This window comes from Platalea leucorodia (genome assembly GCF_965183815.1).
Source record: "Platalea leucorodia genome assembly, chromosome: 12".
In the NCBI taxonomy this organism is placed as follows: Eukaryota; Metazoa; Chordata; class Aves; order Pelecaniformes; family Threskiornithidae; genus Platalea; species Platalea leucorodia.
This window is the reverse complement of record NC_138834.1, coordinates 12,349,037-12,421,125: the sequence shown is the minus strand read 5'-3', so window position 1 is coordinate 12,421,125 and position 72,089 is coordinate 12,349,037.

The following is a 72,089-nucleotide window of genomic DNA, read 5'->3' as shown; positions in this document are numbered from 1 at the left end:
AATGATCCTACATGCCCCAGGAACACAATATCACTCAATGTGAATAACAGTTGTCCTGAAACACCACCAACATCTTTCTGTCCTTCATTTAGGAGGCTGTGCCAAAGCATTCAGCAGAACATTTTCAGGTCAACTGGTATGGCCAGTCCCCTTCCTTTTAGGATTTACATTACTTCACCTTGACAATGACTTCAATCAGAAGACACCGCTGTATGCAAACACTGGGTCTTCATGAAGTCCCGGCAGCAGGCATGGCAGAGCTTTCCATAATGATTTGCTCTCTGCTCATCATGTCCTCTGAAGGCTGCGAGTGACAACTCCATCATAATGACAGAGCCACGAGGTAGCAAGTTGCCAATTTAACTCCAGAAGAGCTGAATCTCACCGAATAAATTCCTCCAGCTGGCTCTCACCCGAAATGAAAACTGTCACAGTGCCTGTGATACCTATCAGTGTATCAAGAGACACCACCCTGAAGGGCATGTGGTGCTGGCAGGGAGCAGGACTTCAGGAGGTGGAGAGGTCAAGCACAGGATGTGCAAAACACAATGTTGGTCTGGCATCTCTTGGGGTACCCATCCCCTAATCTCCACCCTTGCAAAAGCTCTGTGAGGCAGCAATACAGCACTGCAAACTTCAATTACAAGCCAGAATTAAAAGGCTGCATGAGAATTCATCATGGGAAATCACATCAAGACAAGCCATGTGAAAAAAGCAGATTTATGGAATTTATTGGTTCCCCTCTATTCAGACTGATAGTTATTTCATTAGAAAATAATTGTATTTGTCTGACATGATTTACTCCTCGCAAACTCAGCCTGACTCACACTTTTTCAAAACACACGTTCCTAAATGTATCCTGAAGCTACCCAAAGACAGGAGTTTCTCAGGTTCCTTTTCACAAGGATTTGGCACCGTGGCTGCAACTTGCAGGTTCCAGTAAAACTAATTATCTGTCAGAACAATATGCAATTTCACTGGCACCTTTGGTATTAAATATTAGTCAAACATAATGATCATTAATGACCCTTTGATTCCTAACTTTGTATCTCATTGAGGAATGCAGTCCCCAAACCTTTGGGTCTTTACTCTGTTGTAGTGGGAATGACTTAGTGGTTAATATTTGCTTTAATGAATACAGATGTGAAGAAGGCATTGGTACTTCACATGCTACTCTCTCAGTAACAAGTAATTTCCTACTTTCCTGCCTCCTAACAACTCTAGTGATTTTCTCATTGTTAAGATCACTAGATTATGACACTGATTTAATACGTGTTACACTGGTGATTATAATAAGCAGCACTGTGCATCATTAGGTCTTAAAGTATTCCCCCCAAAGAGGGTAACACACAAAATCTTACAGCAAACGAAAGCACAGAGCAATGACAGACCCGTGATGATGCTGCAGAACAGTTGCATGATGTAGAGCTAACCCCCACATTTCAGGGTCGGCTGCCACACTAATTGCTCTCTCTTTGGCAGGCTTAGACAGCGTCATGGTCTCATTGCACTGGTCACTGCATAAATCCACAGTCAGATACAGTCCCTGCTCCACAGTGCCTCTTTGTGCAGTTTGAGATTAAGAGAGAGGTAGGTGGTGATGGAGCATGAGGGGTAATAACATTGCACAGCTCCTTGGACAGGTATTTTGTGACTTACTTGCCATTTAACACTCACATTTCACCCCATTCCTACCAGTGATGCCCACCTGAATTATCACAGTGGCTGTTTCTAAAGAGCCTGTGTGACTTTTTGAAGGGCAGCTTTGCAGACTTTGCTCTATAAAAAACAATTGCATTTCCTTCTCCCACATGTGCCAGCCTCACATAGGAATGTAAAATGATCCTCAAAGGAAAAGTTCCCACTTTTCTGCAAGAGAAGGGTCTAGTGGGCTATTCCCAAATGATGGCTGTCCCCTGGTGATAACCTTGAGAGGCATATTGCAGTACTCTTGTGTGCTCCGTGGCTCGTTTGAATGCATTGATCGATGTAGGGGGTGCTTTGGATCCTGTTATGAAACCTGTGATCCTCACGAGCAATGAGACGCTTCGCTCTTGGTCCTGGGTCCCACTGCCAGCCACAACCACCAGGAGTTATGCATTCCCCCATAATCTGTGGTGTCTCTAGACCCTGGCTCTTCTGGACAGTGGGAACAAGAGCACCACTCCATCACTCCTGCATAGACTACTATAAATACACCAAGAAAGGTGAAATGATCAGACAGAAGAATTGTAGATTATTCTGGGAACAAATATCCATGTTCTTACAGTGTTTTACATGACAGCTAAGCCAACTTTGCCCAAGGATGCATCCTGCTACACCGCTGCATACTGGTCATGTACCCTCATCTCAAGCCTTTGTATCTAGACAAAAAGGCTCCTGACTTCTTAGGCAGCTCTAATGGAGGAGACCAAATATCACAGAACTGGCTAAAGCTTCTCAGTGCAGGAGGACCTCATCAGGCACATGGGTCACTTATGCCTGCCATTCATTACCCTCAACTAGGACATGAGCAATATTTGTTCTTACATTAGGAAGAATTTTACTGGAGAAAGGCCACTTATGATATATTTCTGGAGTGAATCAATCACTTTAGTTAGACCAGCCAATATATTTGGAAAAAATCCCAAAGATGTTTTCAAGAACAAACTCCTTTGTCCATCATGGGTCTCAAAGAGCTTAGTTTTTTCCCCCATCTGCACCATCAGTCTGTTGGAAGCTATCACCTCCCTTTGCACCTTAGTTTCACTGACACCCTCATGCTCACGCCTATCACAAGAGTGCTCGTACAAATACTTTCTCTTGTTCTGTTCCAACCTTTTATGTCTTTAAGCTTTCCTTTGTTTTCCCAGCTAGAGAGAGCAAACAGGAGCTCACTTGGTATGCATCCATCTGCTCCAAATACTTTTCCTTCCCTTGTGCTTGTGTAACAAGACTCTGCTGACTGCATCGCACTCATCTCCATAGTAACTTGGGAAAACGCTTGCTTTCTTTCCGAGTGAAGAACTGGACAGAAGAAACCATGAGCGCCCCTGGAAGGCCCACCAGACATCAACAAGGCAACCAGCCTGTAGGACCGAGGCTAACAGCAGGGCTTCAGGAGAAGTTCAGGAGAACAAATGTTTTCCTGAGATTTGTAGTAGGATGCCTGAAGCCAGAACAAGATCTCATAGGAGCAGGACTTTATGTGGGAGCTTTGCCCTGGAGGGAACCTAGAGGAGATGAGGAAAAGGAAGAGCATGAGGAACATCTGGAGCATTTTGCTGACACTAGAAGCATTTCACTCAAGTTATCCATGAGGAGAGTTTTATTTTCAGGAACTGAAGAGGAGGAGATGAAAAAAAAGGGATAAAAAAGAAAAACATGAGCTGATTTGCCCAGCCCAAGATGACTCATTTTATGTAGTGCTTCTCTGCAAAGCAGTTCCTGCAGCTACCAGGGGCATCTCCATGGTCTTTGTGAAGCAGGACCTGGCTTCCTAGAGACTCTCAGTCTCCAAAGTGATCAAGGCACAAGCCAAGCAAGCTGCAGCCTGCCACCTTGATACTCCCTAGAGAGGTGGGGACAAGTCAGCCTTACCCGGACAACATGTGCTTGCTCCTGCCTCCAGAGACCCCCACTGCTGCACCTGGAAGGGGAGGGAGAGGTCTTGCATGCAGGCTTGTGCAGAAGAAATCCATGAAGCAGTAGGGAAAGGAGATCCATCTTTCGGATATGTCCTGTAGCTCAGACCTTACCCTCACACTCCTCCCTCTACCCTACAGCTGAAAGACATGCAAGTCTTGGGTCTGGATGAGGATGGTACCACAAGGGCTGTGAGAAGAAGGGGTGGTGAGAAGGGATGGACACCCCCTGAGCTTTCCTAAACCTCCTGCCCCAACCCTCACTGACCCTCTACTCCAAAAAGCCACTGCAATGCTGCCAAAAGCTGACTCTTGCCTGCCTATCCAAGGAGCCTTGATCTTGTCTCCCTTTGCCAGCCAGCACAGGGCAAACAGTGCCCTGGTGCACAGCTTGCCTTCTTTTGTGGTAAGGAGCCCAAAATATAAATGCACTGGGGAGAACAAAGTCGCCTTTTCAGGGAGAAACTCCCCAGAATGTTTCCATGAAGTTTTTCTTGAGCAGAGGTGAAAGTACGGGAGATAGCAGTCCACCAATGACCCTTGTGTGGCCTTGACTCATCCAACAGGGAACACTGTCCTTTCCTAACGGCAGGAGTTTATTGTTCCCTTGCTTTTCAGGTTTCTTTGTCTATTCCTCTGGGTGAGGCATCTGCTGGGTTGGCCTCCAGCTTCATTTGTTGGCTTCGTTGCAGCACACAGCTCAGCCCAGCCAAGGGATATCTGGGTCGGGGCATCCTGGGTTCATTCTGGTTAAACATCGACGTCTCCTCTGAGCTGGTCAATTGAGGCTCCCTGTGGAATCAATTTCAATTAAAATTATTGCCTACATTTGATCTGATGAATCACAGCCCAGAATCTCTTATTTTTCTCCACTGGAATAATGGAGAACAGGGCATCCTGGGTGACCCTGTATTAAAGCTTCCCATTAACTCTTTTCTCTTTGACTACAGTTTATAGTGGCAGAAAAAAATGACTTTCATCTAGCTAAGGATTTAGTTAACATGTGTCTCAATCGTTCTCCACTGGAAGGACTGGTGCATGAATTCATTTTAAATTGGAAGTTGAAAGAGTTGAAAATACCCCCAAAGATAAATAGGTTGGAAGAGGGAAGTGCAGAAACAGGGAGAGAAAATGCAAAGACATTCAGCTTGTATCATGCAAATGGGTGTGTTTGCAGAATAGCCGGCCAAGCAGTGCAAAGAAACAGCTTGAGTATCTTTAAATCTAAAGGTGAGACTGTGCGGCAAGTGAGAGGTGCCAGATGGCAACAGGGAAAGTTAAGATCAGTCTGAGCTTCATGCAGGAGGCACGGTAGGAACAGCTGGGAGGCAGCGGGGCTCTGGCCAGGTTCCAGCCGGAAAGCCCTGCTCTGAACTGGGCATCTTCTTAGCAGAAAGACATGGGCAAAGAGGAGAGGATTCATGGAAGAGCAGCACCCATGGCACAAAAATGGGGAGAAATGAGAGAAAGAAATGGATGTCTCTGGCTTGATGAGCAGAGCAAGCTGAGCTGGGCAGAGAGGGAGGAGAAATTGATCCCCCAAAGAAAGGGATTTCTGTGTGCTGATACACAGATGCTTCAAGGACATGGGCAGAAAAAAAATGCACTCTTTTACTAAGAACAAATTAATGAACAGAACCATTTCCCTGTGATGTATAGCTGTGGCTGGAGGTCTGTTTTTTCACCATTTCTCTAGGAAGGAGCAGGAAAACAAACACCAGGGTAAGCTTCCCAGCAGTGTGGTGCCGCAGGCTGTAGGACTCATTTCTGAGAAAGGGGCAGGTTATTCCATCACCTGCAACATTGCAGCCAAACCAAACAAAGCTCAAAGACACACATCATCAGGATCAGCCTGTTCAGGCCCTTCAAGGAGGACTGGATCATTTTATGGAGCTTTTCTGGCCTCTCCTGTGATACCATGGAAATGGCTGATATTTTCCCTTGCAGATGACTGCAGCAGATTTCTTGCTGCACATGAAACAATTCATGTGAGCAAGCTAGCTGTGTGGGCTGGAAATTTATTTTACACATAAACAGCTAACGTTTTATCTGTACAAATTTGCATGGGGACAGGCAATAAAGCACTTGGGATGTCCCCTAAATAATGGCAAGAGTGTTGCTGGGTATCCAGGGATTTCGCTGAACAGATGTGGCAGGAGAAGAACAATTTGTAAATGGACTGATAGTAATTAGTGTCTGGGCTTTTCCACATGATACCCCAGGCTGATGGTGGGCAGCTAGTTCAGGTGAGCAACAAGGAAACAAAAACAATTGCTGTCACTGAGCAAAATGATCTTTCTAGCTACAGGGGCTGAGCTAGCAAGGTAAAGTTATAGACATTTCTGTGCTCTCTGATCATTTTGCAGTTCTTAGGCAAGTGCGATGATTTTGCACCCACTCGGTTTAGGGTCTGCTCTCAATTGCAACTTGGAATTACATTCCTGCAACAGTGGCATCAAACTGAGCAATCAAGTGGGGTCCTACATTCAGGGTGGGAAGGCAGAAATTTCTGAACTTTATGAGTTTATATCTATGTCCTTTGCCCAAGGACCTAGACTGGAAAGCAGAGGGGAAAGACTTGTCACCTGGCTTTGCCGCTGTCTTCCTGAATGGCTTTGGTTGGAATATGGCCACCAACACTGCTTGGTTGGACTGTGTAAACACTATCTATAGTAGCAGTCCCATAACTCTTCTCATGTTGCTGATGCAGATTTGTACCATGCCTACCATGGATAATCCCGCAAGGATTTAATTAAAGGCTCATCCTCAACACTGCTCCTTGGCCTGTTTTCGTGTGGCAGGGCCATGCTTTTTGCTATTTCTTGTGATCCTAGCAAGGTCTGGGACTGATGCAGATCTCTCTCTAGATGCTGCAAGGTTATCCAGGAAGCATGGTGTTCGCTCATCAACCCAGCCTCATCCCGCACACTGGCAGAAGTGGCAACTGTCCATACAGGAGCCTGTCTCTTCCCTTCCTCCCAGTCCTGACCCTGAGAGCAGACTGGGCCACCTCCCTTAATCTCCTGGTGGTTTTTGGAGGAGAATGACTACTACTAGGGCTATGCAATCCTTAAATCAGGATGGTCAACAATGACCAGAGAACACGTGCAAAGTCGTGGGAACTCCACCAGGATTGAAAAATAAAAAGTTTTCCAGGGTATTTGCCACAGCTTGTCCTTGCGAGGATGGCTGTCCAAAGCGCTGTGCTCACACAGCCCAGGCTGAAGTGCCCAGGCGGCACTGAGCCAGGACAGAGACTTTCCCTGCTCTGCTGACCCCAACTCTCCACAATCCAATGCCTCCCACTCTGGACAGCCATGGGTGTGCGATCGCTTACAGCCCAGATTAGACATGTGGAGCAGGAGGTTGGTGCAGACTCCGTGGTCAAAGCTTTCTTCTCCTGGGCAGGGGCTCTCCATGCATGGGGCAGTGCTGGGACCCAGACCCCGAGCAGGGATTGGGGTCACCTGAGCTGTGGGAGGCAGTGCTGGGGGGTGTGTGTACACACGCACAGAGGGGCTGTAGATGCAGCTGCAACAGGCACCCAAAATTAGAAACAAGCCCTGGAAGGAGTGTGCAGTGCAGAAAAAAAAGCCCTGGAAGAAGTGTGTGATGGAGAGGGGTTATGGAGACTGTGAAGGTAGGAGCATAAGGACCCAGATCCAACTGATCTCCACCTGCCTTCACATTGGTGCAGGGAGCACTGGGAATGAGGACAACTAATGATTTCCTGGGAAATGGAGTAAAAATCTTGCAAGGTAATATAAACCCAGCATGAGTAATTGAGTCATGTTTTGGCAAAGATTGAGTTTGCTGTAAAAATCTGTCACACTATTTTTGTAAACAAGAGCTTCTGCCTGGGAAAAGTCTGTATCTCCCATCTCACAAACACAGTCAACAAGCCTGTGCTGGTCTCACTCCCATTCCAGCACTGTGATGGTGTCCCGTTGATGCAAGCTGCACTGTGGACATCTGTCCTCCTTCCTCCACGAACTCTGCTTTTCTTTGGGGGTAATGTCTTCCACTTCACCAGGGAATCAAAACACTTCTGTTTAAAGGGTATGGATGGCTGAGAACTTGTTTTTCATTTAATTCACACATACATGATTCCACAAAGTGGCTTGGAAATCAATTTCCTTTTAATTCCCCACACTGGAAAAAAAAAATATTGGATCAACCAGACTATTCTGTTTCAATAAAAGAAAAATGTTTCATTCCAATTTTAATTTATTTTACTTTTTCTAGATAATCTAAAATAAAATAAATTATGCAAAAACTATTTTGTGAAAAGAAAACAAAATGCTCCTTTCTGAGAAGATCAAAATATTTTGGTTTTGTTCAGTTTTACTTCAGAGTTAAAAACTGAACCGTCTTCCACAAATCATTTGGCGTTCACTGCAGAGTGTTTGCAGGTGGGAATAGAATCATCTTGAAAATTCCTAGCTAGTGTTCTTAGGGACATCTCTGTAATGTTGCTCATGAATTGACAAAGGTAAGACAGAGGTTGTGACTTGGCAGCTTGAAACTCAGCTCAGGAGCCTCACTTCCAGATTAAAATTTTCTTATTGCTGAAAAAAAAAAAAACAAACTAATTTCTTTTACACAGCCTCCCTACACTTCTCAGGGAAGGTATAGGAAAAGCAAAGGCCTGCACAGCCCGAGGCTGCAGGCAGCCAGGGGTACAGGCACTACAAACAATCTGATGCTGAGCAGGAGTGCACATCCCTCTTTTTACAACAGAGTGGAAAAGCTAATATATTCCCAAAGGGAATATCACTGCATCTGGGGACTACCTGGAGTAGCATGACAGAGCGGGATTATCTGGTGAAAGCTGTGGTTCATCTAAAGGAGGTCTGTGGATCATGTCCCAAAGGTCTGGATAGAGATGTCCCTCCTTGTCTCTGCACCAAAAACCCAGCTCTCAGGCCCTGGGGTGCAGTGGAGCAAATCACAATGCCCAGCTCTGCCGTGGCTCTTGCAGTGTCCCTCACTGTCTCTCAAAGCGCGGAGCCCATGTAAGGAGAGCCAAATGCACGCAGGACCTCTGAGTGCCAATGTCCAGCCTGCCACAGCTCACATCACAGCCCCTGGACAAAGGGGAGAAATGCATCAGCTATATATGGACTTAGTGATGGACATCTTTTTTGGGAGGTTTCGAATATGACGGTTATGATGGTGCAAAGAGTAAAGTTCTTCCCTGGCCCAGAAAGCACTTCACCTTCCTCCTCATATTCACCTTCCCGCGGGGCAGGAGGGTACCTTAACTCCTACCCTCTGCCCATCACACAGTTATAGCTTCCTCCTGTTCTACCTTTCAGCACCATGAGCTGTGCTTCCATCGGCAGGTAACAGTGCAGAAGTCAGCAGCCCATGGAGGGCTTGGGACCTGGAGGCCCTTACACTGTAACGAGCACCAGCCTACACTCAGCAGTGGGCGATATGCAGACACTACATTTCTCTAGAGCCTGTTAATTTCTTCTCTTCCCAGCTGTTTCCTCCAGGTCCTGCTATTTCTTTTCCTTCCTACCATTTCCTCACTTACTCACGGCACCACCAGAGCAGCCAACAGCACCTGGAGTGCATGGTTGGACCTGGTCCAAAGGCATGGGGATGCTGCACTCATGTATGAAGGACACACACCATGAAAGTAAACCACCAGATGTTATCTTTGAGAAACCAAGCAAGTCTCAGCAACAATAAGTACTGCAGGGATAAAAAGATGCTGGTGACTGTATGGATTATTTGAGAGTAGGAGGTGTTACTTGTTCAGACAATGAGCACATCATTACACATGAAGGATCAGATTATCTAACTAACTGGAACAATAGAAAAGAGATTAGATTTATTAGCTCAAAGGGCAAAGTCCTGCCCTTTGGGATAACAGGAGGAGTTTTTTTCTATGAACCGAGGATTCACCAATCAGAAAAAATGGAAGAGGGAGGAGGTCAGCATCAGTATGCATTGGTTAGCACTAGCATCACTATGGATTGATAATGTGATGAACCTGTGAAAATAGCCCCCATAATTCTGGGGAAGTATTTTCGGCAGAGCTAAAGAAGTATTAGTACTATATACAAAGCAAGAGTAAGAATTTGCTTGAGCTGTTGTGCATGGGTTTGATCAAAAAAATTAGTTTTAAATTGCATCAGGAAAGAGGAAAGCTGTTGAATCAGGCAGTTTGGGGGAGTGGAGTACCTCTCTAAGGAAAACACACTTTGAAAGCTTTGCTTTGTCAATATAGCAAAATGACTTTGAGGAGTTAGGTGATGATTTCTTATATAAATACATCTGAGGGATAATATCAAATGTGGAAAAGCTATTAAGGGATAACATGGAAATAGATCAAATAGGTATAAACCAGTCATGAGTATAGCGAGACTGGAAATTAGAAGATTTCTAACTATCCAAAGAGTGAAATTCTCAAACGCTTTCCAAAATCCATTTGTCTGCATGGAGATGAGGAGGGGGAGACAGGAAGGTGGGAACATAAATTACACGAAGATGGAGCTGTTGATGAAAGGAGCTGTTTGATAGAGTGGAAATAATTCTAGGGCTGGAAGTTAAGGGCCTTGGGCATGTGATTTATTGCTATTCCAGCGGACGGAGATTTGATCACTGTGTGCCAAGTGCATTTGCCTGTGCTATATTTATATCACATTAATCCTAATTTCAAGCTCCTGCTGGTCACTTGTGTGGTCTAGGAAGCCTCGTTCACCCCTTGAGTCACAAGTCACCTTCTGGCCCTGTTTTAGCCTTCCTCTGAATCACTCCAAGTGCTGGCCACAAAGGGTGGCTTCAGAGCAGGACACACCTGTGGTTTGCTGTAGTATGCAAGCTTTCTGCATGAGAGGTGGTTGAATCTTGTTTACTCACCTGGGATTGCAGTTATCCTCATCTCTGGGATTAGAGTTTCTCTGATAGAAGTTGGGATTGTCAGAGTTTTTGTTTAAATTCCATAGCATGAAATAGTCCATTTCTTAATATCACCTCTGAGAAATTAATCTAAATTAATTCCCTGCTATTTCAGGAATCCAAGAGACTAGTAAAGGCTTGGTCTCTGCTGGGAAGTTTAACAGAGGTGGATTTACTTTCTTACGCTGTATTTGTAATCTGCAGGGCATTGTTGGGAGATGGTTGGTGAGCTCTGGTGAGAGCTGGCTTGTGAAAAGATGTTCTATAGACCCTTCTGGATTAACCATTTATTGCAGGATTGTCCATGACTTCAGAACATGTGACTAGAGACCTGTTAGTACCTCCCAGCCTTGTGTTTCCAACAACGTCTATCCATAGCCAGTATTGTTTTAAGGCATCAATTCTTGGATGCAAGTCTGGGTCCTTGGTTTAAAAACTATCTGTATTAGACCATATATGCAGGGACCTCACGCAGTGTCTGGTTGTAAGTGGCATTCAGCAACACATGTACATGGCCAGGGAGGCCCTTCATCATGTGTGCAGTGAGACAAGGCATCACCATACACCAAAAAGGGATGCAGTTCTGCAGCCACTTGCCTGAAACTCTGCTCTGGTCCTGTGAAAAATGGAGCCAAAAAAGGTGGTAGGAGAGGGTTGGCCTGCTCGTCTTGCTCACTGGGAAATGGCTATTGCAGACAGTCTGGCAGACCACTCTAGCCAGAATCTGTGCGTGCTCACCTTGTCTAGCTTGGGCGCACAAAACTGACTCCCAGACCCTGGCAGTCCTTCTCTGAAGCGACCTGAGGAGCAACTAAATCCAAGCCCTAACTGAAACACCTATGCTTCCATGGTGATTTCTGCTTCCATTCTTGCAGCCTGGCTTGATTATCCTAGGAGTGATCTGGAGAGGGAAAGAGGAGAAGTGGCCCAAATGAGCTAAGGCAGCATATTCTCCCTGCTAAGAACAACTCAGATATTTCTTCCTGAGTTCAAGCAGTCTTGGCTCCATCCTGAAGTCTTCACATGAAGCTGAGTTGGGTTTCTACAGGTGGGATTGCCTGTTTGCTATACTCGTGTATCTCATACCCTTGTCTAACATTGCCTAAGAGCACCTCACAGACACCACCTAATTAAGGAAAAACTGATCAAAGGAGGTGGAGCTGTCATCCATGAATTCCACACCCCTTCTCCAGCACTTGTACAGCTGCACATTTTTTCAGTAAAGCATCCCTCCTCTGGGATACCCTTAATCAGCTGTGAATGGAGCATCATCCTCCTGCTGTCTCAGCAAAGGAGTAATCGCTGCTTGTCAGCCAGCAATGATTGCTTTTTACAGGCACATTCTGGTTGACAAGTGAGTGATGGGGAGACAAAGCTCCTTTTGTGGTCTGATGGTGGGGGTGGGAAGGCTGGGGATGGCAAAGGAAAGCACCCCATCCAGCAATGTGTCACTACCTTTCCCCTGAGCCATGGACAGATGATGGCAAAAACAGTTTCAGGACTCCTAAAGCTGGTTTTGCCATCAAAGTGATCATGAAATCACTTCGATCAAAGTGATAATGAAATTCTTCTGACCCAGTATAAACAGAAGCATCATTCTGGATCCTGCATCTTCATTACAGGAGATAAGGTGCACTGTCCTGTTTGCTTGGTGCTTTCAAGAGTGGGATGTTGCCGGAGGTGCTGCCAACTTCTCTATGCTCAGATCTTCCATGCACGGCTCCCTTTCCTTTTGACTCATCCTTGCTTGGACTTTGCTCAGTCATGTTCCTCCTTTTCCTACATCTCAGCCTCTCTGAATCTCATCCAATTTGACTTCACCTTGACTGAGAGTCTCACTCCCCCATTAAACAAGAAGCTGAGTCTGACAGACTCTGAGTGAGCTCCCGCAGAGTCAGAGGAGCCTGTGCGAGGAGAGGACAGCCCTTGGGTGGGCTGCACTCTCATCTCAGCTGGGCCTGAGCACAAGGTCTGGGTCTTCTTGGACTCCAGACCAAAGCACCAGAACACAAGTAGTGATTAGTCTATTGTGTTGCATCACTCTAGGCGGGGCACCACAGACATGCCTGGGACTTGGAGAAGATCAGGGATACTGCAAGGTCCAGAGCTGAAAAAAAGTCAATAATGAATGCTTCAGAGTGTCCTTTTCTTGCTGTGTGAATTTAGACTTTATTCTCTGTTAGGATGTAAAGGTTACAGCAGGACACGGGGCTGTATGAGAGAAGCATCTGTGTATCTCTTTTCTTTGAGGGTTGTTCATATTTTCCAAGAAAAATGACACAGATAACAGTGACCATCTTGCAGACCTTTGTCAGCTCTTCCCCAGCCTTTTGTAGAGTTCCCTGTGTGATACCTTTTTGCACAGGGGAATGAAATAGATGACTGAGCTCACAGAGATGAGGCACAACTTCAAACTCCACTAGACAGTGCATCCTAAAGCCAAACTAGTCTCTGAGACATGCCTTCCTCTCTCATCAATTCGTAAAGCCCATTTCTAGCTCAAACCTTGTTTGCAGCTTTCTTGTTTTAACCTCCAAAATGCTTTGTACAAATATTTATTCCACTAATAACTAAAATTAACAGCTGCTATTTGTTTATTAACAGACTAAGATGCAACAAAGGTTTGGGAACTCCTTCATTTTCATTATAGTAATGAATAGTGAAGTGAATGTAGTGAGGGAGGTAGCTGCCTCCTAGTTTTGTAAAACTCAGAAAAGCCTTATGTCTCAAATATTCCTCTGCCTCCGTTAATTTTTCTGGTTTTCTCAAGTTTAGCTCTTGGCCTTGAGTTCCCCTTTGCAATTTGCCCTAGAGGATCCAAATTGCACCTTTCTTTATTTCCAGAATGGTTTATTTTTCTGTTCATAAGTGGGTCCTAGTCTTCAGTGTGCCTAACTTTTCATTGTCTTCCCTAGTTTTTCCTGCAACACTGAACATAGATCTATGTTGACATAAGTTTCTGCGTGCCTCAGTTTCCCATCTGAACATTCAATTTTCTTTTCCCATCCTGGTACTCACATGACAGGTATTGTGTGATAAGCAAGGTCTAGGAGATGAAGGCTTCAGAGGGATGTGACGCACAAGGCAACCCTCTCTCCATACCATCTGAGATGTTGTACCATAGGGCCTGGATAATTCAGATGCACTCAGGATTTCTCCTGAGTGATTCAGTGTGGTTCACCCATCCTCTATTTGAAACAAGCATCTTTTTGGAGTGTAGTGGAACAATAAAAATAAACCTGTGTCTCTCAGGTGGATTTCCACTGCTGCCATTTTCCAGTGGGAATCTACTTGTTTTGCACACTAGTATCAGTAATGAGCTGAGCAAATTTATAGCAAAGAAAACTTCCCAGCTCTCTAAATTACTATTGTAATGATATATTGTAAACCTGCACTACCAAACAATTGGCTTAGTTGTTTTACATTTATGGCAAAGATGATTTAGATCTCAAGTGGGAAATAAAATCTGAAGACGTTAAGTTTATTATAGAAAAATACATTAAGAAGCCATCTTTCAGGCAGAGTATTGGGGGAGGCAAACGTATACTAGTGATGGCTGTTTCAACTGTCTTGAAATACGTGTTATCATTTCACCAGTTTAGCTGAGTATGCCTATCAAATATCTGAGAAGCTGACATGCTGACCTCTAAAGCTGAACTTGCTCTGGAAGTATGTTAGATGTCTGTCATTCCCGTGAGCTGCCAAGATCTATCTGGGAATTCATTGTATATAGTCTGTGGTGTACAAGGCTTTGCCAGACTCAAAATCAATAATTCATGTGTGGTCAAACAGCACTGAAAAGATGTGGTGTGAGAGACACAAAGTTTATTATTTGAACAGCTAGAAAATAAGTCTCTTCCAGTAGAAGATCATGACAAAAAGAAAAAAAAAAATCCCCAGATAAATTCAATAGCAAATTTCAAATTTTTGATGAAAATCTAAACAATTATTTTGGTCAGTGTATTCCTCCTCTGAAATGCCATTGTTGGAGTGTGCGTCAGGTTGTCGGTCTCATGGCCATGGAGGTATTAGTGTCCCATGTGGTGAGGAGCAGCAATCCATCATGGCATTCGCATGGTCACCAGCTACAGCACAGGCAAAGGGTGGCAGGAGGAGCCGTGACCACAGCAGACCATGGGGACATGAAGAAGCTGCTACTGCACTGGAGGCAATATAACAGCAGTATTTCAGCAGTGGGGAGCTCAGCAAGACCATAATGTTTCCCTGGAGCATATGCACATTTCATGCACACAAAAAATTGGTTTAGACAAACCCCCAAGTTTCCTTCAAAACACATTTGAGACAGAATTTTTAAGCAGCCTTTTCTGTATCATCACATCATCTGAAACTGCAGTGGCTTTCCTTTTTCCAGTGTCTACATTTCCATCTCTTTGCCTGCCTGCTGAGCCTACAGCCATTTTCTTCTTGTAGTGGATTCTGCTTTTTGCAGAGGACATAAAACACAGTGCTCTCATTCTCTCTATTCAATACTCAGCCCTCTTAGTCTTCTGTCTTGTTGTTTTGGGTTTTTTACACAGTGAAGAAAAAATACAAGTGGAGACTACTGCTTTTGCTTTTTGTATATGGAAAATAAAAGAGAAAGCCAGCAGCACACAGGTACAGATCTTGTATACATTTAAGTGACACTAAACCTGCTGTTTCAAAGCATATTTTTGCAAGTACTTCCATTGTCTATTAAAGTCACTTATGAGCATTAGTAACACCACTCAAGGGTAGTTTACTTCATAAATTAGCTGTACTCCTCTGTGACAGAAGCAGCATATAGAAAAATGAAAACTGGTTGTGCACTATAAAGCCCAACTTGATGGAGATGTTGTTCTTGGAAGGGCTGACTACAAGATGGGTGGGTAATTGATATTACTGTGCAGTTTAAAAACAGGGGGCCAATATCCGGCCATGCTCATACATCTGCGTTAAGCAAGTAATTTAGCTGTTGCCATGCCGACAATATATGTACCTGGGCCAGCAAGGCGATGCAGAGCTGGTGGCTATGGCTCTCGTCTGTGGTTACGGCTCAGTCTCCCCTGGCTGTGTGAATGTTCCAGCCCCTTGACCCTGTGTCAAGGGAGCTCAGAAACACCCAAGAGCTCCTGGGTCAACTCTCCTGTAAGGCTGTGAGGATGTCAGTGCCTCAGGATAGCAGGAATCCCTCATCCTACTCCCTGGCTCGGGGGGTTTTCAGCATCAGAGCCGTCCCGCTGACCCTCCAGAGCACCTTGCCTGCTGTCCCCTGGTGAGGGGACTGCTCTCCTAAGCTTGCACTCCAGGTGTTCTGTGGGAATTTTGGGCTGCAGTGATGTCTGTAAAGTGCATTACTGTGTATCTCGATCCTTTCTTCCTAACTCATGGCAAGAACTCCTGGTAGAGCTTGATACGTTGGTGATTGCCCTTAGCCCTGCCACCTCAGGCTCCCTGCAACAGCTTGCACTTCTGGACTTGGGCTATGGGATCAGAGTGCACCCCTCCTCTGAGCTTCCATGGCTTCTCCACAAGCTCCCCATGACCCATGTGTCCTCAGGCTGCTCTGCAGTTTTCAACCTGCATGACCACTTTGCACTCCATGTGGGGTAGTTGCTCAGAAGATGTCTCTAAACAGGATGGCAAATGAGCTTCTTGTTTATGTCCTGGAGTTTCAGGAGAAACAGCAAAGCCCTTGCTCAGCCCTTTCAGATGTGAACTCTTTGTATGAAATTACATAAAGAAGAGCTGCAGAAATTTAGGATTTGGCAAGTGCAGGCAAAGATTGAGATGGGAGAAACCATGCCGTTCTGTGAGAGGTGACTTGGCAATGACACCTACCTGCAGCCAAATCAGCTGCACATGGGTTGAGGACCTTCTCTTGCATCAAGTGTTGTGTTGGAAACTGAAGCTGGTGTTTAAGACAGGAGATGGTTTAATGGCCACATGATACTGCTCCTTGGGCAAATGGATGTCATGTTGCATCAGCAGTGCTATGTTCCTTACTAGATAGCTAGCTGAGTCTGAAAGTACTTGCCTGTCTGAAAGTACAGGCATTAAGAATTTGCTTGTCTCTGCCCCAGAGAGCTCAGATTTGTTGTGGACAAACAGTTCCATCCAAGCCCAAGCATTCTGGAAAGCCAGATAACCAGTGGGAAGATGCCACCAGCCCATTCCTGGCATGCCCTGGTGTTGCTGTCATGTTCACTGGTGCCCACCTTGCATGGACAAATGACTCATCCCCTGTCTTGTTCATCTCTCTGACTTGTCCATCCACTGTAGGAGGCACCTAGATGCAGCCCTTCCACCCCAACTGGATTGTCCCTTGCTCAGTTCCTCTGCTCTTCTTCAGATCTGGTTCTGTCTTGGGTTTAGGACTGATTGTGCTCTGTCAGAGAGGCTGTAAAATTATCAAGGGGATAAATTGTAAAATTTATTTATAAATTGTAAAATTTATTTAAAATTTACAAATAATTGTAAAATTATCAAGGGGATAAAGAATCTGGAGCAATTTTTCCTCCTAACACAACATCTGGGGACACTGAATTAAATGAATAGGAGGCAATTCTAGAACAAACAAAATAAGCATTTATCTGTCCCACATGGGGCAAAGAGAGAAGCTGAGTACCAAAAGAAGACACTCGAGGCCAGGAGTATGCATAGGCTCCCATAAGGTAGTAGGCAGCTCCATAAGGGAAGATCCATCAAAGTTGCAAACTAAACCATCCAGAAAGGCCAGGTTTTGGATGCCCTGAGTTGTGAATTGCCAGAGCCTGGGAGGTTATAGCACAAGGGAGAGTGCTCTGCTGCCACCCTGCTTCTTACGTTTTACCTCTGCACTTGCTGCTGAATAATGACTGAAGAATGGACCCAAGATTTAAAAATCTTTGCTCTAATCCAGGAATCCTCTTCTGTTCATATAGAAAAGACCTTCAGTGTCATCACCTCCAGCCCCCGGCTATCTCAGGCACCGAATTATCTAATTTCCTCCACATATATCCCCTTCATGAGCAAGCTCCATCTCAAAACTGGCTAGGTTTTTTGTTTTGTTGTTTTTTTTTTTTTTTTTCTTTTCTTTCTTTCTATTCTCTACCATCTGTGAAGCTGTACCAGAGCCTCATTACTCCAGCTGTTAGGAGACTTCTTCCAATTTCCAGCCTAAATTTATGTCTGGTCAGTTTATAGCCACATATTCTTGTGATAATATTGCTTTTAGCTTAAATGGCTCTCTTCCTCCTTGAGTTTCCTCCGGTGAATTTATAGAGAGCAATATCCCTCTTAGCCTGACTAGATTTAAAAAAAAAAAAAAAGCACACCCTAAACTCTTTATGTTCCTTAGCATATAACACATTCTTTCTTCATTGCTCATCATTCAAGGAATACCTGCTGTAATTTTAGCCCTTCTTCTTGAACATGAGTGACCGGCAAGAGCCCAATGAGAGGCAACTGAAGGGAAAGAGTCTATACCTTCTCTGCTGGAAATACTCTCCTGATTCATTTTGGGGCTTCATTTAAATATTGGTTACGTGCATGACATCTTCATCCTGTGATCAGCTAGCGTATCGAGATCCATTTCCTCAGTCGCTCCTGGGTAACGAGCACCGGGGAGAGCAGTTTGTAGCGATCACAGCAGCCTTGTGGCAGGTGTGTGCCATGCGCCTGCTGCGCAGTGACCAGGGACAGAGTCCTGTTATCTTCTCAAAGGCATCCCACGTTTTCTAGGGTAACACTGGGGGCAAATGGGATCACTGAGCCACTCCCCATTCAGAGCACCTAGAAAAATGCAGCAGGGAAACACCACTTTTCCAGCACACATGGCACTTGTTATTTCCACCTCTCACCCCTGTCCTGCTGGCCTGCATCTGCTACTGGCTCAGCAGATATAAGGATGCAGGCGCAGGGATGCTTAGTTTACTCCCTTGTATTGCCAAGCCCATCCGGATGTGAAAACGCATAGTGGAGGATGCCTTTGAAGACTTGATGGGTCATCATGGCCTGAGCTCCTCCCCAAGCAGACCACTGCAAGGGAATGATATTTTCAAGTTGCAAGCCTTGACCTTGGGGAGCAGGGGTCTGTGGGGAGGATGAGTATGAAGTGAAGACTGGGATACTTGCACTAGTTTGCCACTTTCACACCTGGTGAGCTTGAAGAAATTGCTGTTTTCTGTAGGCAAGGCTAGCCAGGGCAGAACCAGCATCTTGCTCCATGAATCGATGGTGAATCAGCGGGTCCTGACCTCTAACTCTTGCAGGGAGAAAAGATTTTTCTGTAGGAAGCCTGCAGCGTACAACACGTGTTGGCTCATACCTGCTGTGGCCCCTTCCCTTTCTCACGGTCTCCTCAGGTATTCTCCTTTTGGTTTTTCACATTTGTTTTCTCTTTTCTGAGCTCATCACTTCACATTTATCTTTGCTGGATTTTCTCTTACTCATTTTGCAATGTTTCTCCTATTTATTGAGGTTAGTTTTGAATTCCAGCCACGCTCTCGGAAGTGCTTGCTCCTTCCAGCTAAGGTTCACCCACAAATTTTTAAGCGCATGTCTAGTCCATCATCCATGCCATTAATAAAAACACTGAACAGAACCTGACCCCTGCAGGGCTCCACTTGCAGTGCCCAGCGAGCCTGACAGCATGCCTGTGATAACTGCTCTTTCAGTCTTGTTTCTAAGCACTGCTCCTGCCTGTTTGTCTCCTGTACCCAGAGCTTCCCCCTTTTTGTTTAGTGTCATTGTCAGGGCATGTTCCCCTCTGGCCTTTGTATTTATAGGCAGGCTTTACTGAGTGCTCTCCCTGAGCAGATGTGCAGGCAGCCACAGGAAATCCGTGCAACACTGTGTTCAAATAAGCAGCTTAATAAATCACAGGTGCTGTGAAACGATCTGTCTCCTAAGAGCTGGATGTGGGAGGAGTCACAACCACATCAATGGGATGAGGAGCATCTGCTGAGCTGTCTCACATCTTGCAAATGCCACAGTGACTGTCTGGTGGCACTGGGACTGTCATCAATTTCATGGAGGAATGGGCAGACAGGTATGAGGGCCTGTCCCACAGAAATGGTATTACAACCAATTATTTTGCTTTTTCCTCTGCCCAGCTCCTCTGCAAAGATCTGTATTGCCTCGTGGTGCCATGCTAGCTGTGCAGCAAGCAAGGCTCCCCCAGCCACAGTGCTTTCTGCTCTGTAAAAGCTGTTCTGGTCTGGTCAGATGGACAACATCAAGAGCTGGAGGAAACAAAAGAGCAGGAGCAGCATAGGCATAATTTCTGAGCAGGAGCATCTGTCCCTTGGAGGACAGGTTCAGGATCTGTACCCTCTATATGGAGTCAAGAGCCTCCTGCAGTTCCCCCTGACTTCAGCAAGAGCAGTATCTCAAAATCTCCCAGGTCTGGTGCTACCTAGCCCCTTGAGAACAGGCTCTGCAGGCATCAACGTTACCAAGGGATATGGTAACACAGGCAGGAGGGGATGTTTGAATAACACAGAAGTGGAGGGTGGATATTCCTCTCGAAAAGCTTTACTTATCCTGACTCAGCAGCCATGCACTTGATACAGGAATATTGGTTGCAGTAAGAAGTCAGACTCATGGCAGGCTATACTGGTACGCCAGCAGCAGATCTAAACATCCATGGTAGCAAAACCAGAGTGACCGGGCAGAGCAGCATCACAGTGACCGCAGGACAAGCTTTGTGCCATCCAAACATCTGTGCTGCTGCTGTGGCTCTAGCCCTTTCTGCTACTCTGGTAAGAAACAAGGTGGTTTCTCAGCTTCTCTGCTCCAGCAGGGGGGAGGGAGAGGGGATGAGGGGTGGGCTGGCTTCCTCTTTACTGTTGTAAGAGCTCTGCTCCCCCAGCAAAGTGCAGTTCTGCTGTTTACGGTAACACTGCAAAGGGGTCTGTGAGTCCTTGGTGGGAACAGTGCTGGGGAAAGTGATGCACTACCCCACGGTGGTATGCAGGGGCAGGAGACCGCAGGAAGGCAAAGGCTGGTTTTGGTTGGTGTACACCTTCCTGCTCCAGAGCTTTGCTTATGTTGAATTCCATCTCTCTCCAGGGAGCACGCCAGATCTGTGCTGACTTCGACAGACACAGGCTTGAAACCTTGTATTGGCACTAGAGCAGAGGAAGAGCTGATGCAAGTGATTTCTGTTAATGAGCCATGTGCAGGGCAGCTCTTAGCAGTGCTCTCTTGAACTGGCAGCAAGAGGAGGAAGTACACATGTGTAGCCATTAAAAATGAGAATCAGAAAGACTCCAGAATTATCCCTCCAGCCAGGGTAGAAAGGCTAAAAAGACAGGGTCTGCGTCTGAAATCCAGACTAAGGCTTCAAGATACACAAGCTGTGGCAGCAATGACAGCAACAACTTTTTTATCCCAAATGCTTGCCCGCCTCTCCCTTCCCACCACTTCCCCCCCATCCCCCGATCCCCCACCTCCATGCTCCTAATGCCTAATTATCCTCCAGTTGTACGTGGGTCAGGCTGTGAATGAGATCTAAGACATGAAAGAAACACCCTGAACAGACTGATTCACAAACAGTCCCGCCATCTCTTCGGGGGTCTGCTGCCAGAGTGCTGGGGCATTGAGTGCTCAGAGGAGGAACTGGGATAGCAAGGGACTAAATAGTCCTTAAGGCTGTATAGTCCCCCAAATGAGGGTAGTATGCAATCACAGCAAGTTTTAATACACATCAAAACTTTACCTCCCCAGTCTGGCACCTGAATCCCCACTGTAGTCAACACAGCTCAGCCCTGGTAGCTCAGCTCTGCAGCAGAGCCCCAAAACACATACAGACCCAGGCATAACCCTCAGCTGTTACCACCTAACCCCAACCAAGTACTGTGCACCCAATCTTAACAAGCATGTGGACTGTCCTATAACCCTACCATGGCCTAGGTTGAATTTTTAATTTCAACATGACCCAGCCCTGTCACCAAATCTCTACATGCCCAAATAATCAGACTGTAACCCCAAGCGTGTCGTAGATCTGAAGCATGATTGCAGTATAGCTTAGCCCTTCCACCATGGGCTTCCACCCCTGAGCCTAGTTTTGACCTGTTGAGCCTACAGCAACCCAATATGAGCACCAAACATAGTTTGTCTTTAACCTTGAAGTCCAGGACAATCCAGTCCTAAATCCTCAGACCTAGCCAAGCCATGAACAGATTATTTTTCTTGCTGCTTACTCCTGGGTCTCAACAGCAACACTGCTCAGCAGTGAGCTCCCAGCTGAACACTCAAAACCAAGGATGGATCAGAAAATCTATTCCTCCCCTCTCTGAACTTCTAGCTTGGCTCAGCTTTGACTCTCCATCATGCAGACAACCAAAAGTTTCAATATCCCACCATAAAAAGCGCAATGCCTGAGATGAACAAGCCTGAATAGTCTTCCACATTGAGCAAGCCCATGTTATCGCAGCTCCCATCACTAGCAGTGTCCACAAAGCCTTGAGCCCACCCCTCTGCCCAGCCCACTACCCTTCATCCCACAGACCCCTGGGGCTGCCTGCCGCTGCGTGCTCGCAGTGCTGTGATTGATCTATAGCAGTCTTTGTCAGAGGGCTGTTGTGTCACATAGATCAGTGACAGCTTGCGCAACGTGTGGGTGTTTGCTTTGTCAGTAATACTTCATCATCTTTTAATTCATTAAATATGTTTGTCATTCATCTCTATTAGAGGTTGACACTGCTGCTGTTTGCTCTGCCCTGTGTCAGTGTGCTTGTAAATTTATACAATAACCAAGAGAAAATCACATTTGTCTTCTTTTGGATTTAGAAAATGTGCTTCAGGAGATGAGCTTCTCTGCTCCACGTGTTCCCCGGCTCACAGCCTTCCACCCTCCAAGCTCCCCTTCACAACTTCGCTTCCAGTCCTACCCACGTGCTTCCCAGTCTCGTTCCACTCCAGCCAGCATGTGTCCCAGTCCTCCAGCCCTCATACCTCAATCCCAGGCCCTCCTGCCTCCCACACACATGTTCTCCCGTGCTCATGCCTTGGCTGTTGGTCGCTCTCTGCACCCTCCTACCCCTGCAAAGACACCATTGGGTACCTGAGATCCACTTCTATTCTTAGGGTACTTTTCTGAGAGATGGGTGCTGGGGTGGAGGGGGGCTTTTCTCTGCCATCTCTCCTCTGGGTAGCAGATTCAGGCCCTGTCTTACCCTTGGTATTCCCTATTAATTAAAAGGATAATGTCATGCTCTACTGGCTATAAGGATCCCTGACATTTTGATTGATATTAGAGTCAAGGTACAGTTAGGGGTCTCCGTGAGGGTAGCATTCAGCTGTGAGCTGAGACAATGCCTCCCAATGAGTAACCATGGGACAGATCTCATATTGTGGTGGACACCATGTTTTTAATGAGTGCTGTTACCCACAGAATCAAGTTCAGTGGGTGTGTGTGCATGTGTGTGCATGTGTGTGCACATGTATGCATGTGGAGATTATACTCTCTGGTTGCCCCTGGCTCTGGTGATATCCCACCTGCTGTGCCGTGTCCAGTTTGGGGTTCCCCAGTGAAAGAAACACACGGACCCATGGGAGCCAGTCCAGTGGAGGTATCAATGTGGTCAGGGGCTACAGGGTGGGATATACAAGGAGATGCTTACAGGACTGCATTTGCTCAGCCTGGAGAAGAGAAGGCGAAGAGAAGATTTTATTGCTACCTTCACCTCTCTAATTGGAGGGTTTAGAGACTCTTCTCAGAGGTGCACAGGGACAGGACAAAAGCCATCAGATACAAGTGGGAGCATGGAAAATTCAAACCAAATATAGGAAGAAAATTTCCCAAAGTAAGGGTGGGTAAATGCTAGAACAGAGACCAAAGGGTGCTGCACAATGTCATCTCTGGAGACAGCTGAACCTCAGCTAGACAAAGCCTGATTAATTGGTCCTGGTTGGACATGCTCTTCAAAGGAGTTTGGACTAGAGGTCTTCTGAAGTTCCTTCCAACATTAATTAATCTGATTATTACTTTTCTGCCCCTATTTGGGTTGTACCCTCTCACCTGTCCCCAGAGGGGATTTGTCCATCCTTCCCCTCTGCAGCTCTGAGGCATGTGGTCAGCCACAGCCTGGTCCAGCTCTAGGAGTGGCAACAATTAGGCCTGATGGATTGGCAGTTGAGAAGGTGCTGAGCAGGGGATTTTGAGGTTTGAACCATCAGCTGAAAAAAAGGCAAAGGGAGCAGACCCTGTTGCTGGGCCATGTGGTCTGAGAATGTGGTCCTGTGTTTTGGCACATGTTTTCTTAATGATACATCTGTGCTCAGCAACTCCGGAGACCCAGGCGCCTCATTGAGAACACTGCTCACTTTGTCTTGGATTACACTGGCTAATTAGGAAACACAGGTCTTTGCCTCTTTAAAAGATGTGTTTGCTTTCATTAAACAGCACCATGTTCAGCTTACACTTTTATATTAATCCCTAAATACTGTAACAGTGTGTTGCAGACAGGGATTTGTTAAGGCTAATTCTATTACCAGGCAATGTTTGCTTTAAGCTTCTAGGTATTAAAAATGACATCTGTTTGCAGAAGGGCTTGCAGGAGGAGCAGCAAACCCAGCAAGTACCCCAGTCACAGAAAAACTCTTCCTGTGGGCTGCACTCCTGCTCATGAGACACTTCTGCCGCTGAAGCTAGCTGTTCCTCTGGAAGAGAAAGCAGGTTTAACTCTTCATGGGTGTGGAGGACAAACATCTCTAAAGTGGACAGAAGAGCAACCTGGAGGTTAAGACTGGACTCACTCATGTAAAGTGATAAAAGTTCAGACCTAGATTTCTGTGACGTCTCACACCTGGATTAGGCACATATCCTTTGGGAGACTTGCATGGCTTTCACCTGAATGTGTGCCTTTCCACTCTGTGCCATCAGTCCTTAACTCCACCAGTTTTACCTGCCCTCCCTACTACATTGCCCTTGTCTGCAGGAAGTAGCATGGGGAGTTATGACTGGTTTTCTTGGATGTCTTTACTTCATGTAAAAAAAAAAACACTGGAGGATAAACTGATCCTGTACATCAACAATAATTGCTGTATCTGCACTCCTAGAAACATACCTCTTTGTAGATGCTGCAATTTTAACATAAAGGAATGCCTCAGAGACTAAACACAGACATTTTAAGCTTCCACAGTGGTTTTTAACACATTCAGTCCTCAAAAAAAAAAAAAAGGTCTCCTTTTAATCCAGCCTCCTCTTCCTGTGCAGGTACGTCTGGGGCACCTCCCAGGTGACATGGACTTGTACAACAAAGTCTGTAACTGTTTGAAAAATAAACTGAAGTCTTAAAAAGGGAAAACAAAGCTTCAAGATCCAGCTAATCTTTCATATAAATGGGCCCTATATATTAAACACCCTCCACAAGAGCAGGCAAAGGTGGTGATGGGGAAGGCAGGTGATTCATCTGTATACACCCCTTTCATTTTAAGAAACTAGTAGGCAAATGTAACTTGTTTTGGCTGGAGAGAAAAAGAAGGATGTTGTTCAGGGAAAAGCGGGTAACAAAGGCAAGTGACAGGTGGAAGGAAGTCACAACATTGCTCCTTTCCTCTGCATCCTTGCCTGTGAGCTGCTCCTTCAGGTGGAGGTTAAACAATGCTGCCCAGATATGCTGGTGGGCACAACTGGGTCCTTTGCTCTTATATCTTCTTGTATCTTCTTTGCCTTCACAGATGGGTGAAGAGAATTAATCCAGGGATGGATGGAGTGGGCTATCGTAATTGTGATGGTGATGCTGGCTGTCATGGTGACAACGGCAAGTTAGCGGTGATGACTCTGGAAATGATGGAGCAGCTTTGATGACGCTTATCCCTTCTCCTTCTTTCCTTCCTTTCCTTGAGAAGGCTGAGCATGAGAAGACTGCAGTAGGATACTCTCCAGCAAACCTGTGTCTGCCAGCATGGGACCAAGGTGTAAGGACAGACAAACGCTTCTTATTAGGTGTCTGACAGTGGCACCAAAGGACTATAGAGAGAGGGGTGGCGGGGAAGGCTATCCAAGGCCTGGGGACAGAAGGTGTCCATCACAGCATGGGCAGTAGCCCGCAGAGACAGGAACAGAGAGGCTGACATATTTTGCTCTGGGTCCCTGACAGCTCATGGTAGACTTGTGCTGCCATCACTAGTGCTGATGGTAGTGCACAGCAATAAAATACTGGGGGACTTCTGCTTCTGGCTTATTCGTTTGCTCTGGAGGTTTACTCTGTTTTTACCCTCCACTCCCAGCAGCACGGTGCTGTGGCAGTCACAGCACAGTGTGCTTTCTGCTGTCAGAGCTGCACCAGTGAACAGTCCAGACAGGTTTTGCCCTGATGAGCTGGGCTGGGAGCAGTGTGGGGTATGCTGGTCATGTCCCAGTCCACAAAGTGCAGCTGGCTCTGGCCAGCACAGGACCACATGAGGCTTCAAAACACGACCAACCGAGGATCCTCAGACTTGTTAGCGTGCAAGATCAGAATGGTCAGCCTATAGGTTTTGGATTCCCTCTGATTACCCACAGCCCATGAAATGGTTTGAAAGCAATATGTCATGGATTAGAGTAGTTCTTAATATTCTCTCTGACTCATTGGGGTTTCTGAAATCACTCATGCTATGCCTCTCATTCAGTACACAACAAATGCACCAATTTGCTTTATCAGGGCAGAAATTGATGCTTCTTTTTAACAGCAGCAGCATCCTCTGTGTCCAAAGGACTTGCCCTTTGTGACTATGTGTCTGCATGGCAGACTACCACATAGCTGCAGTTCCTACAGAGCTCAGAGCCCAGCAGTGCTCTGATGTGGATGCTAAGCCAGGACAGCTGTGCAGCTGTGGGTGTGGGGAGATGATTACCATGCCCATGGTAACAGCAAAAACGATATACCAATGCAGCTGCATGTTAACATGCAGCAAAAATGCAACTCTCATGGGATCTGAAGCAGGACAGCTTAGAGGATCAGGGATGCTTGTGATGAAAGGAGTCCTCTGAATGGGCAGTCTCAGGTTCTGGTTCCTGCTTGCTCCTATATTGTTGGTTGCTGAATACAAATGCATGAAGTCAAAGGGCCAGGTGCTACAATGCCAGTTTTCTTCTGCCCTCTGAACTTTAATGGCCAGTTAAGTGGTTTATAGTCACCTGTGGTGCTCTGACAGAAGCTGCTGTGTGCAGGGCAAAGGCGTTCTGGCACCTTTACTGCTCTTCTGCCCAGTCATATGTGGCTCTTCAATTTCTGACATCAATGGGCCCCAGAGGGATGCTTTTCTTGAATTAAATGTTGGCTCATCCTACCTGTGCTCCACGACCATGAGTATGCTAGGACAGCGAGGGGTGTAGTTAAGCACAGAAGGCTGATATGTGATGCTGATACTCCTGTGAGTCAGGCACAGAGAAGAGCAGATGGAGCAATGGCTCCATATTCAGAATGCATCTGATTTGATTACATTGGTCCTTATGTGGACAGAAAATCATTTCAAGACAATTACAGAAATAATTTGCATCTTCTGAGTCTCAGGCTGAAAGAGATGTGATTAGTCAGTGTTTCTGGGAGCTAGTCTTGGGGTGCTCAGCACTGGATCAGGGATGGTGGGGACATATGAGTTCGGCACTTAGTTTTCCCTAACTCTTGGGCCTCTTTTTGTGAGCAAGTTGTACTCATCATTGATGGGGCGATCAAAGTCATGGGGAGAAGCATCAGTGAAATAGAGCTTCTTTGCCAGGGCTGCTGGGGGATGCAGGGTTCAGCAGCAAGTCACTTCTATCTGCTCAAGCTAATTCAGCATTGTCCCTTCAAAATGTGATCTTGTCACTGAGCTGAGCTGTCTGAAGTCTGCTCTGCCAGGTGAACATCTGTGCTCAGATCCACTATTAACAGTCATGAAACTGTGGCCTCAGTAAAATTAAGGGCACTTTTGGCTCATGAAAAAGTCAATAAGAAATAAGTCAGTGATGACAGAGTTGCAGAGTGCAGATCTCAACACGTCAACAATAGGGCTCAGTCCAAGAGCCACTCCATGCAGGAAGGTGGGAAGCTGTGCTCCCCTCTGAGTCAAATGTGCCTACCCTGAGATATGGTCCTGCGCTGGCCCCAGTTCTGCATTGGTACTGGTTCTCAGGCTACATTTGACCCCATCTCACACACACCACATACACCTGTGGGTTAAAGGTGCCCCACAGCACCTACATCTGATAAAGACATAATTGGGAAGAGAGGAGATATTCGGTTTGTCTCTACCATTTAATGGGAAAAGCCGGAGTCAGTTGTTAGTACCAAAACACTGACCATACACTGTAACTGTAGGATGACACACATTAAGTCACTCCACTGCAGCCTATGGATGTTTTTGAAAAGATGAGAAAATGCACTAGTTTTTTTTTTCTTTTACCTAGGTGTTGTTTTGTTATCAGGAGGTGAACACCCAAAGAAAGCTCCCCCTCACTAGATGTGTGCCATGCAGCAAGAGTCCTCTGAGGCATACCCCACACTCATGGTCCCCCCTGAGCCTGTCTAGGCTATTCAAATACACCACAGCTCCCTCCCTACCTATGTGCTCGAGTGAGCCCCTTCAGTGAGGATGTAGCCTGGACACTCATTGCTGGGCATCAGACTCGGGGGGGACCATAGTGGATACCCACCCTTGAGTATAGATTCAACCTTAACTGCTTGTCAGAGATCTCCCACCCATCACTGCTCTCACCCTTACACCAGCTGTGCCACACATGTGTGTCCATCCAGAGAAGGGCTGAGTTATAGGCAAACTAGGGCCTGTTCTTGTTCTGGTATTTGCCAAGAAGACTGTCTACAAAATGCGTCTTCTCTGAAAAGTTGTAAGAGAGAGAAAGGCATAGGCAAGGAGAGCAGATGGTGCTTGGGAGCAGCCAAGACCTGCATTTTTCTGTGCTTGCTCCACATCCTTCCCCTCTCTGCCTTCAGCCTTTCTCCAGCACTCAAGGAGTCAGTCTGCCTGCAAAGGCCAGAGCACACAATTCAAAAAGCTTCCCCTTCCTGAGCTGGGGCTGCACAGTAGACTCCAGGCTTGATCTGGGCCATAAGGCAATTTTGCCCAGATAGCATTAATATGCACATACTAGCCAGCAGTGTAAGTGGGAGAATCCCACCACAGCTGGAGCTAGACATGAGACCTATGATGCCCACCCACTCCCTGCATATCTCCTTCATGCACATGTGGTCCCAGCTGGAGCAGCCAGACCTGGAGAAATCATGCAACCTACCTGAACTCTAACATACCTGACCAAAATTAGACTGGAGCAGTCAAATTCATTCTGAATACAGCTTTTACATACGTGGACTCCAGTGGAAGCTGAGAAGATCTGACATATCCCATAGCTCATATGGACATATTGCTCACGGGTCTCCAGGTAAAGCATCCGAATAAATGCCTTTAGGAAAGTAAGTCTAGCAAAGGTACTGCAGGTTGGCTTTGGTACTTGGGGAAATTTGCAGGCTGCAGACAGCTGCTCTGTTGAGATGGTGCAGGTCATTAGAAGGTAATTCACACAGCAAGCCATCCTGCACCCAGATCTGCCTTGTGCTGTTCAAACTGCCCCTCAAGAAATGTCTTATCCTCTCACTTTCTTGTCTCTGTTACCAGAGAAGTGGCAGTGGCTCCTACATGGCTCTTCCGCTAGCCACAGGGACTGAAGGATGATCCATGATCAATCTGTCCTCAGAAAAATGCAAATGCAGAATTGATGTTTGTGGAGTCAGTGGGGAGCAGGTGCTAGTCAGAGTCAGAAATGCTGCTTCAACTTCCAGCTCTCACAGGCTCTCATTCAGCTCAGCCTCTGTTTTTCCTTACAGCTTGCCAGTCATCTTCTCTCTTTGTTACGGAATAAGCTGTGAAGCTTTAGATTTTGTTCATAGATGACAGAACGTGCATCCATAAGATTTGGTTGAAGAGACTTTTACATGGAAACCAGGACAAGCTGGTGCCACAGACAGGCTGATATTTTCTCCAGCATCATTTCAAAAGCAAATGGAGCCTAAATACACCTTGGTGCTCACGCAGCATTGCAAACCAGGAAAAGAAAGCAGCTGGAGGTCACAGTGGAAATGCTTGTTCACATTTCTTGGCATGTTTTCCTGAAGGATTAGTTTAGGGACATAAATGGAGCATTTGAAGTTGTTAAAATCATCAGCGTACAGGAAGTTTCTCCCTGCAAGTGTTCTCATTGCTGTGTTGGGAATGGGACCTGCCACCCTGCAAGGGAGCTGGAATTACAGTAAATCACCTCACTGGCAGCCAGCGAGTAAGGAATGTCCAACCTCTCACCAGGAATACTCTGTGATCCACTCCATGACCTGCTCACTAATCCCAAACTGCTACTTTCTGCACCTCCTAAGTGACTCCCATCTCCCTGAATGTTTCTGCTTGTGCAGTTGTCCAGCCTTGCTAGTATCAGTGATACACAAGTGACAAAATAAAATAGAAATTATTTATTAATTTCAAGCTCTGCTGGTAGTAAGGAAAAGAAAATCAATGCTTGGCAAATGGAATCAGGAGAAACTGGAAGAAAAGAAAGGCTCTCTCCTAGCTGCAGTAGCTTGTCTGTGACAAAGGTGGAGAACTGTAAAAAAAGCGCATGGCAGTGTTGCGGTTTCAGCCGCTGTATATTAAAGCTGGCTTTTTGCATATTAATGGAAAGATAAACTACCTGTTTTTTTAAACAGTCTTGTTGACATTCACTACAAGAGTGGGAGAGCATTGGGCTGCATGAAGTGCGGAGAGGAGCATGCTGCTCCAGCATGACTTGTGCCTTTTTTTGTTTGGAGCCAGGTGTGAGAGCCCTGCAAGTGCAGGATGGGAGACTGGGTGCCAGTGAGGCCCTTTGCTTGTGTGCTCCCTTGGGTGTGCACCTAAGAGACCTCCAGAGCTAATCCCCAGGGAGACTGACTACCTGCAGCCTACACTCAGGAGTGCTGTACAGCAAAACTAAGGAGGAAGAGGAAGCACCTGGAATACAAAATGCTCCAATTAAAGCCAAGACTCAGTCATGTACTGCAATATTTGAAGGAGCTCATCAAATTTACAAGCACCAACAGTCCAAGAGGGTGCTGGGAGTTAGACACAAAGGGTCAGAGTCAAATTTCAAGAGCACAGCTCCTATCTAGAGACCCAAATAAGAGGCAGATGTTTGAAAGGGCTTTGGTCTTGTAGCTGTCATTGTAGCAGTGTAACAGGATTTTAAAAAGGCTAGGGGTCCAGGGCTACAGAGGGCACCAAGAGTGATCAAGGGCTGCAGAAACTCTCCCTGAAAGGGGCTGGAAAAGATTAGAAACTACTCATATGGTGAACAGATGAATAACAAAGGGTGTTTTAACTGTCTGTAAAACAGCCAGGTACAGATAAGTCTCTCTGCCTCATGACACGGGCAGAAGCATATTTTTCAATTAAACTGAGAGATGGCAAATCCAGAATTGATGAAAGGACATTTTCTTTTGCACAGTGAGATGGGATTCAGCTCACCAGCTAGAGACATTTAAAACACAGACATCTGCTCTTTAACTGGCTATTTCAGGCTTCTCTTTAAGACAACAGGGGGAAATAGACACTTTCAGGGAGCAATTCATTTGATCAAATACAAATATCCATTTGCAGAAGAGATAACTCACACCTCATGCTCTGTTGACTGTATCGACTAGATCTCCACTGATGATAAGACCAACTAGGAAGGCCAGCACAGATTAGACACCTGCCTAGTCAGATGAGTTTTTTCTTGGAATATTAAACTGTGGAACTCATTTCCACAAGACGTTATGGAAGGCAAGAGATAAACTGCATTTAAAACTGAGACTGGAATAAATATGAAAAACAAGAATAGCCACAGTTATCGCAGATGGTGTTAAGAGCATTTTGGAATGGATATAAAACCGCTTGCTTCAAGGCTTAAATCCATTTTAAACTCTTAGGATTAGGATTAAGATCTTCACATGGGGCATTTTATTTCATATCTACCTGCTGGGTGATCAGAGGTAGGCTACTAAGCTGGATGGACCATGAATCTACTTTAGACTGTCAATATTTTTACCAGCACACAGTCTCTGAAGTTTTCTTGAAAATCTAGCAGCTTGTACTGAATCATAAGTAGTGTGAAATCGGAAGTTTAATGGAATAGTCAAAATTAGAATGGAGTAGAGCAGAATAGAGTAGAATAGGGCAGAACAGAGATAGAAAATCAAAACAAATACATGTGTAAAGAAAAAAAAAAGCATATTGAAAACAATACTTTGAATACAAGCCCTGAGTGCATGCCATGGCAAAGGTTCAGGCAAGTAGGTTGTTGACTTTCTTTGTCTCACAATTGTTTTTGGCAAACAAGCAGAGTGACTGTGGGATCAAATTATAGGCTAGACTGTGCAACCTGTCTGCAGGCCAGTGAGCAATTTTATGAGTAATCCTAATGGACTCAGCATAACTTGTTAGCATGAAATACACTCCACAGCACATCAGTCTGAGTCTGAAGACTGCTGCTTTTGAGATGAGAAGATGCAGCACAGAAAAGAGAGTGGTATTTAGACAGGAGCTGCCATTACTATGGCAGATTCAGGGGGAACTGGGATAAACTACAGTGAAGTTCAGAGCCCATGAACAAACTGCCTTGGTTTTATGAGCTATAACTGTGATGACTTGTTTGAAAAAAAACAAAGAGAAGTACCAGGTGCTACTGCCTGCTAGACCAGTGGAAAGATCAGCTAAAATGGCGAGTACAGGAGAGAGCAAGCTCTGGCCACTGGATGATGCTGAGGAACAGCTAAAGGCATATCACTTAATCACTAATTCAAAACTGCATTGCTACAGAAGTGATAAATGGACATACCAAATGTGTTGCCCTCACTCTCAGCAGATCAGAGATGAACTTCAGCCTAACTTCTCTATGCTATGGTTATCCAAAACCAGTGTGATTTTGTCCAGTAGTTGGTTCTTCCTGGGAAAAGCTTATTCCTTTATAGCCACTCGCCTGTGACCAGTTCTGTTCTTCTTCACTTGATAATGGGTTTTGGTATAACCTGATCTGAGAACATCTCCATCTGACAAAGCACTATGCAAAAGGCTTTATAGAAATCTTCTAGCATTACTCTACTCCTCCTAGTTCCTAGGTCTGTATACACTTTCTGCTTGATCTTCAGGTTAGGAGCCATCTTGCTACCTTGTGTTTGTATATCACCTATTGGAACAGTTTTGGCCTACGCCATAGGCTCCCAGTACTACTGAAGGTCTATGGACTGAATTAATTGTCCATGTTTAAAAGCATTCTGTCAGTATTCTTCAGTGAGGGTGTTTGGGGACAGGTTTTGCTGTAGCTATTCTTATCTTCTTAAACATGCATGGAATTAATATAAAGAGAACAAGTGACAGAGGCATTGGCTACAGCCCAGGGAGAGGGGATTGCAGACCTCCACCATTCAGCAAGTTGGATGGCTGGCCGGAGCCCAAGGTAAAGTGAGAGAGACTGGAAGTAAGAGGTGGCCCATCAGGGCTGTAAGTGTTATCTTGCAATGTAGCACCAGAGACACATACAGCAGGGAGATAGGAAAGTGTTGCTGCAAAGACTGTCTGCATGAATACGCTGGGCTGTTTGTAGTATCATCTGAGCTACTCATCACTGCAGCATAGCGCAGGACATACATAGGAAAAAGCACAATGCTGTGAATTCCCATTGTCCAAATGCTACTTGTGTGCAGGTGGGAGATCGGTAGCATATTCCACCTACATGAACACAGAAGAGCTCAATGACACTTTTGGACAGGCTTTTGCTACTAATACATCTCCACTCTTGAAGTGTAAATCTTATAAGTGAAATTAGACTTGGCTGCTTGAGTTATAACAGTCATAAAGTACGGACCAGGCATGCGGAATCTTGTGCCTAAGCTGTAGTATTTACACATATAATCAGAAAAGCATGATATAAGAACAGCTCAAGACCCATATACCCAAGACATAAATAAGAGAGCTGTGGCAGGCACTGCTTTTGGGCCATTTGATACAGGGCTTGGAGGATGGCTCAAGCCAGTGAGGACATTTGTAGGAGTATATACCACTGCTCAGCAGAAAATCTGAATGCTACAAAAAATAAACTTACTTATAAAAGTAAGAATGCATAGCCAGCCTTAGCCTGATCCCTGGGGGATAGGGAGAAGTGAATACAGATGTAAAGACGATAGTAATAATCCAAAAGTCTAAGGTCTGACTAAGATTTTTAACTGAGGTAATGTCTAAAAACATATGATACGGTAGAAAGTTCAGGGGTCATCTGTTTTCACTGGCTATGAAAAATATTATCCTGCAGGAGTAATAAAGATATAATGACAGATCATGTAGTACTAGAAGTAACAGAAATACACAGTTAGATATAAGTAGGAAAATGTGGCAGTGAATCGTTGTAAGTCCATGTCTTGAAATGCAGTGTAACTGAGCTTGCCAGCCTGACCAGGTCCTACCAGCTGAGGAAGAATGCTGGGAACACCAGGATGTAGTCAAGGGAAAAAGTAGAAGTACTGAGCACTTTTCCAGTTTCAGAGGAGAAATGTTTTAATAACAGGGAGTGGAACTGAAGGACTGGAAGCTGATGAAAGGAATTTGGGATAATGAATAGGTGTGTGGCAGAGATCCATCAATGAAGGCTTGGACACATCCAGAGTTGGGGAGCAAGCCTATGACAGCAACGTCTACATTGTAGGTAGCTGCTGTTAGTTTTCTGTAGCCCCAAAGGCTGCCAGGCAGCCACCTGCCTGTCGTAGGGATGATCTCTGCCCCTTTACCTTGGGCTGCATCTTAGGCAATGCAAGTCAACAGCTTCCAAATGTGACTGTGGTAACAACTGGACCCTGAGCTTTGCCTGTGAAGTGCTAGAAAAAAGAAAGAGACCTCACTCCTGGAAGTCTCGTTCGACAGGGCAGGCCAGCTTTTAGTTTCTCCAGTAGTTACTGCATTCATTATTAATATACTTTGCATACTTTAATGGCCTCTACACACAGGACTGACAAGCAGTAGGGCTTCTCCTGGCTGTTAACAGCCATCTGGGCTGTCTCATTTCTGTGCCAGTATGTTCTGTTTTGAAGACCAACGTTGGTCTCCAGAGCAACCTCATGCATGGTACGGAAGATGCCTACGGTGTCTAGGCTGGATCTGTTCTGTTCTAGCTTTTCTTGACAGCAGCTCTTGTAAGATGCTAATACGTTGCATTACACATGCACCTTCCTGACAACTAGTAGCTTAATACCCAGTACAATGTCTAACTTACAAAGCAATAGAGGAACGGCTATTCTGCCTTTGTGCAGGGAGTTGAATATCCCTTTAATGCATTCATATTTAGCTTAGGGTCCCCAGAGGGCTGCCGATTTATCTCTGCTCCTAGGCTTCCTATTTGGGGCTGATATTGTGTGTCAGAGAGCAGAAGGGAAGGATTTGCTGCACCTTATCTCTATTCAGATGATAGTGACACTCCCTGATAACTTGCTAATCCACTGAGATAAGAACACTGCAAGCAGATTTTGCAGCCTTTAGGATGAAATGTGTGCAGGGACTTACGTTATTCTTGCAAATACTGAAATCATACATTTTGCTGTGTAAGCCACAAACTTCATGTCACTATGCCAATTAGCTCCTATGATCAGGCTTATTTCAAACAGCATTAACCAGATGAGCAGACAATGTGTTATAATAAAGAGAAAAATAAAATCAGATGAACGAGGCTTCTAATGTAACATTACTTACAGCATCGCAAACTATTATGAGAGGAACAGAATTAGAAGATATGTTTTGTTGGTTTTTTTATTTTTCCTAATAGAGTTGTTATTTTGGTTGGAATTTGGTGGTGGTGAGTATGAAGAGGAGAACAAACAGAGGTTGGCCCTGGAAAAACCTTCAGCCTCTTGGGGAATAAATGTCTGCCACAGAGGTTGCACATGAATAATCCCTGAGAAGTGACAGCTCTAGACATGGGGTTTTCATCCTTAAAAGGCTTTCAGGGCTTCAGTAGTTATCAGCAATGAGCAATATCTGGGTAGAAAGAGCCAAAGTTGGGCCTTGGGTATAACTTCCTCTCTGTCCCTGCATCCAGGCATCCTCCGGCTCATTAAGGCTCTGTGTCACATCCTTGAAGGGGGTCTTGCACCTTATCTGCTACAACCATATCTATGCTTTGGGTAACTTTTATGCAGTTAGGTTTTTTTCCTTGTTTGTTTGTGGGTTTTGTTTTGTTTTGGTTTTTTTAATGCTAGTTCCTTGGTTGTAGTGGCCTGGGCTGTCTTTATTGACTTGGACTTCTGCTGTGTATTTTATTTCCCATGAGTTGTCCATTCACCAATACACTTCATTTCCTTGCCTGACAAACACACCTCAGAGCTGCCTCTTCCCCACCTGAAATGGCACAGGAATGGTCTTGATGCAAACAAACCCACTCAGCACCTGTAGAGAGTTTCAGGGTTTGGGCTGGGATGAAGAACAACGATGGCTAACTCTGCTTTCTCCTTACAGTCCTCTAAGTGACTTTATAGCACCTGTAATATGGTTTAAATGTAACACAAGAAGGTTAAACACATCAAAGGCCTCACCAACCTAGACCTGTAGGCAGACACAGCTTTGCAGGCTGCTGAAGGGCAAAGTCCAAAGAAGCCAATGATGGAGTAACAAAGTGCTTTGAGAAGCCAGGTGGCAGGTCTTCATGGCAGCAGCTTCCCTGAAGAGTTACTCTGAAGTCCAGCGCTGGCATAGCTGTGCTCCCAGTTAGTTAAGTTGTTAGAGCCCAGAAACATTGTCTTCCTCCAAAGGAGGTTTCTCTGTTTTGTATCTGAGAAAAGGGGCAGAACCTTTCAAAATGTTCTCAAAATCCCTCTGGGTTTTTCATTCACTGAAAAATTATTGGCGTTATTCCATTTTGCATTCTAGAAACTCTGCCCAGGGATGTTTGAAAAGATGGCTCCTCGCAGAGATCCCTGTGTAATCAGAAACACTGTGATCAGCTGGCTGAAATAGAAAGGGAGAGACAAATGACATTAAAAGCAGTTCAGTAAGAGGATAGCGCGCTTTGAGAATTAGTTATTTGACTCTCTTTGACCTAAATCTCTAGTTTAATAAAGCAAAGTCCTTCCACATGGTGCTCGTTAAAGTCCTTGAACAGAAGGTTTTTGCAGCCTGAGCAGGGGCTCAGCAGAGGACATGGCTTACTAAATCTAGCAGCTGGCAAAACGAAGGGTGGTCAAACCACAGCCTAATCATGCCCACCCTGTTTTGCACCCTATTACCCCCTCTGGACACACTGCTCAGCACAGTGTAGTGATCATTCAGTTGCTGTCACCTTTACATGCGTAGGGGAATGGGTAAAAGCAGAGACCTGGCTAAGACCAGGCATTCATTTTCCAGATAGGATGAAGCAGGGTAGGACTTCTAGATCATTGTGGGTGCATAACAAGAAGGAAAGGGCTACTGAGGTGGAGGGTTTGAGCATAACACCCTCCTGCAGCATACCTCACCCTCCTCTTGGAGGGCCAGTCCTTGTTTGCAATTATCTAAGTGATGGCAAGGCAATCTCCTTCATGCAATTGCCTGAATGTGGACATCCATGCTGGGAATCTGGGTAGGAGTAAAGAATTGTAGGTTTCCACAAACTGGTGCTGCTGGATGCGACAGGCTGGCTGCCCAGGATTTGCACAGCTGCTCCCCGCACAAGCAGCTTCTCCATGGAGCCAGAGACAAGGACTGTGGGGAAGGGAGGTTGCAATGAGCCCAGTGTTGCAGCTGAGACAATGTGAGGGAGATGGAGATAAAGCCAGTGGGGATGTCTGGCATCACAGATTTGATGCCACCAGCTGTAGTGGAAGGAGACCCTGCCAGAGGCTTGTGACATTTAGCCTCCCAGGACTCTATGTCCTTGAACAGGGCTCTCTGCTGCATTTCTCTCATTGGCAGAGAGTGAATTCACCTGAGTACCCTCTGCCTGACTGAAAAAAAGGCCAGTTTCCCTGGAAATGAAGAGACTCTTCATGGCTGTGAGCTAATCCAAATCCTCTCAGGCAGGCCCGTGCAGCAAGGAAGATTTCTACACTCCAGGATCTTTGGGATCTGCGTCTCTGTTCATCCCTGATGCGGGCTGACAGTGATAAAGGATACACATTGTTTGCAAAAGCCTGGGCATGCTCGTCCTCCAGTGCTTTGCTGAAGCTCTCTTACTGCAGGCCTGGGTTTATCTATTAGAGTTTTCATTTGCCTTTCCCACCACTTAACTGCAGAGTCCTGGTTCACTGAAACAGACTGCAGTGATTTCAGAGGGATCAGGGCTTCCTTTCCAGTCTTTTATGAGCACTCTGAATATCAAGATGACACCTGCATACCCAGCAATGAGGAACCTGTGGATGTCCATTTAAAGACAGGGTCTAATTCCAGCCAGACATGTGCTAGTTACTGCATCTATGGCACCGTTATGCACTGCAGTGCATTGAACTTGAGCCATAGAAATGCAGTGACATAATGGCACTGATTCTTCCATGAATTGTCCCCCCATCCGTCCAAACCCCCCCAAAACCTCAAAAGTGTGGGAGTCTGCAGGAAAAGTGTAGACTGGACAATTATATCCTATTTAGCAACTTGAAGCAAAATAAATAATTCCTAGTGAGTACAGAACAGCCCACAGCTTGGAAGTGAGACCACAGGGACCCAGAAATCCCTGCCATACGTCTCCCTACTTCCCAGCTCTACCACTTTCTTTGACATTTCTATATCTAACCTGTGGCAAAGTCAACCCCCTGCCAATGACAGTGCTTGTGCCATTTCTGGCCCAGTTTCCTACCCCTGGCAAATTCTCAGACACCTTCCAACCTGATGACAGAAATAACTGTATTTTCCTGATTCCTTCAGACTTCAAATGGCCGTAATGTCCCCATGAGCTAACCTCTGACTCGCACACCAAAGGGTTAGCTGGGCTGCTCCAGGCTTTGAGGGGTTCTGGCAGCTTTAATTTACTCTCTGTGTTCAGGGCAAGGGGAGGGCTAGCTTTAGCCTCATAAATAAAGAGAAAATCCAGAGTCTGTTGAATTAAAGGCTAAGCACCAGCTTCTATAATCACTCTGTATAGTCCCTGGGATATTCCCTCATTTAGAGAGTGATTTTTCACTTTAACTTACTGCACAAGCCTGCTTTCAATTAATCTTTCTCTGCCCAAGTCCTTTCAGCATATGGCCTGAGAGGTTCTTGGCATGGAGCGGGTAACTCTAAGACCTCCTAATCCAACATTTGCCAGCTGGTAAGTCCCTATGCTCTTTTGAGCGGCCCAGTAATAACTTTAATCACCCCAAACTGTTCCAGCTCCCTTGTGTGATGCTTTGCTCCTTCCAGCATGGAAGGGTGATTTAATGCCTGATGCTGGTGTGGGAGGCAAGATTTGGAGCTAGCTGCAAGACAACAGCTGGAGGACTGCACTATCACTGGCCAGGACATTGGAGCATGAGTTCCCCAGGGGAAGGAAAGTGCCTGGTGTGTAGTACTGCCCTGCTGACATAGCAGACCAGAGCAGCCCACTGGCTATTTGAAGAATGCCAAGAGATAGCTGTGCTTAATAGTAAACAGCAGAACATCTCAGGTTACAACTGCCTGTGGAGCCCAGGATGGGGATGATGAGGTCCAAAAATATGAGATGTCATCCTGGGCTTCAGCTCATCAGTGCAATATGGCCCAGATTCAGGATTCCCAAGCCATAACATGTCCAAAAAGAGCCTATGATTTGGGGCCTGAAGAATTATGGGCATTACGGGGTTAGCATCCAGCCTGAAGGAACATATAATACTGCAGATCCAGAGTTCTGCATCCCGGAATATGCTGATTAGAGGCTTTCATCAGGAGTGGGACAGAGTTTTCTTCATCATGGCAGCACCACAGGCTTCAGTGGAGAATCTGGTTTTGCAAAATATTTAAAGTTGGACTTTCCTTGGGTAGTGGGAGCCTGTTTCTGGCTTGTGCTATGTAGAGAATTCAACTGAAAGTTTATAATGCTTCCTTCTGTTTCTATAAGTACCAGCATTGCACTTGTCCCGGGCTGCTTGGTCTTGTTTCCTGTTTACAAGGTGCAGCTGAAATTTCCCCTGGCTGATAAACAGGGGAATTCACTCTCCTCTTCTGTTTGCTCAGTAGCGGAGTCCTCCCAGGAAGAAGAGGAATAGAAAAGATGTATCCAGGGTACATGAACGATCATGGCAAAGAGCCATTCCAGGGAGACACTGTCCCTTGGATGGGAGGAGAATAAAGCATACATGGGTATGAAAGCCTACGAGGCCTGGAGGAGCTGGCGAAGAAACACAGGCATCGCCCTCAGAGCAGGGAGTGGGACACAGTGCTGGCAACTGCGTGCTAAGGCAAGGACGAGCAGAGCATTTTGCAGCATGCCTGTTTTCTGAGTGTAGCATAGCAAAAGGGTTGGAAGATCCTGAAGATCCTGACACTCTCCAGCTTCTGCTTTTTATGAGAATTTCATTTAAATGTTATAAAATCACATGCATCACCTAGGATCGTCCAGGAGGGTTTGAAAGACAAAAGAAGATTATCTTCCTTGGATACCATTTGAAATGTATCCTGCTCAGTGAGGAAGCTGCAATTTCCAGTGAATATATAAGCCCAGTCAGTCTCTTTTACAGAGACAGACGTGTCCTTATCTTACCTGACGTTATACAGAATCACAGAATACTACACCAGGAACCTCCTACAAGGACTGTGGGCACTTCCACTCTGATTTTCTAGTACTAACTGGACTCATTTGCTTCAGTTTCTGAAATGACTTAAAGCACAGAGCAGTGGTGATATGTGACTAAATCGCCTCTTTCACTGGTTTCGAGTTCTGCTGTCTCTTGCTAGCAGTGTTTCCCAGGGGCCTGGTGAATGAGGGCTTGGTTGGGGTTATTTTGTAAAAATGAAAAACAGGCTTCTTTAGCCCCAGAAGTTACAGTGAATTTTCAAGGAGGTTCCAACTTGCCGTACTGGAAACCTCTTTGTCTCCCTGCCTGGCAGGTCAGATTAATAATGCAGCTTCTTATTACTTAATGTCAGCGATGCTGTCTCAGCAGTGCACAGCCCACCAGGTGCTGGGAAGTCACATGCCTGGAGGGGAAATGCTGGAGTGGACAGACAGCCTCACTGAGGTCCCGTCTCCAGCAGCTCAATTAGATTAAACAAGTAAATCAAAAAGCTGCAGGAGATCGATGCCCCTGACAGATGAAGGCCTTTCAGGAGAAGTGGCACTTGTTCTGAACACGATCCATCATTGCTGCAGGGAAGGGACCCCAGAGGTGCAATGGGAGCTGTCTGCTCTCCTGCGCAGAGGCAGGAGCCAGTCCAGCAAAGGGCAGCAGGTTTTGCACATACAGCACAGAGCAGTGAGGAAGAATCTCGGCTAAGGGCCTGACTCTGGCTCTTCTTACACACCTAATTCCCCAGAGGTTTCTTTCCCCAGTGCTTAGTTACGGCCAGAGGAGGACCTTTGCTGTTATGGCCAGCCTTGCTTTTTTCAACATAGCACATTTCCCTGGATGCAACAGGCCAGTCATGTCAGAAGAATGACAGGGAGGATGAAAAACAGGGAAGTGGGTCTCATATGGCTTAAATCAAAGGCTGAGTGGTGGCAACCACATTGGGATTGAGGCTGTGTTCTGCGACCCTCTGCCCTGCCCTGCCCTGGGGTTACTCCCCGCTGGGAGGTTCATACGTCCAAGTCCTGTATCTAAGCACACAAGCAACTGCTGCCTTGTCCAAAGGCCTCACCCTGACAGATCCTCCACCTCTTTGTGTGCAGGATCCACCACCTTGGGTGGTTTCCCTGTACTGGCAAGGTCTGGGCGAGGAAGTGCTGCAGTGAGTCCAGGCAGATGGGACAGGAAGAAGGGCTGGGGTGGCAAGAGACAGCATAGGGAAAGGGAGCTGCACGGCAGGCTCCTACACCAAACCAGGGTGGGAGGAACAATGTGTCCATGGGGATGGATGCTATCAGCTCTCAGACAGAATGGGAATGTCCTCCATTTTTGAGGCGGCTTCTGGTGGGGCTGCAGCAAAACCTCTTTCCAAATTGAAGACACTGTCATATTTTCTGGCTCCTAGAGCTGTTCTTCAGGTCTGATAATGTTTCCAGTTGATAATACAGCCCAGCTCATCTCTCTCCTTCTAAAAGAAAGTATTTCCCTGCATCACCATTCTTCTTGCCCTTGAATAATCATAAAAAAAGGCTGCAGTGCAGTATAGACTGGAAGAGGTATTAGCTAAGGGTGGGGGTCAGACTGTGACCTGCTAACCAAATTTCAATGCTTATGGAAAAAAAATCCAGTGATTCACTGTGCTCTCAACATCCTTCTTTTTGTATGTCACCCCAGCCACACTAAGCTACTCCTGTGATTCTTTTGGATCCACTGTGGGTGTCGACTAGTTCAGTTCTTGTTGGTGTCTGGAAGGAGGTAAATAAGGAAGGAAGGTGCAGGTGCAACCTGTTTGTTGAGTAAAAACAATTACTTTGTGTAGGAGCCTTTGGAATGGTTATACAGTACACTTCCATGAATAGCGGGAGGTCTGCCAGATTTTCCTGAAGGTAATTTTAAAAGCTCCAAAGATATTATTCTAAAATATGACTGATTTGGTGCTTGGGTCATCCCTTGGGAATGTTCAGTGGAAGAGAGGTAAGAAGCTTGATGTGGAAAAATTCAGTGGGTGTGTGTGATAGGAACACACCTATCACACAGTATCAACCAGAGCTTTCAGGTGGATCTGTCTGAACTATCTACTTCAAGCAAGCATGCCCCAAACACCAAGGGGCTTGTAAACTTGAGATCAAATAAAAAAACCCTCAAAGTGCAAAAATGACCATTTTTTAACCAGAGAACTCCATAGTGAGACAGAAGAGAAGTGAAAGCACTTTTAACAAATCTCCGTCCTCCCCTCTGTTTTCTTTCAGGCTTGCTTTCACTCCAGAAACCTTTTAAGTTTCCTGGATGCAAACAAACTCCATGTAGTATTGTCTGGTCCCAGGAAAAGTCTTTCCCTTTCCATCATATCTGAGGCTGTGTGTCTGCTGCCTGTTCTCAGGACTCCTTTTGCCTGGATGGACCAGCTGATCTTTCTTTTTCTTCCATTAATCTGCCCAAACCCTTTTGAACATGTTATTTTCCCACACTGAAAACAACCTGTGGTGAATCCCACAGACAATTTACACACTATATGGAGACATTCTTTCTTTCTGCTTGTTTTGGCCTGCCACCTGATAGTTGCAGGACTCTTCTTGGAAGAAATGACAAAGAACAGTCACCTCTCTTCCAAGCTGGAGATTTGTGGTCTATTTATCTTTCTTACACAGATGTCATTTCATACCTTTCATCATCTCTGTTGCCCTCTTCTGTGTTTTCTTGCCAGTTTTATAACAGCCTTTCTGAGACGGGGAAATCAGGACTGCAGACAATATTCAAGAAGTGAATACACTATGGATTTACACAGTAGCATGAGGTTGTTCTCTCTACTGTTTTCCATTCGTTTCTGACTATTTCTTAGCAGGATTTCCTTTTTTTGATTATCAACAGGGGAAAAGCCCTATCTTTAATCCATCTCTCACTGGATTCTTCTCCTGAAGCATTCTTTAGTGACTGTCACCAGGAAGAAGGCCTACCGTGGGAGTACTGCTCTTCTGCTCTGCTCAGGGCAATGCAATGATTAGCCAAGGGTATTGTATCCATTTATTTATTAGTGCCACATTGACTTGAGAAAGATTCATATGATGATTTATAAGATATATGCCTAAAATACTAAGGGCAATCAAACACAAGGTTGTTGGGTATCTAGTTGTGATACTAAAATGCATTATCTTCTGGCCTATTTCTCTACATATTTAAAGTAGTATGGCCATGATATTAGCTTTCTGTCCTACTGTTTTCCCTGCAGAGACCCACATGAGCTAATAATATGAGAAATCTTTACAATTATCACAGTGTAATTATCTGTAGCAAAGATACATTTTGAGATGGAGGAGAGATGACTAGTTAGTGCCACAAATCTATAGTAATTAGAATTAAATTCGGAGAGTATTGGATTCCCCTCAGTGGCCAGCTCATTGATCTCTTCCCTGTGTAATTTTAAATGTTTTTTACTGTTAACTTTCTTTTGAGAGTTTTTTTTTCTTACATTTCGCATAGAAAAAATCATCACCTCCCTACACTGAAGAGTGTTTCTGGGCCTAAACCACTGCAACTAGCAGTTCAAAATCTGCATTTTCTATTAAGGTTTTTTCTTCTTTTTCCTGGTTATCTAGGACCAATTTAAACAACTCATGAGCACCAGCATTTTTCATGAACTTAAAGAAGTGACTAGAGTTTGTGCTAATTTTCTGCACTGTAGAAATGGATTCAGTGCGCACATGGTATAAACTGGCTTTCAGCAAGCCTCGTCTATTAACAATCTGATGACTTGTCCAGTCTGTCATACACTGGAGTCTGTTCTGACCTTTTGCTGTTGTCTGACAATGAACACATAGGGATCTGAATCCACATGATTCATATCCACATATCTGAATTTGGGAGAATCTGGATCCAGATGCCGGTTTTTAAATAAAGAATTGCTTGTGCTGAGGATGTAGATCCAAGAAACTGAATAATGTAGTCATTGGTTAGAATCCAGAAGCAGCCTGGAAATGCAGTCTGTTGTGAACAGTGTATGTACTCTTTGAGAAAGGGACCAATGCTTCAAAGATTTTTTTTCTTTCTGTTAGAATAAATCTCAATAATGCACTTCCAGCTGCAGTAAAGAAGCAGTATTTTAAACTAAAGTAAGGCATCCCCTGAAACATTTAGATTCTTTTGGGTAGATTATCTTGATGAATTTACTTATGGGTTCATGCATCTCAATAGCACCCACAGAAAGCATCAGACTTTGTGAAATTGCATTAAATTAGCAGTTAAGTGTTTGGAGACTTAGTTTCTTAATATTGTTTAGCCAACCATATCATGCAGATTGTGAAAAGTGCTTTAATCTGCAACATACAGGACTTCCCGAGGGATTAGCAGCAGCCCTGATATGTTAATATTGCAAAAATGGATGATCCAATTAAGCTCTGCTAAACCATGGCAGAATGTAAGGTCCATATGTTGGCTTATCCTTATGGTTTGTGTATTAGTCTGAAATTGCTAGGCAGCCTGTGCTGTTCACTGGATTCTGAGGCTTCATCACGGCTGGTAGAGAGAGAAAAAGCTCTTTGCCTTACTGATGAGGGTTTTTTCGTCCCCTTACAATGTATTCTTACTCACAGGGCAGTTTTCCAAGAAGAGAAACATCTTGCATTGATACTGTGACCAACTCATTTTTTTTTGCTGCAGCTCAGTGAAGCAAAAGCTTTCTCTCTATGCTTCTGGGCCCAAACACTACCCCCTAAAGAGCAGCTAAGTATGGAGAATTATTTTCACTGGCAGGTGGAAAAGGTCCTTGATAACCTCACTACAAGGTATCACAGACCTACTTATATCTGTACTCTCACCTGGGCTTAGAGCAAAGGACTGACCTGCTAAGCAGGCAGGGAATATGGCTGATATAACAGCCCACGTCTGCAATAGGTCCCTACTGAATTACTGAACTGGCTTGTATTTATGTCTCTACCCAGGCCAATGGGAAATTCGTTTCTGTGAGCTCTCTTCAATAAGAAATTTATTTTTTCAGTGTGCTATTTGCACTGCCTTGTCATCTCTGCGTAGGACAGACTCCGCCAAACAGTGCTTTGCAAATGAGTTCCTTGCCCACCTTAAACAGTGTTTATGTGTTGTTTACATGGCAGATGTCACTCCTGCGCTCCAGCAGCAACCTCTTCTTGAATACTGCTGCTCTGGGTTGAGGTGGGAAGGCAGAGTTCTCCAAGCTTCTTCCAGGGCAGCCCTGTTCTCTGGTATAAGCCATGCCCTGCTGTCCACCTTTGCAGACTGTTGTTGAGATTTTATGCTGGGTGACTGCTCACAGCAGCTCCTTCAACTTGTTAGCTCTTCTGAACAGAGACCAGGAGCTGACAGAAGCCACAAAGGGTTTCCTGCAGGAGATCTTTTCCAGTCAAGAGTCACTAGACAAGTCCAGAAGCACCTTTGTCAAAGTCTGTTCTGTCTTCAGTGGAGGTTGGACCAGAAACCTCCAGAGAACCCTTCCAGCTTGTATGAGTCTCTAAGTCTATGACCAGGACTTGTAGAGGACACCTTGTCCCTTCCTCCGTTGGAGCTGTATTCCTGGCACTGCTGGCTGACAATAACCATCCACTGTGAAAGGTCATCAAATCAGAGGAGGGTTTGCTGCTACTGTTTGTGATGCTGGGTCAGGCAAACACACAAAATCCTCCAGGATGATGTCTAAGTGCTGCTCTGCTGTTGCCTGATGCATGCAGCGTACCAGTGGTCACAAGTGTGCTATCCATCTGCCTGTGGCAAAATAAGTTTTTCTTGTTTAACATTCCAGGACTCCTCTACACCAGTCTGTCTTGTCCCACTGAGACTGTGCTGCTGCTATTTTGTGATATTTTTGTTCTTTTTTTAAGGACATCTCTATTACTCTCAAATTGTGAATTAGGAACAGAAGATAGTAGTTAAATCCATAGTTACTTCCTATGGTACAGAGAATAATATATCACACATTCTGGCGCAGAGAAGTAGTTCAGGTTTTTCCCTCTTGGAGGTACAAAGATATACGCTGGCATTTGTTGGGGTGCTTCTAAAGGCTTCTAATTTTTTCAGTTCTCTTTTGATTGTATTACAGTATCTTTCCTCTCATAATCATAGCTGTTGTTGTCCCTTATTGATTATTTCTTTGGGGGCAATTTGGCCAATATTAGTGTACTTTAACTATCGAATTATCTTTAAAAAACTTTGCCCTCGGGTTTGTTCAACTGGCTTGAATACGAATTTATTGCTTTACCAGTTAGGATTAAGAAAAGACACTTCTCTCACCTCTTTCTTGCCCTTGGAATTCCCAGCTAAGAGTAAAGTTCATCATACTCAAAGTCAGAATATTATCTTCTTTCCTAATAGTTTAAGGCATTTTGCATTTACAGAGGTTCAGAAGTTCACTAAATACGATGATGCCTCTCTGCTTATTATGGAAGCCTCTGGTTAGAGAAAGAAATTGGAAAAAAAAAGTAAAGCATTATGATACCCTCCTCCCTTATCATTCTTTAATGTTTATGTGCTTAAATTAAAATTCTAAAATACATATACATTTTAATTGTAAGCTCTTTGCTAATGTGTCAGCTTATCCCAATAGCTGGAATGACATCCTGAGGGCATTTAAAAATGGAAACCAGTGAGGAATGGGGCCATTTTCTTAATACACAGATGTTCATCATTTACACTCAGTACTGCAGAACTGGGTAACGAACATTACTGGATTTCAAGTGCAATTGTGGCTTTGTCCTCCTGGGAGGTAAGACATTTCAAAGGCAGAACAGGATCGCCCAGCAGTAAGGGCTGCAGTCCTTGGGCTTGATACGATGTTTGTGAATCTCTCCTTTTAGTTTCTTTGCTTTTCTGACAAGTGCACAAAATAAAACATTTCATTTGGGATTGTATGAAATATTTCATGCTGAATGGAACAATGTTTTTTGGTTTAGCAAGAAAAATAATATTCCAGTATGATCCAAGCAAAGCCTGTTTTCCACTTGATTTTTCAATTTTGCTGTCAAACTGAAAAATCAGCTATTCCCCCAGACCAATAACAGGGAGCTCTGTTCTCCTGTATGGAACAGCAGTGTCCTGATGCTGAACAGAAGAATATTTCCTGGCAGCATCATTTGTTATAAGTCTCAAAAGATACTCTGATCACAAAGAAGAAAGTGGAGCAGAGACTCCAGCCTGTCCTTACTAGTAGCACAGCTGAGCAATTTCAAGAGGCAGCAGCAGGAGGCCAGCTCCTTTCCCTACCTCAGGATCTTCAAAACATCCTAAAGTAATTTTATGCCTGTTTTTAGCTTACAGGCTCTTAAAACAAATTACTTTCCCCTTCAGCAACCCTGGACAACATGTTTTCAACGTGAAAATGGGAAACGAGCATTCACTGAACCACTCACGTGGTCACGTGGACCATCTGAGAGGTCTGGTCCCATCTAGCAGAGACTCCTAGGGAGAAAAAAGACTAGTGCAGAAGGGAACATTTCTTCAGCTCAGAATCATCTGGGAGTCTGGTTCCCAGGCACTTTGGTGCAAGAGAAAACATCTGGCCCTGCCTATTAGTAGTTACTTTGGCAAACCCCATAGTGAGCAGCTGAGATCCTGCTGTCTCTGACTGTGTTACTCTTCACCCTGCACTTGGAGGTATGGTGGCATGGCAATGCCAGCTGCTGTGTGGAAAACTGCAGACTTCTAACACAGAAGAAAGAACTCCAGCATGGATACAGCCATCCCACCAAAAACATCCTGGAAGAGTTTATTTTGTTTGGGGAAACTGCAGGTGGAGAAAAGTGATTCCATTTTGTGCAGTTGTTTCAAATTCTGGTTTTGCTGTGCTTCAGAACACACAAAAAAAGTAACCAAATTAAAAACCTAACAGAAACTAAGATTTTCCCCAAGACATAATGGTGAGAATCATTCTGCAGTGGGCTGGGTGGCAGGCTGCCAGGGACCAGCGGATTCAGAAACCCTTGGTGTTCCTGCCCACTGCAGCATCCTGGATGAGCCTGGGAGGCTGCTCTCCCATGAATTCCAAGCACTCATTCTCCTGTCAGCCTGCCGAAAAGGAGTTTGGATGCCTTGGTGTTCCAGCAGCCTACTGAGAAGCAGAACAGAAACAAGGACAGGCTTTGAAACCTGTGGGGGTCCCACTGGTGTCTCCTCTAATTGGAACTGTTTGCAGGAAATATTTTAACTCCAACACATTGCAAATTCTGATGAAAAAAAAAATCAGCTGGTTGGCCTGTTTCCAGTTAGTCTTAGGTCTCAGCTGTATTGCTGTATTATCGGGCTGGTCTAAACTGTGTCTATACTTGTCTGGCTGCTTGAGGTAGGTGTTCCTACATAGACTAGATTACACACTTCTTCACATCTACTTCAGGCAAGACTGTACCGACAGATTTTTTGTGACAAGTTTTTGGAGAAAGAAGAAATAGACACTCCTTCCTACTAGAAGAATCTAAAGGACATTGGTTATGCTTTTCTCTTGTCTCTGAGAAAGACAACAGACATATATATTTCTCTCCTAAGTAATATATATGTACTGAGTCCTAGGACAGAAGCATGGCCAAGTTGCCATAACATTATACATCTAGGAGAACTCTCAGTATCATTAAGCTAACCAAATGTCGGATGACTTCAGTGAGGATGATTGACTATGAACATCTCACCCTGGGCTTCCTTTAAAGTGAGCAGAAAGGGATCAGTACCTACATGGAACAACTCATCCAGTCTTACAGGTGCTGACATCAGGATGAAGTGACTGGTTCCCAAGCTACACTGATGTGTTTTTTCAGCTTAGATTTAGATGTCTCCACTGAAGCCTTCACCACTCAGATGAAGCCCCCAAATTTTCTCTCTGACCTTTGAGTCTGTTCATGAGCCCTTGCGACTACCTCCCTTTCTTTTACACCTTTTATAGGAGTGTTATATTCTATATATTCTTGTACTTCTTTCTTCTCTAAAAGAGCTAACGTTATGCTACGACTCCTACAGGATGTTAAGAGATAACAAGCCACAGGAGAGAGAGTGAATGACTGATGAGCAGGTGAAGCTCTGTAGGTTTCTAGAAATAATGATAGAAGAACCAGGAACAGAGCTTGAAAAGACTGGCGCTCAACCAAAAATGTGGGGCTACATATTTAGAGCAAGAAATAAAAAAAAAAAAAGCTGAAAGCCTTGTTGGAGCATTGATGAGATTATTTACCCATCTAAAAGTTTTGCTAAAACATTAATCAAAAGAGGTGTCCTAAAAGTTATCTCCTACAGATAAACTGTAGAGACAAGATGCTAATAAGGTTCAGAGGAAGGCACGAGCAAGCCTGAAAAACTCAACAGAGAGGTATTGACTGTAACTCAGCACTCTGTGATACAGATGAAATATGAAGAGCCAGATTGGCATGAAGGTACGATCGAATTTGTAATTGTTGTGACCGCTATTAGAAGAGTCAGAACAACGCTGTGCTGGTTTAAGGGATGTGGGTCTGTGTCTGCCTCTTGTCATGACCATATATCTCTGTCGATGTTTTGCCATGGGCCTGTGTGCTTTAACACCCTTTCAGAGTAAGCATGTTAGGCCATGCCTCAGACAGGATACTTGGCTGAGTTTGGCTGCCACACTGAGCATTGCTGTAGGCTTCCTTCCCAAGGCATTGGAACAGTACGAGATTCTGAGTAGTGAAAGTGAATTCACAACTGGAATATTTTAATAAAGAAGCCAATGAAGCTTGAAGGTAATGAAGCACCACTTATCCTGAAGAAAAACTGGGGCAACCTGGAAATCAGCTGATTTAGTGGAAGGCAGTGACTTTATAACCAAATCTGGAGCTTACTTGACTCTAGAAAATCATGGTTTACATGAGCTTTATGTTCCTCTGCAACATGAAAACCACTGGAAACCACAACAGAAGGGTGGTCCTCCTAACCATCTCCCTGACAAAGGCAGGAGTGACCTGTGTGAATCCTGTTGTTATTACCCATCCTGCTCTTAAAATTCCACAGAGATGACAGATGCACACATTCCCTGGGAAAATCTCCTTCTTTACTTGCTTCCCTGCTAGAGAGCTCTCTCCAATGTCTAACCACACTGTTCTGTGCTGTACTTTAAGCCCAGACTGAAAAAGGACGAAAATAAAATATTCCTTCCCTTTGTTTAACTGTCCTTTGTACATCTGAAGGCAACTATCATGTCTGCTCTCAGTTCCCTGTTCTCAAGACTAAAGGGACCCCAGTTCCTCTAGACTCTCACTACATCATAGAAAAACATTGAATTGAGATAAGGTGGCCCAGGGCACTGCCCACACAGGTCATGTTTCCAGACCTCCAGCCTTCTTGTTCTTGCTTCTGGACTGTTCCTAATAACTCCATACTGTTCTTGGAACAATGTTCCTAACAGCAGTGCCCAGAACAGAGCCTTCTCCTGCAGCTGAGGTCTTACATGAAGCAAGCGGACCACAGCATGAGTACATGTGCAGTAGCACATGTCTTATATGTCTTATATGTTATATTTGTCCTTCTGTAGATCTCAGGCATGCCATAGGATGCCTATCTTGGTCATGAGGTGACAACATTAGGCCTTGCCTTCCAGTTCTTTTGCTTCTGTTATCTGTTTTCAGCCACTCATTCCCCTGTTTTTTTAGGAATGAATGGTTTTTTCCTTAACTTTGTAAGTGTGCATATGCCCCTCCTGAAATGCATACTGGTTTTCCCTGTTTCTCCAATTTGTCAAGAACATTTTGAATTTTAATCCTTTCTACCAAAATGTTTCCAGCCCCTTTCATCTTATGTGCAAACATAATAATCACGTTTCATTCCATTATTTAAGCTAGTAATAAAAATATTGACTACTATCAGACCCAGGGCAGGTGCCCACAAGATCCCAGCCAAATCATTGTTCCAGACTAATGTCTGGAACTAACTAACTGTTGATAACTGCTCCCTGAGTGCAGCTTCTAAACTTCTTAGCAGAGCTTTCACCTAGCCTGTGTTTCCGCAACTTTCTGATGAGAATGTCACAAAAGCTTGTGACAAAAGTCTGCCTAAAATCAAGATATATGATCTTTACCACTTCTCCCTTCTCTGTAGAATCTGTTACTCTGTCATAGATGGAAATTGCATTAGTCTGACATAATTTGTTCCTTACAAATCTGTTGGCTGTTGTTATCTCCTTGTCATCTTCTGGGTTTTCAAAAATTGTATGCTTTTGTATTTGGATCTGCATTTCTCTAGGACTGGATAAGTCTATAATTCTCTGATTCATCTTTCTTCCTTGTTTAAAAACAGATACTGTGTCTGCCATTTTTCATCCTTCTGAAAACTACCTCATCTTACCTTCAAAGAAAACCACAAAACTCTGTTGAGACTACAGACCTCTGAGAACTGGCTGAAGCAGAGTGAATTTTGTTAGGCCAGGATGATTTGAAAGCATTTCTGAAAAATAATGCCTTTGTTAGATAATGAACTTTACTGTAAGTGATCACAATTAATCCTTTTGCTAACAGGAGCTTTCTCTCCCTATTGAGAATTAAACTGGTGCTTTCCACGGTCTGACTTTTATTTCTGAAGTGCTTGCAGTATGTCTCCTCCTGACTCCTTATCTCCCTTACTCATAGTATTTCATTTGGGTCTTGATCTCTCTGTTTTTGTCTCTGGTAATCTGTTCTGTTCTATGATATTCTCAGCTATATGACCTACTTTTCACCTTTTTTTCTTGATTTTGCCGCTACTGATTTAGCCAAGCTGGTCATTCCTGGTTCTTCTCTGGCATTTCTTCCTAGGAATAAATTGAACTTACACCCTTGCTATCAGTTGACTTAAGAAGCTATTAGTCCTCCTGAACTTCCTATTCTGTTCAGCTGCTTTTATTATGAACACTAATCAGCTCTCTGAAGTTCTTGAAGTCTGTTGCCTTAAAACTCAGAGTCTTAGTTTGCTTTCTTCCTTCCTTGCTCTTCTAAGGATCATTAACTACTGTCATTTCTTGATCACACTTTTAGCCACGTTCTCTCCCGCTTTCCTTATTAGTGAGGATCAAACACACTACCGCAGTGTCCTTCCAGTGGCTTTTTCTACATCTCTATGCAGTTATTTCCTTCACATTACAAGGACCTCCAGAAAATTTATACCCTGCTGCATACTTTTCCCAGGAATTAGCAGGGTATTTTAAGACCCCTGAAATCACCAGCTTCAGTGCTTTGGGGTTTCTATGTGGTGTCTGTGGTGTGGAGGGGCAGCGAACTTTGTACTCCTGACCTTTCTGAGTATATAGGTTTAATGTGAGGCATCACGAAGGCCTCACACTCACTTTTACATTTATCATTACTGGAGGCTTTTAGTGTTCCTGCGCTTTTCTACCTTCTGGTCTTCCTATACAGCCTTGTGGCAGCACTAAATCTTTTTCCCATCTGTGTGACTTTCAAAAAAAGTGACTTTCCAAAATTAAATCATATTTTTGTGCATGACTTCAGTCTCTGAGTTCCTTCTGTTTATTCCTTGTACCTTTTGAACTAAATTAAAGCGTCTAAGATGTTTATCAGGTTGACCCACTGTCTCCTCCTTGCTCCATTTCTGACCTTTGCCCAGGTTTCCCTCATTTATGCTTATCTGTGTGATCTTATTACAGGTTACCTCTGATTTTAGATTAAAGCTTCTCATTAACAAGCTGCTATGCAAAGATTCACTTTCTCCTCTCTGTGAAATGCTCTTGATTTCTCTTCCAGAGACCAAAGACACCCACTTGCCCCCCTGGCAGGACTTGCCTGTCCACCTCAGGACAGAGCTCATACCAAACCTGCGCAGGCACAGCCCACTGGGTCAGTGCAAGAGGATTCAGCTCCGGACAGCAGAACAGGGAGCACAGGAGTCGCACAGAGGGCTCCTGGGAGGGCTCCTTGCCAGAACGCCACAGGTCAGCCCCCAACAGCCAGCCAACACAGGCTCCGGCTGGGGCTGGGGTGACCTGCCGCCATGACACCGCCACCGCCGCCTCCAGCGTGCCACACCCAACAGCCCAGAACCTTTCCCGGCAGGCACAGCAACAGCCAATCAGCTGCTGCTGTGGGCACGTACTACCCAATCCCAGCGCTGCTCTCTGGAGGCGGCAGAGAGGCAGGAAGGCCCCGAGGAAAGGGTTCTGCTGCCTCACTGCCGGCCAGCGCAGCACTGGGGGGGACCCCCCACGTCCCTCAGGGCAGCAAGGAGGTAAGAAAACCCTGACGGTTCCCAGCCAACCTAGTCCCAAAGGGTGCGGTCTCCTGTTGCATGCAGCAGCGTCACAGCTGGTGCCATCATGGCTGTATGCAATGGGACGTGCTGAGGAATGAAAGCCGTTCTGGGCTCCGTGCTGTCGGCTCAGCCTCACACCATGGTGGAACCTGAGTGAATTTGTCACTGCTAGGAGCTGCCTGAGACACCCACCAGGTACTTGCCCCAGTTGGTTTGCCTCTTCAGGGTGGGAGGTCTCTCCTCTGGGATCCACCTGGGACTCCCCCCAGGTATCTGCTGTGTTTGGTGGCCTTCTGCTGAAAGTAGCACCCATTCGAGTCTGGGAGTCCTCCTCTGTAGAGACCCCAGATACCATGCCTCCTTCAGGAGGAAGCTCCAATTGCATTTAGCCACCTGGGACTCCCCCCAGACAGAAAAAAAAAATGGTTTGCCTCTGGTGAGAAGAAACCCCCATACCAGGTGGCTGGCTGGGACTCCTCCAGGGTAGCAACACAAATTTACTTCCCTCATCTGGGAGAGAGCTGACATCCCACCTGTATACCAGGAATTCCTCAGAGGTAGTTCCTCAAGTTGTCTTGCATCCTCAGGGATGAAGCGCTCACCCTCTGTGGCTGCAAAGTACTTCTACTGGTTCACAGCCTGGTTTCTCACTGTAGAGATGTAGACTCCAATGAAGAGTCAGTGCCCATGTTTTTTGCCTCTGCTGGCAGGCTCCGTTTGCAGGAGCTCTGATTGCAGGTAGCTGACTAGGGTGCTTATGAGCCAGCTGCTTGAGTTGTTTTTGTTGGCGTAAACTTAGCTCTGTTTCTGAGGGGTTGTCCAGGATGCTGCCGAAGGAAGCCCCAAGTAGATTTGTGCATGAAATTTGATCATCTCCTGCAAAGCAGCTGAGGATTTCTTCCAGGTAGAAACCCAACATAGCTTTCCTCCCCTGGAGTGTAGATCCCATTGCAGGAAATGGCCCACTTGACCTCCCAGGCAGTTGCCTGAGCTATTTTAACTTTTTAGACAGAACTGCATTCCCAGGTAGGAGCCTGAGACTCCTAAAAAGTACCTGCCCAAAAACTTTATCCCAGAGACAATCTGAGATGTTTGACAGCTCCTCTCAGGCTCTCAGAGGCATAACTACTTTAAGGGACCTTGTATCCTGAGTGTCTTCCCAGCCTGCATCCACAGTGAACTATGCAGGGATGCTGCCATGCCCGCTAGCCTCTCTTGGATAAATCTGTCTCTCCCTTTGTCATCTGCTCCCTTGGCCAGGCACTGCAGGGACAGATGACGTTGCCCAGTGGGCACATCTGGTGGAGCTGTTTGTAATTCTTCTGCATGTATATTTGCCCAGGGGTTCGTGAGAAGCTTTGCTGCTATGGCATGCAGCTGTCCAGGGTGCAGTTGTAGGTCTCTGAAAAAAGGGTGAGGTACTTCCCTTGAGGATTGGCTTTGAAGTGTGATACTCTGGAGGGTGTCTTGCCCCTGTTGTTGACCAGTCTCGCTTGGGTCTCTTTGGTGGAGGCTTTCCGTGTCTAGCCATGTTGTGCTTTTCCAGAGCACTTCCTTGCTGATTGCTCCACTGGGGACTGATGTGCTTTCAACTGCCCAGGGAAAGTTGAGTCCACTTTCTTCTAGAGAGGGCAGTTTTTAAGATTATGCAAAATGTTGTTAGGTATGAGCCATAGGGACTTTCCTGATGATTCTCTTCTGCAAGATTACAAACAGCCTAACAAATGCAATTTTTCCTCAAGCTTAAAGCCTTGACAACAGCAGTCTCGTTGTCTGGAAGCAGCTTCTTTTCTGTCTCTCAAACATGTTATTTTTATGCCTAAGCCATCCCGTCTGCATATGTATTTGTAAACCATGTCCACAACTTACGTGTGCCACAGAGCACCTAGAACACTGAGGCTGTCACTCACCCTCATCCCAGTACCACACAACACGTTGGTAAGCTTCCCTAGTGTCTTATAGTTCTGCCCGATGCCAAAACATTCTATTACTCACTGTACATCTATTCCAAAATACCAAATAAATCACTACAAGATCAATTATTTTTATTCTGTTAACAGAAATTTGTGTCCTTTTCTTAGAGATAAGTCATTTCTCTCTTGCATTGGAGGTCCTACCCTTTTTATGCTGTGTCAAGTATTCTTACACATATATTATGGAAGTTAAGAAAACTAGTAGCTAGGTGTCTCAAGAGACTAATTGCTTTCTATTCCTAATAGTTCACAAGCTTTATTGTTAAAAGCCTTAATTAAACAAGAAATACCTTAAGATATTTAGCACAGTGCTACATCAGGGAGCTCTACAGAAGCTAATTTACTCTTCTGAGAAACCAAGCAGCTTCTGTTAGCTGTGTTAGCTCAGCGCTTTTACACTGCACTGGAGTGTGTAATGTAGGCATTGCGTGTAAACATTTGCAAGGGTAGTGGAAACAACTGAAGACCCCTGTTAAAACCAGCGTGAACTTACATTACAAGTGCAGTGTAGATATGTCTGTTTTGAGGATGACAATGGCTTTGGAAGAGAACCTCCCTCTTGAGAGCAGAAACTCACAAATTTCTGGGGACATGGATTGTCTTTCACTAACAAAGGATGAGCTTTTGTCCTTCAAGCTGAGCTGTTTGTTAGGAAATAAGAAACATGGGCTCTGTTCTTGAGTGTTCCACTTCTCTTGGACAGATCACATCCACCTGATGTGTCTTACTTTCCCCACTCGTAAAATGGAGCTGAGGATGCTGCACTTTGCTTTTACAGCACTGAGAGAGATTTGAAGGAGTGGTTAAGAGCTCCCATTATTCTAACAAATAGGAAATATCCACTTGTAGAGCTGGAGCATTGGAGATGGGCAAAAACAAAGGGTGGAAATGCAGTCATGGTGTACTTGTGCTCCTAGGAAACTGAGAAATCTTGCAGATGGCTGTGGTGGGTCTGGATTGCATGCTCAAGGTTTTGTTGATCAAAATTCAGGTCAGGAAATAATTTTCCTCTGTGGCTGATGGGGAATCTTGTTATTTTTGTTTGCTTGTATGTTTGACTTTTTGCATCTGGGATTAAGGTGTTTGGAAATACCTTTGGCCTCCCCTTTCTTTTCCTACTGGACACAACCACTTTGTGGTCTTTGAGTTTCTCTTCTTGAGTGTGTTACATGGTGTTGGAAATTGCGTGCTCCCTGGCTGTCTGTTACATGATGCCCTGATGTTGTAGCTGTGGCAGTCTTGGTTGTGTTTTCCTGCTCTACCGTTCTCACAGATTTTTTCCCTGTGGATGATGCACCATACATATGAAATGAAGGAAGCCTGAAATCCAGGCCTCTGAGCATCCCCAAACACAAAAGCAAGAGCAGACCTGAGAAGAGCTTGTTATTTCTTTCTGGACTTCCCTTGTTCATCACCATGGGACAGCTTAGACTCCAGTCCAACAACTTGTTTTGCTTAAAACAGATTTTGCCAGACTTAAAGAAAAGTGGTCACAGCTTATGGACTTGCTTTGTGTTTGGGCTCTGATGCCTGCTATTCAGAAAGCTTTCAAACATTTCTGAAGTTGTACCACATCCCTTCAGAGTCTGACAGTCGTATTAATGTAATTATCCCCACCAGGTCGTCTGTAACCAGCAGTCAGAGCTTGATTGGGTTAGTTAGCAGCTCAAGCAGAGTGAAGGGCCAGAGCTCCGAAATCAATTAATGGCAGTCAAGATCAAATTGAGAAGTAATATTATTGCCTTCTCCTTCCGGAGAGTCGAGGCTGTGCAAGGTGAGGTCTGCATGTCATGCACAATTACTTCAAGGCTGAGAGCTGCAAGTCAACTCATTAATTTTTCTCCTCACTTTGCTGAAAAGATCCAGACATTTTTGCAGCTGGGATTGGCTTACAGAGCGCATAGCTTACAAAATTAAAGGAAGCAGACCTGCAGTATTTTGGATGCTTTTCTGATGCCAGTAATGGCGCAGTAGGATGCAGTAAGCATCAGTGAATGCTGCTCAAGTTTGAGTGCTGTGCTCACCTGTGCTTCTGCATCATGAGAAAGCAGCACAAAAGATAATATTTCACTGACCAAAAAGAAATGTTTTTTGCATGAGTGTGCAAGCAGCTGGGTGACTCCTTTACACGCCACAAGTACCATGTGCAGGACATGGGACTACACAGTTACCTTACTGTAATTCCAGGCAAAATCAGGATGGCAGGCAGAGACTATGGCCAAACAATAATGAAAAAAAAAACCAACCAAATTTTCAAATGTGACTGGAGATTTGCATGCCTCAGGGCTCAATTAGATATACCTTGACAGAGCCAATGTTTGGCAGAAGCCAACCCATATCTCTATGAAACAGGCAGTTTTGCATGTTCCCTGTGTAACTGCAGTCATTTCTGAAATCATAAGTCACTCCTGAAAACTGGAGCCAAGAAAGCCAAATAGCTTTTTCAAAGTACATGGCAAGCTTCAGCCATTTCAATGCATGAAGCTGAGTGAATGAAGCCTATATGAATAATAGATGTGAAAAACACAGATGCCTTTTCTACTCTTGGAATGTAAGGAAGGAGGTGGCAAATCCTTCGGGTGTGTCCATTAGTGAAAATTATTCCACAAATTCATCACCTCCTCTAACTCCTATTTATCAGCCACCAGCAGTTCTCCAAACCATTTGCCACTCTGAGCTACGTCAGTGAGCTGTGGCTGGTCAGATAAGCTAGCTGGTGGTGGCTTTCTCCCTGACTGGATGGTTGCACAAGCACTTCCGGCATAGATACTTATATCTGATGCAGTTGAATATATAGCCTCATGAATATTCAGGCAGGTGATTTGAATTCACTTTTGTGTGCACTGGGTGCTCATCTGAATGTTCTTGAAAAGTGAACAGCAAAGGGGACCCAGCCCACTCCACAGCACTGGTATTTCTTGCAGAAATTAGAGACTCAAAAGTCATTTCACTTGTCCTCTTAGCGTAAGGATACCAGGTGACAGCATCCTGGGACTGTCGTATCCCAGTGCTTTGTGCAGCTGCTTCTCTGCCCAGTGCTGCCCTCCTGGCCATCTCAGGGGGCTCATTCTTGTGACAACATATTCTCCATTGTACGGAATGAAACCCCCCCCAGGACCTGCCTGGAAGATGCAGTTCTTTGAGCGTTGCTGACCCTGCCCAGTACTCACTGTACTTACTGCCCACAAATTCACTTGAACGAGAAAAACCCTTATGCTTCCAGAACTCCCAGACTAAGGGGAGATTTCACCTCGGGGTGTGTGTGTCTTAGTATCAGGGAACTGCTGTGCCAGCCAGAAAGGAGCTGCTTTTTTCCAGGCTGCCTTCCTGTGTTACTCGGGGAAGGCAAATTAAGACATAGACTTAGTTCCAGTGTTCAGCCAAAGTGGCGAGCATGCAAATAATCACTGTTCTAATTAGTCTAATTACTTCAGAGATAGCAGAGTTTTCCCCAGGAACTTTTGCTCAGTTGCTTGGCAAAGTAAATGTGTGGTTAATTCAGGCCTCCGTGGCAGATCAGCTGAGCAAGTACATCCCCAGCAGATGCTGGGACAGCCGAGGGGAAGCGGGACGGCCTCCCATCTGAGCACACCTAGCACCATGAAAGGCTGTCTCAGAGGCTTGTACCCTCTCTGCTGCTCGGCATGAAAAAGCACTGTCTTTTGGGGTTCCACAGAAATTATAAAGCCATGTGATCAAGACCATTTAACTCATCCCCTCTCCAGCAAGGGTGTAAAGGGGATTTAAATCAAGAGAACTTATTTGTGTAGAGAAGGAGGAAACACTAAAATATCAGCATGCCTGATGAATCAGCGGTGGATAACACTGTGCTGCACTTGCACCGATCTTCCAACCCTGCTCCCACATCTGTGTGTGCTTTCCAAGGTGACTGGTCCCTGCCCTCCTACCCTGGTTGTGCTCTGCTAGCTCTATACCGGGCTCTGGGGAGTTTGGCCCTTGGTTTCTGCTCCTTAAAAGATGTTCCATTGCCAAGAACTTTCCAACCTGTCACTTCTAAGGGGACAGCCTGATTCAGCACCCGTCATCAGGAACCACAGGACTGGGGCCAGACTCCTGCTCACAGCAGTCTTAACTCAACCAGCTTTCGCAGCTGCAATACTGTCATGAATCCAGTGCTGCTGGCTGTCCAGCACAGCTTGTCATTACAGCAGTCCACATTTGCAGAGGCACTCAGGGAACATAAAACTACTGCCTTGTGTTTACTGCAAAAGAAAAAAACGCATGACATCTCTTTCTCTCTTGCTTGGTGGCCCTTTGCCCAGCCCTGCTGCCATAGGGGTTCTTCATCTAATACATGTCAAACACAGCTCTTTCGCCACTCATGGCTGCAAGCATTATGCCCTTTGGGCACCAACTTTTAGCAGTATTTCATCAAAAGATAATACTCCCACAATGCCTCTTATATCACATGCAAATGATTCCTATCTTCCCTCCATCAGGTAGCAGTATAGTCCCTCCTCTGTCCACCTGGGCTGTCAGAAAGCCATGTTTTCGAGCTGCAGATCTGCCTGGTTTCACCACAGCTCTGTAGCCATGGGCAGATCCTGATTTTGCTTCCTCCTCCCTACTCCAGGGGCATGGGCAGCACATGGAGGGACTGTCACTCCAAGCTGACCAAAGAGCTCTGGGAAACAGAGAAATGGTTTTATGAGAAAGCAGGAAATAGAGAAGTTGTTTCTCCCTTGAGAAATTTGGGCTAGATCAGTTTTTCTACTCTGCCACTTGTTTTGACAAGATATATTTTCAATACATACCACACTGGTTTTGTGTTTTTCTTTTTTTTCTTCCTCCCTTTCATGAAGAATATGAAGTGTGTACAGCTGCCACTGGGGCTCAGCAGGGATGAAGCAACTAAGACCTGGAAGACAGAAAGGAGCATCTTCTCATCACCTTGCACTTGGCCCTGACCCGGTGAGCAGAGTCAGCAGGGGCCAATCAACCACTCTACATTTTTCTGCCCTGCACCTTCAAAGGTTTCCATTATTCTGCCCCAATGCAAAATCATCCAAGTCACCTGAAATCACTGATGACTGGAGCAGATCAGGAACATGTGCAGGGTCAGGAACTGCTTAGATGCAGTTTAAAAAGTTCCTTATCATCACCTCTCAGCTCTCTTTTTTGCAGTCCAAGCAGCATAGGGGAGACAGCACCAGCTTGCCTGGAGATGCTGACTCTCCACTGGTTTCATGTTCCTGGGTTGCTTCCAGATGTACCAGAGGAGCTCCAGCAGGAACACCTGCCAGATGTCCCACAAATTAGAGACCACAGCCCAACCGAGACCATGAATGTACCCTGCCAAGGTATCAGTCCCTGCAGAGCTGCTTCCCTCTTTCTAGAGATGTTAGCCTTACAGTGTTGTGCAGCCATTCTCCCTCCTGAAATGCTGCCAGTTTGAGGATGTCACTGTGACAATTTTTTCATCATGCAAATAGGCCCTCTTGCCTGCCCGTCTTGCCTGTCGTTCCCGTCTTTCTCTCATTTGGCTGCCTGCTGTATCTATGCACTGGAGACTCTTGCAAAGAAACCCTTCACACCCACCAATTTAATAATCCCCTTGAATATGGAGTGGATTCTGCCTGGGCAGCCTTGCAGATCTGCTTATGAATAAATCAGCTCTGCTTTGTGAGACTAAATACATCTGCACGCTCTGGAAACATTTGTAATTACATTTGAAATGTAATCATATGTTAGAGATGGGAGTATGTTTGTTGCTGTTGTGATTTATTTTTCTCTTTTTCATTAGAAAAAATTGAGTTTTTTCCATCCTGCCTAAGTTGATGACCAGTAGTGGGAGTCTCACCAGTGTTTGGTAAGATGATGGTGCTTCCTGGAAAACGATTTCCGTTCCTCCTCACTCTGCCGAGAACAGTGTTCCCCTGGCCTTGTCCCGAGCAGAGAGCTGTAGAAATGAGAGCTGTAGTAGTGAGCGCTGTAGCTAACAGTACAACCATGCATACACAGACTTCCCAGGGCCTTTTCCTCCTCCATCAGCCTGTGCTGTTCCCTCTGATGGCATGCACTTCTGGTTTTCCTTTGCATGGTGATCAATCCTGTATCTACTCCCTTGCACGATGAGACCTGAGGGCAAGTGATACTGCTTGATGCAAAATCCTTCCTGAGGTCTCCTAACTGTGGGGCAATGCTGATGGCTCCTCTGCTGTACAGCAAGCCTGGTGAGCAGTGTCTCACCTGGCCAACCCCTCAGTCCCTGTTTGTATCTTCCACTTGTCCTCTGCAAAGACTAGTCCAGAACTGGCAGGAAGGGACAGCTTCCAGTCACTCCACCTTCTTAAATGGCTCTTTGCTTTCTGCCCTGCTGGCTTGCTCCTGTTGGTTTGTGATATCAAGGAGCAGCATCTTATTCTGAGTCCCACTTTGGGCTGAGTTGTTTTGTTTCTGCTTCAGAGACCTGTGAATTCTCTTGAGTTCCAGACCAGTGACCAAAGTTGTAGCGAGGATCTGCATGAGTGTCCTAACTACTGTGCCATTAGTAATTCCACAGTACAAACTTATCTTGGTGCAAAAATGCCATCTGAGACCTGAGTAAACAATGACAAATTTTGCTGAAGCTGATATACCCCCCCAAAATGTTGATATACCCACAAAAGAAGTGAGCATTATCCAGTGGAGGAATGTTCCAGCAAAAAATGGATACACTTTAGGGCAGCAAGTTCACATCCTGTACATCAGACCTATTACATCCCTATTTCAGCTCATCAGCTGCAGATGCAGATATCACTGTGTCCTTCAGATACTAGCTCCCAGATCCAGCACCATGGGTTGACCTTCCCAAGTAGTTTCTGCTTCTGGGAGTGGACAAGTCTGCTCAGGTGCTTTCCACAGGCCAGTCTCACAGTTTGTGGACTGTAAAATCTCCTCATGCTGCCTGACAGTGTACTCTGCATCCTTCCATGTGTGCACACAGTGCAGCATTCATGTGTCTTCAGCCCGTGCTTCTACTCGGAAACCCTCTCTACATGGTACCTTCCCCAGCCTTGCAGCGCAGTGCTGGAGTTGCAGTAACATGTGCTGCAGTCACTTGGGTGCAATTAGCAATTTCCTCTCTCTGTGGTGCTTCCTACTGATTTACAATCAATGCTGTTCCCAAAGGCAGCTCATGAAATTGCTTTGCTCCAAGGAGGGGCTCATAGGTTTCCTTGCCTAGCAGAGCACAGCCTTCTCCTGAGTTTGCCGGGACTCTAGGAGAAAATGCTGCAGCCTGCCTTAATGCTGCCCTTTGACCTTCTGCAGAGATATCACATATAGCTGCCATGTTCCTCAGTCTGTATCACTTTTGAGATGTTGCCTCAAATAGGGTTTTCTTTACTATATGTTGTTTTTTGACCATCTTGGAAAGCGTCCTTGATGCTGACTCTTAAGAGCTCACAAACATAGGGAAAATATGTACAGAATCTGGACCGTACATACTTGTTGGGATGGCTGTATACCTTTCCTTTGGGCATTTGGTCAACACCTTTTAATTTCTAAGAGAGCTTAGGGTTCTCAATACACTTCCTTCACAAGTTCAGCCTACCTGCACCCAGTCTCATGCTTGGATCTAGCCACTGGTTCAGGAGTTGCTACACCTTGTGTTCATAGTTCTGGGTAGCATCTACTTTCATTACTACCCCTACAGTACAACTCTCCTCAGTGTCAGTCTTGATTGCTGAAGACCTGGACTGTGGCAAGACAGGCTCAGTACTTTGCCATTAGCAGGTAGAAGATAATCACTCTAACCACATGGTTTTCCTAAGTCTTATTCCCGTGCTTCCTTACTCTCCTGGAAATGATTCACTTTATTTTTGTCACCAGTTATCAGCTGCAGCCAATGCAAATTCCAGCTACAGGAGAAGACTATATTTTCACCTTACTCTGCAAGATTAATCTTACTGAAGAAATGGTTCTGGAATTACACTTGCTTAATAAAAAAATAACTCCCTGATGCAAGAAGAGCCTAACACAGAAATTTTTGGCAGGGAAGGGTGTCCAGTTTTCTCTCTTACACTTCTGGAGCTAGTGGTTTTTCTATACACCACTGCTCTAGACTTGGTGGAGCAATTAGTGTGGGGCTCCAACAGACTCTGAATCCAGACATCATCTTGTGTCTGTCTATAACAGTCAGGAGTAAAATCATGTTGGTCTACCTACTTGATTAGAAATCCTCACAGTTCCTGTGAGCTGCCTTTGCATGGGGACCTGAGAGTGGGATTCACCCCGCTAAGTGCAGATGTCTCCAAGGGAGTCACTCTGGCCAGTGGAGACGTGGGCAGAGCTGTGGGCTTTGGAGGTCAACCTAAAGGACGCATCTGAAACAGTTGGCTCACATCCTAAGAATGCCTGTTTCCCTCCTGGGATCTCAAGGCAGTCAACAGACTAGTTTCCTGACAGACAGTGTAAATTAGGAGAAATTAATCCCATCCTGAGCACCCATAATGCAGATCATTTCCTCTGTCTCTATCCAACGTAAAATCTCCAGTAAATGCTCTTTCTGCATTCAATACTGATCACCCCAGGCTCTTCCACATCTCATACACAAAGCCTCTGAATACTGGAGACCCAGCTCCTCACCTGCAACATGCATCCTGTTAGTCTGAAACACTCAGCTGAGGTATTGGACCCTGCTCGTGCCATACAGCTCTGTCCCAATCTGCTTTGCATGACATGGGGTTCTTGCTCAGATCCTTTGGTAGGTGGTTTTGCACTGAGGGTTTTGGAGGATTGTTCAGCTGCTGGATAACTCATGCCTTTGAGTCTCTTGTAGGTGGGCTGTCCAGCATGTCTGAACATCACAGGTGTAGGTCTTTCTTCCCTTCTCCCCTTGGTTCATCACAGGGTCCCATTCTTCCTGCCAGTTGTGCTTGTATTTATAAAGTCTCGCTCATTTTCAGATGCTAAACACCAGATTACAATCTCAGTCTGAATCCACTGCAGGGGAGTTACTCTGACGCTCCTGTGGTTTAACAGACACCAGGATTAGACCGAGTATGTGGCCATTGGAGTAGAACAAGCAAAGAGAATCACTGTAAGGAAAACACTACAGAAGAGAAAAAAAAAAGAAGAAAGAAAGGAATGTAAAAAAGAAACACACCAAACCATTTTAATTTGTCAAAAGCAAATATGTTTGTTCTCCTGTTTGTTGAAGCAGGTCATGAATTATGATTGGAAAACAGACAAACACAGTAACTAAAGGCACATTAGTTGTTCTTTCATTTCTATTTATGAATGTGTACTGGAAGAGAAACATGATAGGAAAAATAATGAATGTGTAATATTTTTCTTTTTTAAATTAATGGTTATGTATTTCAGTGTGTATCATCTATCTCGGTCTGGCTTGCTGTGTACAGGAGCAGGGTACCTCACAGCTAAACTTCCACTGCTCCACCATAGCAGAGCTATAAAACTTGTTTCCATGGAATGGGAAACTAAGGCACAGTAATGTCAAGGGTTATATTTCTTTTACCTCGTTTTACCCATTTAGCAGCTCACCAGCTAGGTCAGGCTATTTGCTCACATCCCTTTGTGGTCTCTGGAAAAGATGAGGTTCTTTAATGAGTCTTGCTTGAATCTCTTTGTCCAGGGTTATAGGAAATATTTTTGATGTGGAGAAGAAATGCATTCAGGCTGCTGAATATCATGCTCATTTCCTAACCACTAAAACTTCTTTCCCTACCCATCACTTCAAGGATGATGAGGCCCTGCAGAGCTGTGTTTCTGTAACCGGTGACTGAGACCATGCCCCTGTGGTGGTACAGAAGGGATATGCACAGACATCCTTGAGGGGGAGAGGAGAGCACAACATTGAGACGACCCAGTATGTGGATGTTTGGGGAATCTGGGATGAGGAGCAAAATGCAAGGAGGAGCAAATTGGCAGTGTCGATGTGACCTCCTGGCTCAGCCATGTCTCTGAAATAGGAAGAGGTGGTGGGTAGCATCCATCTGATGGCTTCTGCTGCCTCTCTGTGGGCCCTGGATCAGTCTCTCCAGGTACACCCCAGAGCCTGACTTCAAGTCATCCTAGTGGATTAATAGCCTGTGGAGGCTCTTCTATTTTGAATAGCAAAGCCAGCTGCTGGATCTACCTGCCCCATTACAGTCTAGACAGCTGCTGATCAGTGGAAGGCCAGCAGTGGAGACACAGTCCTTACAGCTCAGCAAGAAAGGGGAGGCGAAGATAAGTGAGATGGCAGAGTAGCTGGAGGGAGGTAGGGCAGGACACCTATGCACACCTAAGGCCTCTAAAGGCTCAAGAGGAAGAACAACCACTCCTCTTTCTTTGTCTTTAACACCAGGATCTCTTCATACATCTTGCATGCAGCCAAGGGTCCTGACACCAATGCTGCTACATCACAGAGGTTTCCAAGTGGGATCAAGTGGCAGCCAGAAGGCAATGGATATGTGTCCAAGTATTCAGCATTGTGGGCTTGCATGGCAACTGTAGAGGATCAGAAGAATATGAAGGAGGAAGGCAATGAAGAATGGGGTTAGAACTGGGAGATGAGCAAGTACACAAAGGAGAACAAGGGGAAATGCAGAAGGGAGAGAGGATTCTTGCTTTTCTGACTGCACATGAGATGTGTGGGAGGATGAATAATGTGCCATGGTATGGTAATGCCAGGGCTTAATGCAGAGTTGAAGTGCAAATACAATAATGACAAAAGTTAAAGGAAAAATAGAGTTTTTCATGTGATACTGATGTTTCTTCATAAACCTTTATTTATCTTAAAAAATGAAGAGCAAGCTCTGAGCCATGTAAGAACATTTATCACCTTGGAAGGTGAAGGCAGGAGAATGTGTAGTTTCCTGGCTGGTTATTCGCATAAATTGCATTCAGATTAGTACTGAGCCCACCTAATGTGTTAGTTCTACAATCCTGAACAAGCATTAGCCTTGCACTTGTTTTAAAAATGAGCATATCCTGTAGCCCTTGTGCCTATGGAACTACAGAGAAAACATTCAGTCTTATGGCATGTCAGGTTTTGGGCACTGTTGGAAACAGGGCTATATATATATTTAAGACAAAAGGCAAATGTATGTGTGATTAAGAATTTGGGTGGTTCTGTGCAATGATTCTCGTGGCTTTCAAGCCTCTATTTGTCACTGATGCTGGACTAGGGTGGACAGAAAAGTTGTCTATATGTAATACAAAGCATAAGCTCACTTCTTCTGTCTGACCTGCGTCACTCTCGTCCCATTTTATATACTCCCCAGCTAGCTCAAGTTTTTGAGCTGTCCTTCAGGTCCCACCGAGGGATTACCTGTCTCTGCTACCATCTGTAAAACAGGTGTCTGATGTCTACTCAAAAAATTTAAACAAAACAGGGAAATAAAAACCAAAAAAAAAAGGCCCAATAATATTTTACTAAACAATTTTCAAGGTCACAAAGTCAAGTACTCAAAAATTACGAAGCATCAGATTTAAGGATATCTGCAACATCTTCATTTGGTCTTCCTGTGTGCATGCATTGTAATACACTCTTAAATATGTGATCACTTCTTCTCTTTAGACACCATCCCTGCCTCATTCAGTGCACAGAATAGACTTGCTCGCTGAAAGAGCAACTCTTCAATATTTCATTTAGTCTCATCGTTCAGTGTGTGGCTCAATGCATTATTTACTGCATACAGCACTGAATACAGAATTATTAATTTCTTACTGTTTTTTTCTCTTGTGCTTCACCGTAGAATCTTCCTTCTTTACAAAATTTAATGAATATATCTTCACAATACAGCTGAGGGTGAATTGGTACTAATGCCTTCATTTTATCAAGGGGAAGTGGTGCACCCATAAGTACTAAAGCAAAAACAATCCAAAGTGTCAACTAATTTTTGGTCTACATTTTGATTTTCTGACCTGACTTTCTTAAGCACTTAGATGTTTTTAGTTATCTGTATTTCTAGAGCAAGTCATGCTTGATGTCGTTTGCAGCTGTGTGATTACTACTTTTGCCTTTGCAGAAGTACCTTACCTGCACAGGCTTAATCTTACTTACTGTAGGTGTTTACAGTCAGTAGAGAGGTAGGTGACAGAGTCAGTGGAGTTTAAGGCAGGATTCATCTCACCCTAAAATAGATATCAAAACCAGATCCGATTATCTTATCCTTAACGTGCTTGCTTCTTTCCACATAGAATAAGGGAGCCCAAGGCAAATAGCTGAGAGTTAGACAACTAATGTTGGATTCAATTTCACAGGTGAATCCCATACTTTTGTAAAATAAATAAGCAAAAAATCTCAAGCAACCCTGCAGCCTTATTTTTGCAGATGCTGGAAGCTGAATGAGTGAGCGAGACAGATGGTGGACATTTGTGTGGTCATGATGAGGGACTGTTACCGTGGAGGGCCAGACTCAGCTCCTGCTCCTGCTCCTGCCGCAGAGTTCCCAGATGGTGCTCAAGGAACATCCCTCAACCTTTTATTAAGCTTTTTCAGTGCCCACCTTATATGAAAGTGCTTTAAACATCTACAAATCAGCTTTGTCTTGACCTGGTCTCCACAAGGTCCCTTCACAGCCAGTGACAAGTGGATTCAGCCAATTCTACTTAAATTCTGTCTTTGGAGACCACATGCCTTTGCTCCATTTTATGTAAAGATAAGGTAGTTTGCCATATTTTGGAAATGAAACAAGAGTACCATTACAGAGAGAGCTGGAAATACCTTCATAGGACGGCTCCTGAGACCTACCAGGGTGACTGTTTTGGAAAGGAGTGAAACCCCTTCTGGAAGGTTTCTACCTTCTGTCAGCTCTAAGGAGTCCTAGGATGAGCACCTCAACATTAAGCATCTGACTTTAGATGTGCCAGTAAGTGATAAATCTCAGCTCGAGGGTCATTTCCACAAAGTCAGAGTCTCTGGCAGGAGAAAATATTTTTGGCTGAAAGGAATACTTACTTCCCAAATAATTGCTTTTGATTCACTTATTATAAAGTTACATTTCTCTTTCATAGTACGATTGCCACTTATGGTGTTGGAGTGTGGTTCCTCATTCTACCCTACAAGCTGTGCTGCAGAGAAGACAATATTCTTCAGCCTCCACAAGATAGTGAAAAAACCAGAAAATTCAGTTATGTTGAACCAAATAATGAAAAATATTTTTGGATAGTTCAACCAAATGGAAAGAAATATTCTGCAGCAGGAATGCTGGAAAGTTTATTTTCATCAGACACATCCATAACATTTCTGCATTTGAGGTTCATATGATTCTGCAATATTTCATTCAAAACAAACCTCCCTTTTAAAATTCAGTCCCCAAATGAGATAAAACAGAAGCTGAAATGCTAGAATTTCCCATTAGACAGAAACTGCAGATGCTGCTAGAGGAATAGGCAGTGGCAGACTCGAAGCACCATGACCCTGGCTCACTCCAATGGCAGCAAACCTGTCACTACCCTCGAAGAAAAGAAACGACATTTGAGGAAAAAAGCAACAGTGTGGGAAAGAAACAACAGAGTGATCGCCTTATTAAAGCTCATGCATGTGCTCAAGAGGACCGAGATGATGTTATAGAGAATAATACTCCAGTTCTGTCATTTTGTAAGTGCTGTCTGCTTGAATGAGCTATGTTAGTATTCCTTGAAGATAACGTTTTGATATAAAATGCATAGCTTTTGGCTTGAAAGAACTATTATGGTATTTAGTCTGATTTTATGTACTGTGAGATTTTTTCCCAGTTAGCTGTGGAATGAGCCTGATACCTTGTGTTTAACAAAAGCATCATCCAGAACAGCATCCGGATTTTATTTGATGAGGTGGGGTCTGCAATTCTGGCCCATCAGGAGACTTTCCCAATTGTTAATACTTTCATTTCTAATTTGAATTTGTGCAATTTTGCCTTCCAGCTGATGGTCACTTCCTCTGGTACTTTGTAGAGCATATTTTAATTTCCTTCCTTCAGAGGCTGTTTGCACACCATATAGCAAGTCATTTCTCAGTCTTGTCTATTTTTTTTGAATGTCAGAATGTATTGAACTCCTTCAGTGTTTCATAAAAACTCATTTTCCAGCCTTCAAATAATTGTATTGCTGTTCACTGTACTATCTTCAATTTTTCACCTGACTAAATGTACTATTCCAACAGTAGTCCCACCGTTGCCTTGTAAGATGTAAAATAACTAACATCCTTTGTTTATCTGTCTGCAGATCACACACAAGTCTTTTTATCACCGCACCGGGTAGATCACATTGAAATCTTGCATGTTGAGTGGGAAAGAGGTAATTTTTGTGTTGGGTACTTGTACGGCAGATAGTGCAGAGAATTATGCTCCTTGGCAAGGGCTCCTGTGTAACCTCACAAAACTGCACCCATTGCCGATGTAGTAATAGTAATGCTAATGGGCCACTATGATGGTTTGTCATGATGTTGTACAGAGGGTTGTCACGGGTGCCTGACTTCTCTTCATGCTTGCCAAAATTTTTGATGTATCTTTTTGTACCTGTTCATACTTCATTGTGCTGAAGTACTTAATAATGAAATAAGACAAACCTACCTCTGGGACACTCTAGGGCTGGTTTGGAGGCAGCAATTGCCAGAAATGTTCCCGTCTCAACAGGGGAATCCCAGCCAAGATTACCAGTATCATTTGCAGGGCTTTAATAGGCAACTTATATTGCATATTAATCTCTTGATTTAGAAATTCTTCCTCATTAAGAATTCTGGTAGGAGTTAAAGGGATAAAATGATCAGCAGATACTAATATGTCTTTAATGATCATAGAACAAGAGCTTCCATTGATCTGCTCATTGGTACTGACAGGGTGTTGGCTGAAACAAGAGTTTCGTTCAAAGGGCCAATTCCTGTTGTCTCAGGCAACTATGTATTGGTTGAGAAGGGTCCTCGGCGTGCTCCTATCACAAATTCCTTCACAAACCATGTAACATTGCCCAGTACTCTAAAGGAAGGAAATAAAAGCTACAGCTAGATTGGAGTCCAGGAAGAGATCAGAGCAGATGAGAGGACTGGCTAATGTCCTAGGTCCCCTCTGTAGCTGGGAAACTCTTGTGAGCTATTTTCTTACAATCCATAGGTGTGGACTATAACCTACAGTTCAAGAGAAGGGAAAAAAAGCTGCTGAAGAGTGCCCAGAGTTAAAATCTCAAGGAAGTTTCCAACAAGCTCCATGGCAAAGATTTTTACCCTGAACCTGAGAGCAAGAAATGCTGAACTTTGAAATGAAAGTTGTTAATGCTTCTCTAAGTGCAATCTTAGAGCAGGTTTACTGCCAAACTTGCTTGCTTGCATGTGTGTCTCTGCCCAGCCTCCAGTGCTTCAGAGGAAGGGAAAAGGAAAGGATACACTCTCAGGAGCCAGGTTATGAATCAAGACAAGATTACTCCTTCATGAACTTGGCAGGCAACCAAAGAAGTTCTGAAGTAAAGGATTCAAACAATAAAGGTTAGTCCCTCATAGCTGATGGAGATCATTTCTTTGGTGTGATGTAGCCATTTGTTCTCTGTGGACTCCCAGCTGGTATGGGTAATTTTGCCTTAAAGGAGGTGAGAGCATCGTAAATAGATTTGACTCAAATGTCTTGATCTAAAACTTTTTCTACTCTATATTATGGAAAGCATTACAGACAGTTTACAGGATGTTGTTAAACTAGTATCCACTTGGAGGATTTGTCTCCAAGCAGACTTTCATGTCAAGCAACCTGTCTGTAAAGGACCTGCTGGAGATCCTCAAATCTTTGCTATTACATGACTGTTGCAGAAAAGTGTGATCAGTAAGGCTGTTGCAAGACATTTTCCTCAGTGTTTTGCCACACGTTTATGCGGCAGACACCTTCCTCCCCTACTGTGCACAGCATTGTTTAAACTCCTCAGCTTGTTGCATAATAGGCATTTTGTCCAAAACCTGGACCCACAAAAGACAGCAAATAGGTAACAGTGTGTTCAGGGTACAAATACTTGGTTCATTCCTGACTTGATTTTGACAGTGATGACAGATAAACCTGCTCTGAAGAGCTTAGTTTGCTGCTGATAATCACTACTACAAGGACCTGAGTGTTTCAGAATGGTGTGACAGTGAGGTCTCTCTTTCCTAGGGGGGGGTTAATGGATGCTAAAGAATGGGTGTAACAGTGGAGCAAGCCTCTGGTTACCTGTGGCTCTGGAACTACTGAGACCAAGGTGGTACCTTAGTATTTCACAGCCCTCAGTGGAGCATGAACCTGCCCAATCTCATTTTGAACACAAGTAGGCTTTCCATCATGTGCAACTACCTGTGGCAGATTTCACAAGGTAACTCTGTATTACATGGAGAACCTCCTTCCTTGTGTTTGTTTTGAACCTGCCATCTAATAGCTGAGTGTAACTGGCTATGGAAGAGAAAATGAGCAATTATTACAATTATTCCTGAGTTGGCCATTCCCTTCATCTCATTCTTTTGTAGATATCTACCCCATCTCTCTCTTCGCCTTCTCCCATCCAGATATCTTTCTTTCAGGATGAAGAATCATAGTGTATGTGGCTGTTCCTTGAACAGAAATCACTTTGAACCTTTCATCACATCTGCTGCCTTTTTCTGTTTTTTTCAAGTTCTGGTGTATCCTTTTTGAGTTGGGGATCAGAACCACACAAAGTGGTCAGCAGGTGCTTGCATCATGCATATGCTTGCTGTCACAGTGGCACTCTGTCTTTTGTTGTCCGAATAGTTTCTAACATTTTTTTTCACTAATTTAATTCACTAAGCTAATTTCAGTAGCTACTACCCTTACCTGTTACTGTTGATCATTTAA